The sequence below is a fragment of the Nomascus leucogenys genome, chromosome 19 (genome assembly GCF_006542625.1).
Source record: "Nomascus leucogenys isolate Asia chromosome 19, Asia_NLE_v1, whole genome shotgun sequence".
NCBI classification, from domain to species: domain Eukaryota; kingdom Metazoa; phylum Chordata; class Mammalia; order Primates; family Hylobatidae; genus Nomascus; species Nomascus leucogenys.
Window position 1 is genome coordinate 62,276,198 of NC_044399.1, and position 72,089 is coordinate 62,348,286.

Genomic DNA, 72,089 nt, shown 5'->3' on the forward strand with positions numbered 1-72,089 from the left:
TTTTTTGTCCTTGCGATAGTTTACTGAGAATGATGTTTTCCAGTTTCATCCATGTCCCTACAAAGAACATGAACTCATTATTTTTTATGGCTGCATAGTATTCCATGGTGTATATGTGCCACATTTTCTTAATCCAGTCTATCGTTGTTGGACATTTGGGTTGGTTCCAAGTCTTTGCTATTGTGAATAGTGCTGCAATAAACATACGTGTGCATGTGTCTTTATAGCAGCATAATTTATAGTCCTTTCGGTATATACCCAGTAATGGGATGGCTGGGTCAAATGGTATTTCTAGTTCTAGATCCCTGAGGAATCGCCACACTGACTTCCACAATGGTTGAACTAGTTTACAGTCCCACCAACAGTGTAAAAGTGTTCCTATTTCTCCACATCCTCTCCAGCACCTGTTGTTTCCTGACTTTTTAATGATGGTCATTCTAACTGGTGTGAGATGGTATCTCATTGTGGTTTTGATTTGCATTTCTCTGACGGCCAGTGATGATGAGTATTTTTTCATGTGTTTTTTGGCTGCATAAATGTCTTCTTTTGAGAAGTGTCTGTTCATGTCCTTTGCCCACTTTTTGATGGGGTTGTTTTTTTCTTGTAAATTTGTTTGAGTTCATTGTAGATTCTGGATATTAGCCCTTTGTCAGATGAGTAGGTTGCAAAAATTTTCTCCCATTCTGTAGGTTGCCTGTTCACTCTGATGGTAGTTTCTTTTGCTGTGCAGAAGCTCTTTAGTTTAATTAGATCCCATTTGTCAATTTTGGCTTTTGTTGCCATTGCTTTTGGTGTTTTAGACATGAAGTCCTTGCCCACGCCTATGTCCTGAATGGTATTGCCTAGGTTTTCTTCTAGGGTTTTTATGGTTTTAGGTCTAACACATAAGTCTTTAATCCATCTTGAATTGATTTTTGTATGAGGTGTAAGGAAGGGATCCAGTTTCAGCTTTCTACATATGGCTAGCCAGTTTTCCCAGCACCATTTATTAAATAGGGAATCCTTTCCCCATTGCTTGTTTTTGTCAGGTTTGTCAAAGATCAGATAGTTGTAGATATGCAGCATTCCTTTCAACAAATGATGCTGGAAAAACTGTCATCCACATTGTCTTGCACAGCAGATTAAATGGCAAAGGATGAGAGACACTGTGACTTAATGCTCGAATCACACAGTTTCTTGGCACGCAAACAATTCTTAACAATGTATGAATTTTATCCCCATTCATGCTGTGCGCAACTCCAATTTTTCACCCTGTTAGGAACAGGTGGGGGATCTTACATAAACAGGCACAGGATTGGTTGCAGAAGTCCTCAGGCATCGGGAAATGGGTTCCTCTATGTCAATCAAGGTTGGAGTCTTGAGGTCAAAGGGTCTCGTTGAGGAGATAGCAAAGTTGACTCCAAGTCCCTTTCTGAGGGACAGCCTCTAGTCCTTGAAGGTGTGTGTGTCTCAGTGGAGCAGTTCGAGCCGACTGAGCCTTTTTTTTTTTTTGAGATAGACTCTCACTCTGTACAGTGGCATGATCTTGGCTCACTGCAGCCTCTGCCTCCTGGGTTCAAGTGATTCTCCTGCCTCACCCTCCTGAGTAGCTGGGATTAAAGGCATGAACCACCATGCCCGGCTAATTTTTTCTTGTAATTTTGGTAGAGATGGGGGTTTCACTATGTTGGCTAGGCTGGTCTCGAACTCCTGACCTCAGATGATCTGCCCGCCTCGGCCTCCCAAAGTGCTACTAGTATTACAGACGTGAGCCACCACGCCTGGCCAATTGCTCTTTTCATAGTCACTTCATGAGTATCTACCCATGTCTGGTTATCTTGGAGGTCAGCGTGCCCTACTGTGTGATGTCATCTCACCTCGGAACATGCCAACACAGCTGGTCTAAGCAAGTTTGGGTGTTCTGGGCATTTTGGCAGACATCTACTCTTACAAACTAATTATGATGACATGCCCATAAACTGCACTCCTAACACACATGAAAAGAATGAAGCTGGACCCCTACCAAACACCACATACAAAACTTGACTCAAAATGGATCAAAGAACTAAATGTAGGTGCTAAAAGTACAATTCCTAGAAGAAAACAGGGGCAAATCTTCATGACATTGGATTTGACAACGATTTCTTGGATTTGACACCAAAAACACACAAAAGAATAAAGTGGATTAGTCAGGTTTTTAAGCTTCATCCTATCAACTTTTCAATCCAAAATCCCAAGCTCTTTCTTCCTCACATAAGTGCCGATATGGAAAATTACTGGAAAGGTAGATTTCAGAACCAATATTTATTTTGTTCTATAAAACAGAAACTATAGTGGTTCTAACATTAAAGGGAAATTTATTACTCCCTACAAATACAAGACTGCATGTAGATGGCCCCTAAAAAAGAAAGCACAGAATCAAAGACATAAGTACTGCCGTGTAGCCTATTTATATAGAAAGGAAACAGAAAACCAATTTTCAGCTTCCACACATGCACGTGGAACCTTCGATAAATTTATGAACTCGAACAACACAGCAAAGAGGTGAGTCTTTCTCCCAATTTATGGTTTTGTTTCTTAAAGCAAACCTTATAAAAACTTATTCATCTAGCAAAACTAAGGGCAGAGTTTATCAATCAGGAGTGCAGTGCAGTGGCACTGCAGCCATCAACCTCCCTGGCTTCAGCGATCCTCCCATCTCAAATCCTGAGTAGCTGGGACCACAGGTGTGCACAACCACACCTGGCTAATGTTAAATTTTTTTTTTCTATATACCTGTAATCCCAGCTACTTAGGAGGCTGAGGCAGGAGAATCGCTTGAACCTGGGAGGTGGAGGTTGCAGTGAGCTGAGATCACGCCATTGCATTCCAGCCTGGGCAACAAGAGTGAAACTCCATCTCAAAAAAAAAAAAAAAAAATTGTATAGACAAGGTTTTGCTATGTTGCCCATGCTGGTCATGAACTCCTGGGCTCAAGTGATCCTCCTGCCTCCGCCTCCCAAAGTGCTGGGATTACAGGCGTGAGCCACCACGCCCAGCCACAGCTTTCTAAAGTACAAATTTATTTCCAGTGTTCTGTAACCCTTTCTGCCACACTGAATCGCAGCTCAGTGTGAACAGTAGCCTAAATTGGTCTGAGAATCAGGGCAGAAACATTCTTCATTTTTCCTACTCAAAGCAAGTATCTACATTAAGTAGATACAATAGAATTCTGTCACATCCACCATGTCCTGACCAGTGTCTTCTCCCTTTAGTTTCTCCATGTCAGAAGTCATCACTGTCTGCTGATCCCTCTCCATGGATTAGGCAGCCTGGTCACCTGCGGCTGATCAGGGCCCTGTGTGTCCTGAAATGGAAGCTCCTCTTCCAGAAATGCCAGGGAGCTCATTATTGCAACCTCAGCCCTTACGTCCAATCAGCCTTTTCACAAACAGCTCCTCTTAGCTGCAAATGAGATATGTTCCCTGGAGATGACTCACTTACTCTATTTTCATCTCTACTACTTAAAGCTTTCTTTAATATCAACTACCACCATGTCACCTAGAAATTAAAGAAATGTTTCCTTTACAACAATTGTAGCTGTGGCAAAACAGCATGATATTGAGGCGATGGCTTCCACGTGTCCATAAGAAAATAGCTGGATCATAAACACATCATAAAGATAGAGGTATGCTTTGCCAACAATCGCCTCTAAAAAAAATTTTTTTTTAAATTGCCAAGTGTGGTAGTGCAATGTCTGTGGTCCCAGCTACTCAAGAGCCTGAAATAAGGGAATCACTTGAGCTGGGGAGGTCAAGGCCACATTGAGCCATGATTGTCTGGGCAACAGAGCGAGACCCTGTCTCAGATAAAACAAAACAAAAAAATCAGACACATTTCTTGTGTCAGCCACAGTAAAAATGGTGAGATTTACCCTTTACTACATGTACTGTTTGTAGAGCTTTAAGGGACAAGGGTGACTGCAGCAACTTTATAAACTGGCACATTGTTTCCAATAGGACTTTTTAGGCTAATGCTTTTAAGAGAGCATCAGATTATAGCATTTTATCGGGGGAAAGGCCTAAAAATATCTTTACCTGGGATTGCTAGGCTTACATGAACCATTTCCTAAAACAGGTCTCTGGCTTGGACCCTTAGAAAGTGCTATTCTGGGAGCTTCCCAGAATTCCCAGCGGCCACGGGGAAAGTTTACGAGATGTAGCCGGCGGCGGCGGTAGTGGTAGCGGTTACCCGGCGGCCCGCCGCGGACCATGGCCCTGGCCCGGCGTCGCTGGGCTTTCCTCACGGCGTCCCTGAGTAGCGTCGCAGAGCGGGCCGACTTCCGGGAAGGAACAGACCAGCGACTGAGCGGCGGCCGGCGCGCTTAGCTCCCTGAACATGCGGCAGTCCCTGCGGGCGACCCCGGGCTCCGGACAGGCGGCGGCGGAGGCGGCGGCTCGTGAGGGAAGGAGGCGGCGGCGCCGGCGGAGGTGGCGGCGGAGACGGCCGGCGCCCGGCGCGGAGCCCTAGGGAGGCAGTTCAGCGCGGCCTCGGGCCTCGTCGAGAAGGATGCTGTCCCGAAAGAAAACCAAAAACGAAGTGTCCAAGCCGGCCGAGGTGCAGGGGAAGTACGTGAAGAAGGAGACGTCGCCTCTGCTTCGGAATCTTATGCCTTCATTCATCCGGCATGGTCCAACAATTCCAAGACGAACTGATATCTGTCTTCCAGATTCAAGCCCTAATGCCTTTTCAACTTCTGGAGATGGAGTAGTTTCAAGAAACCAGAGTTTCCTTAGAACTCCAATTCAAAGAACACCTCATGAAATAATGAGGAGAAAGCAACAGATTATCTGCACCTTCTTATCTTGCCAGAAGCCTAGCAGATGTCCCCAGAGAGTATGGTTCTCAGTCATTTGTAACGGAAGTTAGTTTTGCTGTTGAAAATGGAGACTCTGGTTCGCGATATTATTATTCAGACAATTTTTTTGATGGTCAGAGAAAGCGGCCACTTGGAGATCATGCACATGAAGACTACAGATATTATGAATACAAACATGATCTCTTCCAAAGAATGCCACAGAATCAGGGGAGGCGTGCTTCAGGTAACTTAACATTATAAATAATATAGCAGTTTATATTTATTGACGTGTCAATTAAAAAGATGTTCTTTTCTAGATTTTCTTGGGACACGAATAAATACTACTAGCGAAATATTTTTCCACTTTGCTCGTCCTGCTTAAGCCTGTGTGCAAATAGTTGTTAGTCTACACTGAATGGAAGAGTCCTTGTGACCATTTATTTTATTAACTCATGTTATATAAACTTGGTACTTGTCTCAAGGCTGTCTAGACTCTTAATGCTGTGATCCTTGAAAACCTAGAGAATTTAATGTCTTCAGCTGGGCTGAATTTAGGTTTAGGTTTGGTAGAATAATGGGAAGGGTAAGTCTTCAGAGACACTTGACTGAGTCTTCAGAGACACTTGAAAAACTTGGGAAAGGAAAGAAGAATAGAAACAACTGGGCATGCTCAGTGATACCCTGAGCAACCACATTACTTCGCTAGATCCTGCACTTTTTCTCTGAACAAAAAGTAGTTCAGGAATTATTTCCTGAGTTGATCGAAAAGACATATTGTCATATGGTTGTGTGTTGAGCATGTCTTTATTATTTTTGTAACAGACAAAAAATATTACCATATAATTTAAGAAAAGAAAGTACTTTCCATATCTCCTGAGTTGGAGATACTTCTGAAAGGAGCCGAAGAGATTGGAGAAATGTACAGTTCTACTTTATTCCTGAAGTCCTGGTTTTACCAGATAAAATGAAGTGAGATGAAAATTAAACTTTCTTTTCCGGTTTTTTTTTCTACCAAGTTATAGACTTTAAATTTTGGCAGGATAAAAATAAAATGTGAGACAGATTAAAAAAAAAAAAAAGAAAGTGCTATTCTGAAGGATACCCTACCAACCCTATAAGCATTCCAATGAAAATGCTACATTGTAGGAGAGAAAGAAACATTTAATGAACACAGTCAGAAAACAAAACCAAGAGCAAAACTGAGTTTTATATAATTTCCAGAATGTAGAATGAGTTTGATTTTGTAAGGCTGTGAAAGGTACATTTATCTTTTTTTTTTTTTTGAGACAGAGTCTCGCTCTATCACGCAGGCTGGAGTGCAGTGGCTCATCTCCCCTCACTGCAAGCTCCGCCTCCTGGGTTCACACCATTCTCCTGCCTCAGCCTCCCAAGTAACTGGGACTACAGGCGCCCGCCACCACGCCCGGCTAATTTTTTGTATTTTTAGTAGAGATGGGGTTTCACTGTGGTCTCGATCTCCTGACCTCGTGATCCGCCCGCCTCGGCCTCCCAAAGTGCTGAGATTACAAGCATGAGCCACCGCGCCAGGCCGTATTTAGATCTTTTTAAATGTCTTTCAATAATATTTTATAATTTTCACAGTATAAGTTTTGCAGTTCTTTAGTTAAATGTATTTCTATTTATTTTATCCTTTTTGATGCTATTATAAGTAGAATTGTTTTCTTAATTTAATTTTTAAATTTTTAATTGCAAGTATTTGAATTTTAGAATCAGCTCACCAAGTATAATTGATTTTTGTGTATTAATTATTGCTGAATTTCTTTACTAGTTCTAATAGGCTTTTAGTGGATTCCTTAGGATTTTCTGCATACAAGGTGATATCATCTATGAATAGATATAGTTTTTATGTTCTTTTCAAATCTGGATGCCTCGTATTTCTTTTTCTTGCTGAATTGTACTGGGTGGAACACCCTGTGTAATGTTAAATAGAGGTGTTGAGAGCAGACATCCTTGTCTTGTTCCTGATCTTAGAGAGGAAGCATCTAATATTTCACTAGTAAATATGATGCTAGGTATGGATTTTTCATAGTTGTCCTTTATCAGGTTGAGGGAGTTCCCCTTCATTACTAGTCTGTTGAGTGTTTTTATCACGAAAGGATATTGGATTTTGTCAAATGTGTTTTTGCTTCTATTGAAATGATCACGTGATTTTTGCTTTTTATTCTGTTTATGTTTTACATTCATTCATTTTCAGATAGTGAGCCAAATTTGCCTTCCTAGGATAAATCCCACTTGTCTGTGGTGTATAATGCTTTTACGTATAGCTGAAATAGTTTGCTATTATTTTGTGAAGAATTTTTGAATTCATATTCATAAGAAATACTGGTCTGTAGTTTTTATTTCTTGTGATATCTTTGGTTTTGTTATCAAGGGAACTGGCTTCATAAGAGGCCAGTGTTACCTACCTTACTTTTCTATGTTTTAGAGGAGTTTGTTAAGAATTGGTATTAATTCTTCTTTAAATATTTGGTAGAACTCAGTAGTCAAGCCATTTGGGCCTGGGCTTTTTTATTTGTGAATAATTTAATATTAGTAGTATTAATATATCAGTCTCTTCACTCATTATAGGCCTATCCTTTTTTTTTTTTTTTTTTTTTGAGACGGAGTCTTGCTCTGTCGCCCAGGCTGGAGTGCAGTGGTGCAATCTCGGCTCACTGCAAGCTCCGCCTCCCGGGTTCACGCCATTCTCCTGCCTCAGCCTCTCCGAGTAGCTGGGACTACAGGCGCCCGCCACCACGCCCGGCTAATTTTTTGTATTTTTAGTAGAGACGGGGTTTCACTCTCCTGACCTCGTGATCCGCCCGCCTCGGCCTCTCAAAGTGCTGGGATTACAAGCATGAGCCACCGCGCCCGGCCTAGGCCTATTCTTATTATCTATTTCATATTGAGTCAGTTTCAATAATTGTGTCTAGGGAATCTGTCCATTTCATCTAAGGTATCTAATTTGTTGCGTACAATTGTTCATAGCATTTCTTTATAATTTTTTGTTGTTGTTTGTGTAGGGTCAGTATAATGTCCCTTCTATCACTGCAGGTCCTCAAGGCAGACAGGTTCCCAAGGAAGCAAAGCTGTCCCCATAGATGAGAGATCAATAACAATCATGACCCAAGGAACTGATAGCAGATAAGCTGTTTTTACTCAAGTGTTTTATTCTAACCCTTCTCTGTTTGGGGGTACTCCATGAGTTACATGTAGAATGTAAGGCTCAACTGTCAACTGAGTTGGTGTAATTTTCTTGGAGACTAAGCTGAAAATACCTATTAGATTCTTCAAAATATACACGCCCTCTGTTTTGGCAACATCCTTACCAGGAATTTAAGATTTGGACATACTTTTAAAAACTCGCCAATATTCATGTACAAGGATGTCCACAGAAATATTTTGATTAATAATAAAAACTAGACAAAACCAAAATATCTATCAATGGAGGGCTGGTAAATAAAGGTTTGTACAACATACAATAAAATACTATGCAGAATTTTGAAAGAATAAAATAGCGTTCACTAAAAAATGCGAGGTATATGCTGGTATAGAATGATCTTAAATTTTTATCATTAAATGAAAAGGTGCAGAACAGTGTGAGTAGTATGATCACTTTTGTGTACATTTTAAAAATACATAGATGGATGTACATATGTGGGAAATTTTTTTTCCTGGAAGAAATCATAAGAAACTATGTCTTATGGTTACCTTTGGCAAAAGACTATGGGTAGGTTGGAAAGAGGCTTTCAGATTGTATTTTTCCCTCTAGATACAAGATAGGATGTTATAATCCTAGATATATGGTTTTTTAAAATGCCAAGAGTGTTACCTGGGTAGGGAGATTTAGGGGCCATTTTTGGTTTTCTTCTTTGTTCTTATCCCTATTAATTTTTAATGAAATGTTAGAAAAGTTTATGAAATAAAAGCGTATGTTTTCAAAGTACCAGCTTACTAGAAATAAAATTCCTAGTTTTCTTAATCTCTCATGCATCTCATGGCCACCTGTTCCACCTTAGAATTATCTGAGTCAAAAGCAGAGTACAGGTCACTACTGAAAACCTCAGAAAGGAGAAGTCCTTCCATCACAGACACCCAAAGACAGAAGAGCACAAGGTACCTGAAGGTGGCTTTATGCTAGGCCCCTGCTACTCAAAGTGTGGTCAGTGGACAAGCAGCATCCACCTCGCCCAGGCACTAATTGGAAATGCAGAATCTCAATCCTTACCTGGGCCTAAAGTTTCAGAATCTGCATGCTATGGGATTCCTAGGTGATTCACTAGCATGTTGAGGTATGAGACCTCCTGTACTAGCTCAGAGGTGTCATCCCCAGTTGCATGCTGTAATCACCAGAAGTGTTCTTTAAACCATGATGGGTGGGTCCCATCATGGAAACAGGGAATCCAAATCTCTAATGGGAATTCCTGCATGGGAGATTCCAATGTGCAGACTGATACTGAGAATCCCACATAACAGTCAATGTCTCTCCTTCATGCTCTTTCAAATACACCTCTGTTGGAACATATGTGATAACCACTCTAGAGTCTTTCTAGGTACTAGTCACTATGCTGAACACTTTATCCATATAACTTCCTTTAAATCCCCATAGCCCTATACCCTTGGTATTGGCATCCCCGTTTTACAGATGAGAAAATTGAATCTTAGTGTTTAAGTAACCTTTTCAGGCTCCTATGGCTGGTAAGCAGCAAAGGACAGGCTCAAACCCAGGCTCTCATTTCTATGCTCTTAACCCTATTATAATATAGTGACTTGTTTACTTGTACCTCTCACTAAAATGTGACCTTTCAATGTTAAGATACATGTCATTCCTTCTTTATGTTTGTTATCCAATTCAAAATAGTTGCACAATAAATATTAAGGACTATCAAGCACATCATTTGCTTGTTATTTTACAGACACACAACAAAAGGTCGATGCGTAAAAATATGGACGCATGAGACACAACTCAGAAACCCTGAGCTGGGTGACAATGGTGGCCTTTTCTCTCCTTCAGGATAGCATTAGGAGCTTAGTTGGTGCCAACCAATGTTTTATCTGCAAGTGTGGCCTCAAGTCACCATCATTCAGACCTTTCACCATATCATACCTCAAGGTTAGGGATCTGAGATGCTTCTACCAACATTCCCAGTATATCAGGGCAGCTCATGACATGCCTCCATGTTTTCCATGTGGGTCATCAGACAACAGAGCACCAGAGAGGGTTGAACTAAATGAATACTCAAGTGCCTTCCAGTCCATTTACAGCTTCCATTTCAGCTATAATTCCCAACTGTCTCCAATTAGCAAACGTTTGCACAGACATCATGAAGGCATCATGTGCTCCCTGTAGCTTGTAAAACAGCTATGATTTTGGTGCCTTAGCACCATCCTGTAACCCAAATCTCCAGCTCAACTTTGCTTTCCACTGAAGCGCTTCATCCTCCTCCAACAGGCACCCTGTACCCACACCCAAGTTCCCACAAAAACTCCAGAGAGACCAGTGAGTTACTCTGATGTTTATTTTAATGCATCTTAGTCCACACAGTTGGTATAAAATCAGAAAATGCAAAGCAAAAACAAAAGGTCTGGAGTCTTAGCATCAGAAGGGCACCATATATACATCTACAGTTGGTGGCCAATACAAGTCATCGCCAGACAGTCCTTGGAGGCACAGAACAGCCTAGACCCAGCCAAGCTCTAGGAACTCACGGTCCCAAGGAGTCTAGACACTTGTTCTGATGCTCCGACCGTAAGAAAAATGTGGGAGTGATGAAGGCTTTATGATTTATTCATCATAGTAATAATAGCAGCCTAGCTAGGTACAAAAGCTGTTATAAACCATTTATATTACACAGAATTATTCAGGTCTCCATTCTATCTTATGTTGTAAAATTGTTAATTGGATTTCCAGTGAGTCGTTTAGATGATTAGTGATAATAAGGAATGGTAAATCCATAGCACCATTTCAAAGATTTGTTGTCACTGATTTCTCATTTAGATGTGTGACCGAGATACTCCACCTGTAAGGGCAAGTATGCCAAAGCCACAAGCCATGTTTTTGCGAGGGCTCCAGTTTGGGCATTTTGTCCGTGTGCGCGTAAAGCTTCACACAGAGGTTCAGGCAGCGGCTATTTCTGTTGGATGCACTGGGTCACCCACCAGAAAAGGGCTTTTGGACATTTGGGGTTTCTACCCACACTTTGGTTTTCTAAATGAGGTGGACTGGGAGGGAGGTATCTTCTTTCAGATGAGAGGGAAGGGGCAAGATGGAGTTATCTTATTTCTGGGTAAAACAAAACAAACAAACAAAAAACAAAACAAAAATACTGAGCTGGATTATACTGTTAGGATGTAAAGTTCCTTAGCTACTTCTTTAAGGCTCAACACGAGGCTGATGGTCAACATAAAAAGCAAACAATACTATGTACATATATGTAAAAAGTGTTATAAATAGGCTTTATAAACCGGAGATATTATATACATCTTCAATCAACAGCAACCCCCACCTCCACTGCTTTCTGTTTGGTTTGGTTTGAGTTTGGGATTTTGGGCTAGCTCTTTTTTTTTTCTGCTTTCTGGTTTCCCTTCCTCCCTTCCCTATGTACGCTCAGAGCCTCAGACAGACCGTCTGGGCACCTCATTCGCGTTTCCGCAAGATCACGTAGATGACACCGCTGAGAAGGGCCAGGGGGAAGGCCACCCAGGCCAGGATGTAGGCGAAGCCGTAGGAGTAATCTGAGTTGAGATGCCACTCCGGGTGCCTCACCGTGTAGATGGCTGCAGCACTCATCACACACAGACCTGGGGGAGGAGAGGGACAAGCTGGGTGAGGGAGAGTCCGTGGCGGAGCAGCCCCCTCTCTGCCACCCCGGATGCTGACAAATGCTGGGTAGGAAGAACATTTCTACCTCTGGAAGGAAATCTGCTTCCAGGTCCAGAATTGAAAGGAGGTAGCTCAAAAAATACGAGAACAAGGAAAACGACTTGCTCTCTCCTTCCAATCTTGGCCATCTAGGCCTTAATATCTGAGGGTTTTCTTTACATTTTCTGCCCTATTTCTCTTTCTTTAACTGTCACCAATCCCCAGGCCACACTACATGGCCAGCAGGCATTCAGGCTGCAAGAAAAACCTACCTGTCTCACTTCAAGGGTGGCTGGGTATGGAAGCCCTTGGAAATCTATGTGCCACTCTACAAATGAGTGGTGGCATTACCTGAAGCCAATGGAAGTGAACTGACATTTTACCATTATTGGAGTCATGCCATGATAAAAGGATTAAGCTCCACGCAGACCACAGGGGCCTATGGTCCCCCTAGCAGAGTTGACACATACCAGGTGAAGCAAGCTATGCCCATGGGCACTGCCAAGCAGACAAAGAAATGTGTGGAGGGGAAAAAAGAAAGTGAGGAGGAAATGAGGATGCAGCAGACAGTATGAGTGGGAAGCCACGCTGCGGAGGGGGACGATGATCAAAGGCAAGCTCCATTTCCCTGGGTGCCCCAAGGTTGCATCTGAAGCCCAAAGAAGGCTAAAGGGCATTGGATACGCAGGTGGGTCAGGCCACCCTCCCTGGCCCACCAATGCAGCCCTTCGGTGTCGGAAAGAGAAGGCAGGCCTCCACCTTGTGGAACAGCCACGCTCAAACTGATGGCCCCAGCTCACATGACAGTCAGCATCCCCCCACAAGGAGGGGTCCAGTGATGTCAGCACCCCAGCCTGGAGCTGCACAAAGCCTGGTCTGTTTCCTCCCTGAAAACAGGGTCTTTGAGAAGCTCTGAGTGACTCTATTATAAATCCAGTATGCCGTGTGGGATTCATGCGGTTCCAGAGCTCCCAATGCACCCGCCCCCCCGGCCACCTACATCTAACCTCACTGCTATTTGGCCTGCTGTTTTACTGGACACTGCAACTTTGTTTGAAGACAGTGCAGAAGTGGGAATACGCCACATGAACCACCCTGTTAAGCCTGTCCTCCTGCAACTCAGAGGAGAAAACTCCCGCTTGACTGGCCCCTGTCAAGAGAGCCACACAATAGTCTTGGAACCAAAATGGGACAGCATCCAGGACCTGCCACCTACAGGAAGTTAAGACAGCAAAGATGGCCATGTCAGGAGCGAAATCATCGCTGGTTAATTGTTGATTGCAGAAAACAGCAGTTTTGATCTGCTGGGGACACACTTTATTTGCCTTGAGGTCCAGGATCCTTAATTATCTTGCCCCATTGTTCCATGGCTTGCCTCTCCAAAGTGCTAACTCTTGTCTTTAATTAATACTGAAGTTGTCTCTTGGGCTCTGTCTGACTTATCTAATGACGGCAGGGCTATAAAAAAGGAAACATGACCTTGGCAGAAAGCAAGGTGTTAATGGAGTGCTAGCAGGGCAAGGCAATGCTTATCATCATGCAGACAGGGCTCCCAAATGGGCTGTCTAACCAGATCTGGCATGAGAAATGCCTCAGGAGCTGAGTGGACCAGCTACTCCCTGATTTCACTGGCTAAGAGGAAATATCAGATTCCATCCTTGAACAAGAGGGACAGAAAGAGGCAGTATAGAGAAGTGCAGTGACTACACAGCTTAATGTGTATGACTTTCATCTTAGTAGAATCTCAGAAGTGAATGGCTCTAAGCTTAACTGTGATAAGCAGTAAACTTAGATACCTACAAAGCCAAAGAGAGGATACGCATTTTATATGATTGTTGTCAGGAGACTGATGTTTTAGGGAATATATTATTACAAGATTGTCTGCATGTAAAGCAATAGATGTACACTGAAATAGAGAAAAGGATGATTCTTTGGCTGGGTTCCCTCTGTCTGCAACCCAAGACAGTTAATGTTATCCAGTAGTCATCTCCAAAAGCCAAATACTCCTAACAAGTGGACTGCGACTCACTTTCTCAGCAACCAGTAGGTGGAGATGTATCACCAGGTCCCTGTGGCAAGGGTAAGTGAGGCCCTGAGGCACAGGCAGATGTTCTGCTCTTTGGCAATGACCCGGACTCACTGGGAGGGGCCTGAGTCTGGGAGCATAGGTCATCTTTAAGCAGAAGGACACTGACCCTGTCCAGACAACACAAATGTGCTAGGCATTCAACTTACAAGAGTTTCTCCCTGTCTCAGGATGGGTAAGTCTGCAACAACTTCCTGCAAGTTCTGCCTTAAGCCCTTTTGAAGAGAAAGTCTTAAGCTCCTTTAACAGTGACTGCAACCCCATGAGAGTGATTAGAGCCCAGAGCCTCTGGAAGGAAGCACCTAAGGGGCCAAGGTCAAAGGAAGCAGTTGAGGGAATTCCCAGTATATCCTTATGATCTCCATTCCCTTTGGTTCAGTGAACATTTAATGAGTGCCTATTGCATGGGGCCCTGTTCTAGCTGCTGTTCTAGATGGACCAAGATAAGTGAGACATGGCTCCTACCTTAAGGATTGTGTGTCTAGAAGACAGACATTTGCGTATAATTTCGATATAGTCCGATAGAATTTCAAGAGAGAGAAGGAAATGCACCAGATGCCCCAAGAGCATAGACGGGTGCTGAGTCCAACCTGGAGAACTGGAGAAGCCACACAGACTCTCATATAATAGGCTGATTAGCTCACTAAGGGTCAGGAAAGAGAGGGCTTTACATGACATGTTAAGCATGTTAAGGAAGTTGTGATGAGAAGCCACTGAGGAAACTTCAGCAGAGGAGAAACATGATCAGATGCACGTTTTAGAATGATCACTCTGGCCACGGTGCAGAAAATGGATTCAGGGGCAGGGACAAGGCAGGTAGCTGGAAGGTGCATGAGGAGGCCTTTGCATAGCTGCACTGGGGTTAGTGAGTCAAGACAAAAGAAATGGGTGTAATGCCTACGGAGGATGCTACCCAAATGCAGGACTCAGTAGAAGGCGGGCTGTGGGGTGAGGGAGAGAGGAGAGGCCAGCATGGTCACCTGGTGTGTTCACTGAGGCAAGTGGGAACATGGCGATGTCTCAGAAGCCAGAGGAATAAAGCTTCAAGGAGTGAGTAGTTACCAGTATTGAAAGGAGCAGAGTGATCCAACAAATTAAAGACTTCAAAGTGTACTTTGGTGACCTCAGCAAAAGCGCTTTCATTTGAGAGCCTGGGGCAGAAGCCAGAGAGAAGCTGGCTGGAAAGGGATGTCAGTGAGACCACCAGGGTGGTCACTGGAAGGTGCAGCTACGATGTTGGGTTGATGAGTGGGTGCCTTTGTCCCCCTCCCCCTTCATCCTCAGGGCAACAAGGTAGGGCAGGAAGGGGCTGTGAGGCCTGTTTCTCTGAAAGCAAGAACCTTCTCTGTGTTTCTGTGATTGAAGCCCACTCCTTTTTCATTTTCAGTATCCAAGTGACCATTCCTCCCTAGAAAGCCACCCATAGCACTGACTCTGATCTGGGCATGGCCAGTGAGACATCCATAATCATTCATCCCTAACAAAAATTTCTAAATGTGGTATTTGACATAAGCCATCTTTGAATCACTCTGAACAGGATGGCACTGAACTTTTATTAATCCCGCCCACAAAATTCTTTTTTTTTTTTTTCCTAGAGAGGCAGAGTCTCTGTCACCCAGGCGGGAGCAAGCGCAGGGGCCTGATCATAGTTCACTGTAGTCTTGACCTCCCAGCTTCAAGCAATCCTTCTGCCTCAGACTCCTGAATAGCTGGGACCACAGGCGTGCTCCAAGGCACCTGGCTAATTTTTAAATAATTTTTTGTAGAGATGGCATCTTGCTTTGTTGCCCAGGCTGGTCTCGAACTCCGGCCTTCAAGCAATCCTCTCACCTCAGTCTTCCAAAGTGTTGGGATTATAGGCATTCACCACCACACCTGGCCCAAATCCTTTTATTTTAAATGCTCTATAGCTACATTGATCTTTCTATTAACAAAACAAATGAACAACAATAACAAAAAGATAGAGAAAGTGAAACTCACTCAGGAGTTCCCTCTACTCTTTCTGTTCTTAATCCCAGTAACTATACATTTGACTTGAGTTTGATTCTGCTGAGGAAACACAATTATCTAATCATCCAACCAATAGTTTTATTCAGGCTCCTCTATGTGCCCCACATGGAGCTTGATGCTGGGTGTAAGCAGTAAAATAAATCAAAACATGCAAATCTTCCTTTTAGGTCTGTGTCTAGATTAATTTCTTGATGTTTTCCAGTCTAGCGCAACCCAACCCAACAGAGCTAAGGCATGGATAAGTACTGTCTAGGAATAGATGGCTATAGGTTCTGAAAATAAGAATGACTCCAAAGTCCAGACACAGGATCAGGATGTTCCTTCTCTAAGAAGGCGGTTTAGTTATTTCCGGGGAAATATCCTAGAAAACCTTACAGTGGGATTAGGGACAGTTTAATGCCTATGTCAGTGGTTCCCAACCCTAAATGCACATCAGAGTCACCTAGGCAGTGGATCCATCCCACAACTATTAAATGAGAGTCTCCAGGGATGAGGCCTGTCTTTTTCTTTTTTCCGGGGGGGACAGTCTCACTCTGTCACCCCCAGCTTAGGGTGCAGTGGCACGATCTTGGCTCACTGCAACCTCCACCTCCTAGGTTCAAGTGATTCTCCTCTGCCTCAGTTTCCCAAGTAACTGGAACTACAGGCATGCACCACCACGCCTGGCTACCTTTTTTTTTTTATTTTTAGTAGAGACAGGGTTTCACCATGTTGGCCGGGCTTGTCTTGAACTCCTGACCTCAAGCAATCTGCCCACTTCAGCCTCCCAAAGTGCTGGGATTACAGGCGTGGGCCACTGCGTCCAGTCCACTGTCATTTTTTTTTTTTTTTTTTTTAAAAAAAGGACCTCAGATGATTCTGATGCACAGCTCAGGTTGAAAGCACTGAACTAAAGGAAGTAGCCTTTTGATATGCATTCAGGAAGCAGCCAACCTAATGCAATCAAGAAGAGATAGTTCCTAACTGTGAGCCTTGTGGCTAAGTGAGGAAGAGATAATTTGGCAAACCATGGAGACCCCACATGACACCCAGAGCTGTTATCTAGAGCAGGGAGACAGAGACAACTCCCAAACCTACAGTCAGCTCCAAGAGCCCTAGCACCTTTCATGTGCTTTTCCTGAAAGCTCATGTGTGCCATCCATAAAGATCACAGCTGGGTCCACCAAGAGGAAGCTATGCAGAGATAATGCAGCTCTCACAGCCACTTCCGGAGGCTACACAGAGATTCTAGTGGTTTCCACTTAAAATGCTCCAGTGCATTGGAGAGGCATTTGCTGGGCATGCACGCTTGTAGATTTTACATCCCATGAGTATGGAGCTACTTTCTTCTTCCTTCTGTCCTCCCTCTCTTTCTTCCCCTTCTTTCTTTTCTTCCCTTCTGTTTGTCAGTTTTAGCTTTTCTGACTACTTCCTTGATGTTAAATTGTCACTTCCCAGGTTTTCCCAAAACCTGGGTTTCTCATCTCCAACAACCCTAATCTACTTAGCTCTCTAATTACTAACTTCTTACTAGTCTGTGAGTCGGAAAACCACATGACAAAATTGACTTAGAACTGTCACATGATAAGGGAACCAGGAAATCTCCAAGTAGAGTTCCTGACTCTTTCAGTTCTCAGAATTAGTGGAAAGATCCTGCAGCCATTTCCAGTGCAACATCCTAGAGATATGAGGTTCCCTGGAGACCAACTCTCAGATGATCTTGACTGGGATTAACAACGGAGGACAGGACACTCTCAGGACTTACAAATTACAACTGCTATTACAGCTCAGCATTTCAAATTCAAGATAATTTCCTATTCAAATGTGGACCAACAGATAACTGAAAATTCAGTCTCATGAGAGATAAGCAGCTAAATGTAAAGGAGATAAACAGGACAAAGTCATGCGCTTTTACATTTGGAATTCTGCACTTCCAGCACAGTTCTAAACATCTTGTATTGACTTTGGAGGAGAATGAAAATAGTGAAGCAAGAGTGGATTAGTAAATATACTTAAATCGCGATACCTAGGAGAAGAGTGTTTGGCTGAACTGAAATACTTTTAACACACAGTGCAGTTACCTGAGTGACTTCAGGGTTCTTATCTCTGGTCTTTGAGTTTTGGCCTAAAATGATGTAATGATGTTGCTAAAAAGACATTGTTAAAGGACTTAAAGCTGAAACAGCTCAGCAGGACGAATGAAGAGGAAGGTACTGGCTAACCCAAGGAGCCCGTTCAACAGCAGCTTACCTCTTCTCCGCTCCATATTTTCAATGTGACTGGGTCTTATGGTACAGGCTTGTATTCATCGCAGATGTTTGGAACTTCAGAATAATACATGGTGCAAATTTGCATTTACCTTCCATTGTAAATCAGTTCCAGTAAAAGATAATATAAAAGGCAGAGCTTCTGCCTTGGATTTTGTGTTCTTTAAATTTTTTGGTGCATTCTGTCTTTAAAATATAAGAAGTACCTCACTATATTCGGTGTAACACTCAATCGTCCCTGTCATGAGCTAGGTGACCTTGGTCATTCATTTACCCCCGATGGGCTCAAATTATTCATCAGTAAAATAACGAGCCTGTACAAATAAAATGTAATTTTTTTCACATCAGATGGGTAATGTGCCAAATCATAACAAGGTTTGAGGGAGGCACATCTCACACATGAGCATGAAAACCCAATCATCGCTTATGAAACTAACATTTCAATATAAATACATTATGAAGCTTCTGGTTCTAAATCCATATTATCTTGAGGGCGTATCCACTGATGCAATGGATATGATCATTATTTGATTTGATATCAAACTAAAACGAGTAAGAAAAAAAAAGAAACCCCAGAATATGTTACAGTTGTCTTTATTACAACTGAAAATTGAGTAAGGATAACTCTTCAGTTTCACATACCTAGAAATGATATCTCCTTGCATAATTAGTCATTTAACAGAGCCGGCAACCATCCAGGAGCTTGGCCTGGTGTCATAAGACATGGGTAAGTAGCAAAGCACTGTCTGGTTTTGAAATCTCAAAACCATGAGTATTGAAATGTTGTATTTGAGTGTTTAATGAGAAGTGGTTAATCATTTACTTCCTTTTTTCAGGAAAGGGGAACTCTCTGGCTTCTAGACAAGGTCACCAACATCTAACCTTGGGCTGTGTCTTCCCATACAACCCTATTTAAGGCATTATATGCATCAAAGACACATCGGCTGCTTTCAACCTTCCAATGACTGCTCCTGAGCACAGAATGGTGAAATGGTACCATGGGCATTCTGACAATCAACTCAGAGAAGAGATGCTACATCCTTTGCCCTCTCAGAGGGTCAGAATTGAGAACATCTCACAGTACCTAGACATACTCTGGTACATATGAAGTTTGTGATCTATGAATTTGGACCACAGAATCCACCACTACATCTGGCTCTTACTTCTCTCCAATGCCCTGCTGGCTCAGTCAACAGTAAGTCAAGAGACAGACATATAAGAGCTAATGAAGCAAGATGCTAGGCAGAATCCAGAGACAAAGTTGGAAGATGTCACCCTGTGTAATAGAAGTTTCTAGGACTCTGCACACTATGCATATTAACAATGTATTTAAAGAGGGAACTTGAAGACAGTTTAGGCAGGAGATTAAGGAGACCTCTCATGTGTTTTCATGTGTTGTCATGGCCCCATGTTTGGAAATGACAATATGTGACACAGGAGTGCCAAAATGAAGATACCAGAGGATGATAACAGTCAGTCAAAGCCCAGTGGAATCTAGGAACTGGAAACAAGGAAGGTGAGAATTTGTCAGTGTGACTTAATCACTATCTACTGGTGGAAGACACATACCTGATAACTACTTCGCCAGTTCTTAGCACGTCGGGGCCATTTTCTGGAGGCATAACGTAATCTACAGAAACAGCTCTCAAGCGTGACCTTTACTCTACAGATAGCCTCAGTATTCACCTCTGATTATGTGTCCAGATTGCAGTTTCATTCCTGATCATACGACTGGCTTGGGTGGGGACCTTCCTTCCAGATCCTCTAAGTTCTCTTTCATATGCATCTCATTCCAGGGAGAAGGGGAGAGTTCTAAGTCCCAAGTTCTAAGACACATACATGTACACACACACACATACAAGCACCCACCCTCACTTTATGGAAAGCATCCAGTCTAAGAAGACTCCTGAACATCAGTTATTCTGAGGCCACATCATTCTACTAAACTAATCATTCTGCAGACTTGGATGCGCCCCGCTTCCACATGGACTTTACCATCCACAACTTACCAGCAAGGATTTGGAAGATTCCAGTGATGTAAAACCTGCCCCCCTTGGTGAGGGTGAAGAGTTGGCAGAAGAACAGGAACAGAGACAGAACGCTGAAGATGATCGACAGGATCATGGTGGCCTGGACAGACTGCAGCCATTCTGGGGGAAAGAGACACTTGGTTAGGAGAGCCGGCCATGGCCGGGGGAGGGCTCTGCCTCGAGGTGCAGGGCCTGAGGCCCGTGACTGCTGACAGCACAATCTTCACAGGCAGCAGAAGCAGAAGTCCTTTTTCCTTAGCAGAACTCAGACAATTCACTTTTGCAATCTAACAAGACATTCTTTATTTGTTTCTTTTGGAGGAAAAAATATATACATATATACATACATATATATGTACCAATACATACATATACAAACACATATATGTACCGATACGTACACATTACATACATATATACCTGTATGTACAAATATGCATACATATATGTATGTGTTTCTAGATATATGTGTGTATATACACATATACAAATACATGACACACACATATATATAAAACACATGTGAACATTTAGGGAAGGGCTGTAAAAAAATGTCTATAGTTCCACCACTAGAAGTTAAAGTCATTTTAAAACATACTGAATTTCCTTCTAGTGTTGGTGCAAATGTGTTACTTATGTACATGTGTCTGTGTTAAAGAAGGCCTGAGCCTTACCTACTGCCTTCCCTCTCCTTGCCCTCAGAGGTCTTTGAAGGGCTTATTGGAACTTCTGCATTCCAAGAAAAATAGTTTAAAACCACTATTCAAATTATCTGCATTCCCCAAGGAGAGGTAAAGATCATGGGAATGGCTGTTAGAGCCCAAACTAATTTTTTAGAAGAATGGAAGAAAATACCAATGAAGAAAGGTATGCTCTATAGATATGGAAATCCATTTGCTTGGGCAACCTGTATTTTTTTTTTTGGTCAACTCTGATCATGGCCATTAGCCTCAGCACAGAGCAGTGTGTGATCGCAAACCACCAGACGGGATGAAGGCTTACACTTCCTTATCTCTGTTGAACCCCAAATCTCCAAGCTTCCAACTGAAATTCAGGCAAGAAGACAGTGCCTCCTGTGGTTTCTTCATTCACCATCTGCTGCAAATTCATGTCATTTCAGGGAGGAAAGAAGAAACAACCAGGGTAAAAATCTGCATTTGGCCTCTGTCTTGTCTTCCAAGTGCCACAGAATGCTGGGGGCAGGCACTGCTCTCATGGAGGAAGAGCAACTGGGGAAGTTGCAGCATTTAATCCTTTCAGCTCAGTAACTGCCATATGTAATGGCTTCAAAAGCATACCTTCAATGCTTCACCCAGTACTCACAGCTCTGAAATCTGGATGGTTTATAATTAATAACTGAGTAAGATAAACTTGTTTTGAGTTGTAAGCAGCTCATGGCAGAGTTTTAAGGGTGCCAATTAGGTTAACTGTTACTAGAGTTTCACCTAAGATGTTTCCAAGGCACAGACTGGAGATATTTTAGAGTTGGAAGAAACCTGAGAGATCAACTAGTCCAGCTCCTTTGCATTGAAAGAGATTTCCAGAGGTGTTTTCATGAGCCCAAATGACACAGCCAAATCTAAGAGGCCTTTGATTCTAGTCTAGTAGTCTTCACATTCAAGCACAACATATGCTTCTTTTATTTTTTCAACTTCTTTGTCAACTAAAGTAAAAAAACGACGGCTAATGGGTTGTGAGCCATCCTGATTTCACTCTTACATAACCTTAATTAAATGTTTGTCTTTATCCAGCATAGCAGTTCTTCTGGAGGAGCACTTTGCAATAAAGATAATGTTCCCGTAATATTATTTGCTTAAAATAAAAAAATTATCTAGCACTTTGGTAGATGCAGCTGGAATTACAAAGAAATCTGAGACCCAAATCTGAAACTAAAACAAATAAAGGGATTCACTTTGGCTGGGAAATGTCCTTCCATGTGTATGCTCATGAGGAGTATGGCTGGTGGAGACAATATCTTAGATTTCCTTCTCCAATCCTGAGATACTGTCTTCACCCTTATCCCGGCGCCCCTGTCATTTTCAGCAGAAACTACTACGAGACCTCACATATACAGAAAACTTAAAATCTTTATATGTTAAATCTACATAAACAGAAAGTGTCTAATATTTAATAATATAACCTAAATACTTCTTGAAATATCTTTCAACAATAACTTGAATTTTAGTCCCAACCCTATTACAACTGAGCTGTTTGCCATAAGTTGTTTCTCAAATCAAATCGGAATTAGAGGATCAAGGACATTTTTATTCAATGAGCATTTGTTGAATACCTACTGTTTTGAGCCAAGCCCTCTGGTTGACTCTGATGATCCAGAGATGAAGAAGATGGTTTTCAACCATAAGCACAATAAATAAAACACATGCATTAAGACAGTAAGTCTAAATATATCATCAACCACATTACACGTGACTGGGTTCAAGGCACTCATAAGATATGGAATTTTATCTTTGATTAAGACATTTTGGGAGGCTGAGGCAGGTGGATCACTTGAGGCCAGGAGTTCAAGACCAGCCTTGCTGGCTGGCCAACATGCCAAACCCCATCTTTACAAAAAATACAAAACTGGCTGGGTGTGGTGGTGGGCACCTGTAGTCCCAGCTACTCGGGAGGCTGAGGCAGAGAATCGCTTGAACTTAGGAGGTGGAGGTTGTAGTGAGCCAAGATCACACCACTGCACTCCAGCCTGGGCACAGAGAAAGACTCTGTCTCAAAAAAAAAAAAAAAAAAAGACATTGTAGCTATATTGTAATAGATACACCACCTAAGACAAGCAACAGTCAAAACCAAAAAAGATTTTGAAAAGAAGCTTCAGGCAAATATTAGCAAAAAAGAAAGAAGATAAATTAATAATAAAAAATAGAATTTATGTTGAAAGGATGAAAGTAGCCGGAGAGTTGTTTGGTTGTTTCATAGAGGAAAGATTTGGTTTATTTGATCTTTACTTCTGGTTTACATGATCTACGACTGAAGAAAATAAGTGTTTACGCATATAATAACATGGTCTGGAAAAGTAAAAATCAAAAAATCATCAAAATATGAGAAGAAATTGTTAAAACCACAATGACAGTGGAAGACTTTAGCTTCCTACCTCAAAATAGATGTCAGGTAGACCAAAAATAAGAAAGAATATAGATTACATAAGAGGATTAACAAATTTGTCCTAATATAAAAACTTGTGTCTATATAGGAAAAGACACAAATTTTCTATACAGCAAAACCGTAAGTTATTTTCAAACACACATGGGACAGCTTTTTTGTAATTTTCAAACACACATGGGACAGCTTTTCAAACTGACTATAAGGCAACAAAGAATATCTCAATAAATATTGAAGTAGAAATGATGTAGGCTCAACATATAACTAAAGGCAAACCGAAATTAGACATTAAAAACAAACTACCCAGAATAAATTTGGAAATTTAAAAACAGTGTTCCAGATAATTCCTTGGATTAAAAAAAACAAGATGAAAAGTAAAAATTTCTTCAGCAAGGAATTATATTGAGAGCCACATAGCACACCTGTGGGTTGTAGCCAAAGCAGTTCTCAAAGGACAATGTATACACTTCTAAGCATTTGCTAGAAAAATCCTTAAAAAGAGTGAACTAAACTTTCAACTCAAGAAGCTAGAAAAAAAAAAAAAAAAAAAAAACGAAGTAAGTCCCAAATTAATTGACTCAATATGGATAAAAGCACAGACTAATGAGACAGAAACAAGTATTAAAATAAATGTCTGGTGTAATAAAATGTCTGGTTAATTTAATAAAAATTTAATAAAATTTAATAAAAATGTCTGGTTCTTTGTGGGGACAACAACAAGTTAGACAAATTTTATTCAAGTACATAAAAGAAGTACTAAAGAAACAGAAACATACTAAGTTCCTGGATAGAAACACTCAAAGTTATAAAGATGCCAATTTCATCCAAAATAATCTACAAATCCAGTGCTATCCTCATCCATATTGCAACTGGAATTGGAAAAAAAATCAATTAAAAATTCATCTAAAAAACAATGAGCAATGACAGATAAGAAAATATTTGAAGTAAACATAACAGCAACTAAAAACCAAAACGAACAAATGAACAAAAAGAAAATCAGAAAAACAAAACCAATGAGTCAAGATATCACCTACCAGATTTAAAACATATATCTATATTTTGCTTATTATAGTATATGGTATAAATTAAATATATAATTAATAATTATATACTTTATAATATATAATTATAGAACATATAGAACTATGATATATAATTATATAATATATAATTATAGAACTATATATGTTCAAATGCTTATATTATAATTATATAATATATAATTATAATTAATACAATGTATTTTAGTTATAGACATACAAAGCTTATATTTATATTATAAAGTTTTAGCAATTCAAAAATATGGTATTAATCATGAAAGAAAAATAAAAGAATAGGACAGAATTAAGACTTTGGAAGCATACATGTAAATTTAGTAGATAATACACAACATCATATAAACCAGTGGGGAAAAACACAACAGACAATACATAGCATTGGCTATTCATTTGGTAAAACATAAAATTAAATCTCTAGCTCACATCATTAACAAAATTAAATTACAGACAGAACAAAGAGAAAACAGCTAAGTATAAAATTTAAAAGCCCTGTGATTAGCAAAGGAGAAATATGAACAGCCAATAAACATCATAAAAGGTGCTCAACCTCACTAGCAACCAAGGAAATGCAAGTGAAACCCATGAGGAGGGTGACACCAATTTTCATCCAGCAAATAGGCAAAATTCAAAAACACTGGATAATATCAGCAGAACAAATAAGCAATAACTACCTGCAGACACCATTCATAGGAATAATAATAATATTATTATTATAATCCTTTTGTGACCAGCCATTTTGTGGCAGAATGTATTAGGCTGATACAAAAGTAATTGTAATTTTTGCCATTAAAAGTAATTTAAAAATTGTAACACCTCTAGCGTAATGACACTATATATATGTCCGAGTGCTTATCTACTATATCTTGGAAAAACAGTGAATATATACTCAGAGGAAAATAAATAAGGACATTCACTGTAGCATTTCTATGCGGGAAAATAAATTATGGTATATCCTCACAATGAAATATTTTGCGGCAGTTAAAAAAATCATGAGTTAGAAAATGAAGAGTCTTTGAAAGATCTCCAAGACAATGAAAAGAGTAAGGTGCACACACAACATGTCATCATTATGAAAACAAACACCAAAAAACTCTGTAATTGCATATAGACATCCACAGGCATGCAAGTATTCGTAGAGAAAGAGCCAAAGTTGTGTCAAATTGATGTCAATGACTTCCCCCAGGAACTACTGTTGCAACGAAGAAGAGTTTGGTCAAGAAGGCCTTTCAGTTGAGAATATTTTCATATATTATAATACTTGTACTACTTAAATAATTAAAACCAATTTAAAAGATTACGAAGGTAAAAACAGATGCAGCAGTCTATTGACTTATTAAGAGTTAGGATTCCAAAACTCAAAGGGCTACTGGAATTCTAGGCAGGACTGGGCTTCCACATGCCCAGGAAAAGAATAAGGGATTTTCCTTTCCTCGAATGCCATTGATCAAAAGCTACACAGTGACAGCGAGAGAAAAAAACAGAGCCCAGCCCAGGAGAAAGCAACCTCCATTCCAGCTCCAAAAGGCTGGTGCAAGATTCAAGAGCTCTCGTTGTTGTTCAAAGGGAAGCCCACAGGGTCCTGAGGACATTTCTAAGCTCAGATGATGCTGCTCCCCAGTCAGAGCCATTCATCAAAACTGGAATAGACAGATAACCAGCGCAGTAAGAGACAGCAGATATCACACACTCCAGAAATGACAGGGCTTTGATCCTGTCCAAGGATAGGGTCCCGTGGGAGCACGTGCAAAGCCTGACTCTCTCCAGCATTTATGTGCTCCGGTTAGGACAGCCCAGGAAGGGCTGGGCTCTGTTGCCAAGTTCTTCTGACCACCCACCTAACTTGCCACATACATTTTTTTGGCCTTGAATTCTGCTTCACATACTTGAGGCACTAATATATTTTACTGAGTTGTCATAATGATCAAACAAAAGAGTTGCTATTGAAGCTTTGTTAAAGGATAGTGCAAATAACCCCCACCTAAAAGGCAGATGTGAGAAACAGGGTAAACAAGCATTTACAGGCTGTTATTGAGGGGCCAGGTTCTGAAGCATTTCCATCTGTGTCACACCAAGCAGTATGAAAATGGGAGCCACAGGCCGGGTGCGGTGGCCCGCGCCTGTAATCCCAGCACTTTGGGAGGCCGAGGAGGGCGGATCATGAGGTCAGGAGATCGAGACCATCCTGGCTAACAGTGAAACCCTGTCTCTACTAAAAATACAAAAAAAAATTAGCCGGGTGCGGTGGCGGGCGCCTGTAGTCACAGCTACTCGGAAGGCTGAGGCAGGAGAATGGCGTGAACCCAGAAGGCGGAGCTTGCAGTGAGCCGAGATGGCGCCACTGCACTCCAGCCTGGGCGACAGAGCGAGACTCCGTCTCAAAAAAAAAAAAAAGAAAAAAAGAAAATGGGAGCCACAATGTTCACACAAGCCAGGTTATTAGCACATTGGCCAGAACTCCAAAAAGTGTTTTGATACAACTTTGGTATCAATTCATATCTCCTCTCCAGCATAAGGGTGCTACAGAGTCAGAATGCAAATATCTGCACAGATAGCAAACTATCTATAAAGAATCAGAGAGCAAATACTTTAGGCTTTGCAGGTCATACGGTCTTCTTAGCAACTACTCAATTCTGCCTTTGTAGCACAAAATCAACCATAGCCATGGACAAGATGTAAATGAGTAGGTGTGGCCCATTCCTTCAATAGCCATTTATCCAATAAAATCTTATTTACAAAAGCAGGTTGGATTCAACATGCAAGCTATTATCTGCCAAACTCTGCTGCAGCAAAACAAGTCAGCTGTACAGAAAATAATTATTCGAGTTCAGAGAAATATAATGCAAGGCAAAATGCTGTCAATTACAAACCTGTTTTATTTAGATCAAACCTAGTGTGACACCAACATCCCAAGTGGCTATAAACTATAGATTAACACAAGCCCCAGTGTGGCCATACTCTTCCCCACCCCCCACCCAAATTGCAAGTATGCAGTAAATAGTAGAGCTTATGTTGAGTACCTGCTGCCCTCCAGGCCACACTCAGTTCCTGGTGCAAAGTGGAGGCCTGGTAAATATTTGTGGAGTTCCCAGTGGCAGTTTTAAGCCAATATCCAACCTTGGTGCTGAGCACTGGAATTAAAAACTAAAGCTCTGGCCGGGCGCGGTGGCTCACGCCTGTAATCCCAGCACTTTGAGAGGCTGAGGCGGGCGGATCACAAGGTCAGGAGATCGAGATCATACTGGCCAACATGGTGAAACCCCATCTCTACTAAAAATACAAAAATTAGCTGGGTGTGGTGGCATGCGCCTGTAATCCCAGCTATTTGGGAGGCTGGGGCAGGAGAATCACTTGAACCCAGGAGGCGGAGATTGCAGTGAGCTGAGATCATGCCACTGCACTCCAGCCTGGAAACAGAGCAAGACTCTGTCTAAAAAAAAAAAAAAAAAAAAAAAAAACAACAACAACAAAACTAAAGCTAAAGCTCTTTGCAGGCCTCCTGTTCTGAGAGTGTCCGGTACAAGAGCTGCTGACAGCTTTCTAACATGGGCCGCGGCAGCACCCAGACCCAGCTCCCCCAACAGATAGTGGGAAGCTCGAGTTGCACAAAGACCAAAGCTCATTTCAAGGTCAGATTCCTGCTGTAGGAGCAGCTGAGCAATGAAGGAAATACATCAGCCCCCTCAGCTATATTCTTAGCCCAGGGCCTACAACCTAGTAAGTTAAGGGCTCAGAAAGTATGAAGCACTTTTCAATGTAACAGTTCATGTGCATCTTTCATTACCAGCATGGAACCAACCCTGCCCCATATCAAGTCCCACTCTGGGCAATTCATAAAACTGTTCTGACTCAAGATAACAGGTTTTGTTGAAAGTGAAAGGAAGGACAGTTGCAAAAGAGGCAGAAGAGACCTTGGAGAGGCCAAGAGAGAAAAAGCCATGAGAGGGTGAATCACAGAGGCAAAGAGTTATTAATACCTCCCATTTGCATAGTGCTAGACTGTTTTCAAAACATATGACCCCAAGACCAGGACTCCCACGGCCAAACCTCCCAACCCACAACCATCACACAGATCACCATTTTCCTTATTTCTCAGTATGAATGTCATTCCAGAAATAGCTGAGTCTCTGAGAGGCCCCCATCCTAAACAATGTGGCCTTTGCCCATATGCTTCGCCCACCAGCTCAAGCATGCCCAAAGCCCAGCGTGGGTCTTGCCCCCTGGGCTTCAACTTCTCCCCAGCTGGTGGCTTTGAAACGGGCTTGCTGGTCAGGCTAACTTTGCCTATGATTCATGCAGAAAGCAAAACAGATGGAGACAACTACGTGCCAGCATGGAGCTCACAAAGGCAATGAAGACCACATGGGCGGCTCTTTCAACAGGTAATCCTGGCGGCATTTTAGCTAGAGCAAAGCCTGTGTCTGGCCACTAGTGGGCACAAACTGCTCAGTAAGTGGAAGGAACCTTCATGTCAAGGTATTCCGGCTAAACTTGATACAGTTGTTCAATGAACTGCATTCCTAATTAAGAGGCTTTGTGGCAGGCACAGAGCTAGTTTGTGGGGGTCGAGTTCTGCACTTTGACATCCAAATCCTTGTTCTGCTAGTGAGTTCTTGGGCTTCTAAAGGGAATAGCATGCAGCCACTGAGGTACCTGAGGTTACTGGATAGTAGTAAGCTGTCTGAGGCTTTTTTATATGCTTGTTGGAAAACTAAAGAAACAGGGAAACAGAGTAGGCTTTGTTTCTCTAAGAATTGCTCTTGGAAGACTTACTCCACCAGATACAAAAGAAAAAAGAGGGGCGTGGGTTGTATGATCAAGGATATCAATCTCCCTCCTTGGTAATTCACAATGTACCATGAATGATCAAAGCCTGCTTAACTTTCAAAACAGTGTCTTTCAAACGGATTTATCAGGAAACTTTTTTTTTCTGTATTTTAAAACAAGAGCTCACTTAAAAACACTGAGTTTAGCCATAGAAAATGATGGGAAAGGCAGTTGCAATTGCAGTCATGAACTGCATCAGTGAAGAATGAACAGGGAATAATTGGTTTAGTTTTAAGATCTTTAGGTTTAAGAGGAATTCTCCCTATAGAAATAATAGAGTTCTCCTCCTTCTTTCCCCCAAAGTATGAAAAAAGACCACGCATTATGGAAATTAAGAGCTAGAACAACAGAGCTGCTACCCCCACCAGTGACAGTAAACCAATGCCCATCTGCAAGCACAAAACCCATCTCTGCTCCCTCTGCCTACTGAAATTCTACCCCATTGCCAAGGCCCAGCTCAGAGGCCACCTCCTTTTAGGATCCCTCGATGCCACAATTACATCCTGAACATGAACAGAGGCTCTGGGACTCATGCAATGTGCAGGTCCTACTTCAACTTCAGATCCTACCTCAATGCCCACTCTGCTTTTAGGAAACCAGGGTACCTGCCCCAAGTTACCTAATTTGTTAGAGGCAGACCCGGTGCAGAAAAACAAGGACTCCCTGATGCCCAGACTACTAGTTTTTCCACTACAACACACTAGGGGTGCAGAGAAGTCAATGATATGCTTGAAATCTAATGAATTAAACTATTCTACCACCATTCTTCAGACTTAGAATCCACAAAAACTAGACAGGGTGGAAGGAGAATGGTGTGGCAAAAAGAGAGAGGCTCCCCTTATTCTCTGCTCATCAGCCTGCCAAGCCAAACCACTGACCAAACTTCAGAAGGGCAAGAAGAGGCCCTGCTTATGCAGCTGGGATTCCAGTGGAATCCCCAGCACCAGAGAAGCCACTGAAAGAAGGAAGGAAAGAAAAACTGCAATCGTCAACTGTTTGAAGAGTCATCATGTAGAGGAGAGACTGGGGTCACCCTGCGGTCATTGTCCAGGAGGCACTATGGAGATTTAAACTCTTTAAGGACGAGCCAAGCAACTTGGTAAAACCCAAGTCCAGCACATCAAGCATGAATGAAGGCAACTAGAAGTGACTGGACAAAAGAGGGGCAGTGTTGGGTTTAACAAGGTAATTTCTTTTTTCTTTTCTTTCTTTTTTTTTCGAGACGGAGTCTCCCTCTGTCGCCCAGGCTGGAGTGCAGTGGCGCGATCTCGGCTCACTGCAGGCTCCGCCTCCCAGGTTCACGCCATTCTCCTGCCTGGCACCCGCCACCACGCCTAGCTAATTTTTTTTTTTTTTTGTATTTTTAGTAGAGACGGGGTTTCACCGTGTTAGCCAGGATGGTCTCGATCTCCTGACCTCGTGATCTGCCCTCCTCGGCCTCCCAAAGTGCTGGGATTACAGGCATGAGCCACCGTGCCTGGCAGAGGTAATTTCTTAAGTTACAATATCTTCTGGCATTCCTCCCTCCTCACTGGCTGCTCATCCCCAGTCTCCTCTCCTTCCTGTACCCTCGTTAACCCCTGGCATGCCCAAGACTTAGCTCTGAACCCTGTTCCCCTTTTCTGCCTTCTGCTCTCAACTCTTCCCCAAGTAACTGTATTCAGCACCACAACATTGAATACCCTTCGGTATAGAGGAATGACCCTTGACTTTGAATTTCCAGCCCAGACCTCTCCCCTAAGCTAAAGACTTCTAAATTGAAGTGATTTGCTGACCTCTCTGATGGTCAAAATATAAATCCTGATTTCTACACCTTCCCCCAAATCTTCTGTTCCTCCTTCAGTCTCCCCATCTCAGTCCAAGATCCAGTTACACATCAGTTGCTCAAGCCCAAAACCTAGAGTCATCTAGAATCATTCTTCCCTAACTCCCTACATCTAACCCATCAGCAAACCCTGTCATGAGACTTGTTTTCTTCTCTACTTCCCCTCCCTAGCTAAGCCACCAGCTACCTCCTAGAGTTCTTGTGAGGATTAAATGCATTGCTTTTCAAAGAATGCCTCGCACTTACGTGAGCTGTCTGTATTCTTAACATCATTGTCATTGTCATCATTGTCATCTCAGTGTCATCATCATGTCTATTCTGGACTATGACCACAAACTCCTCACTGGTCCCCAGTTTCCACTCTTGCTACTCCCCAGAATTCATTCTCAACAGCCAGAATGACCTTACAAAACACAAATCAAATCATGACACTCTTCTGCTTAAAACCCTTCAATGATGTCCCAACTGTCCTTCTCAGTACCACAGCCTGTGAGGCACCAGCGATCCTGCTCCCATCCCTCTCTCCCGCATCCCCCACCCTCCTTTCTTCAGCTAACTCAGGGCCTTGGCTCTTCCCTTTTCCTCCTGGAATTTTCCTCCCATGGTTCTTCCTATAACTGGTCCCTCCCTGTCTTTTAAATCTCAGACCATATCACTATGGAAGGAAGAGGCCTTCCCTGAGCAGCTCATTCCTCCAGTGATGACTTTCCATTGGATCACCCTATTTGTTTCCTGCAGAGCACGTTCCACTACCCATAGTGATGCATTTATTGTGTATTGCCTGTTTCCTCCAACTCCTTGTGAGTTGCACAATGGCAGGGACCTGCTCTTTCTTGTTCATCTCTGTGTACCCCGTTTCTAGAACAGTGCCCAGTACATAGGACAGGCTCAATAGAGTTGAAGAACACATGGATGGATCTATTAGCTCTTCAAAAATAAAAGAGGCTCTCTTGAAGGTGATGAGTTCCCCATCAGTGGCAGGATGAACATGAGGTAAGCATATTGCAGAGGGGTCTGCAGCTCGATGGGATAGGGAGGAGGGATGGGCCAGATGACTCAGGTCCGCAGTGGGCCAGCGTTGGATGCCACCTGCCCCCTGCGGACTGCCACGAGGCTCCCCAGCCTCTCGGCCAGATCCTCCACCCGGCCATGCCCTGCCTATGAGGGTGTTTTCTTGGTGCTGGTGAAATCTTGGGGATACAATTGAAGTTTTTAAATTTTTATTTATTTATTTATTTATTTATTTATTTATTTATTTATTTATTTTTGAGACGGAGTCTCGCTCTGTCACCCAGGCTGGAGTGCAGTGGTGCAATCTCGGCTCACTGCAAGCTCCGCCTCCCGGGTTCACGCCATTCTCCTGCCTCAGCCTCTCCGACTAGCTGGGACTACAGGTGCCCGCCACCACGCCCGGCTAATTTTTTGTATTTTTTTTTTTTTAGTAGAGACAGGGTTTCACCGTGGTCTCGATCTCCTGACCTCGTGATCCGCCCGCCTCGGCCTCCCAAAGTGCTGGGATTACAAGCGTGAGCCACCGCGCCCGGCCAAAAGTTTTTTTAAAGCAAAGACTATAGTTTCCAGGTCATATGGTTCAGACACAGGTTCAAACAAACATTTCATACTAATTCCTGGGTATTGGCATCAGAGAAACTGTAAGGGTTGAAATCCTGGCATGCTGACAACTGATTCCATCCTCTGTACCTCCCTTGCACCACCAGGGTCTCAGCATCTCATAAAAGCCTGTAAAATCCAGAGCCATTACTTGGGTAGAGATTATGGATTGCCTCAGGGAGCCATAAAGATTTTAAAATGTAAAACATGAACCCATAAATGCAGAAGGTCTCCTGTGTTTTCTAAAATCTGGCCAAAAGCTGAGCCACAGACAAGGAAATTGTCTGGTGTCCTTGCCAAAATGACAGTGTCACCAAATTGATAAACAAGTCTGGGATCATTTTGAAGACAGGGATGATAGGAGACCACCAAGGGCTCAGGTTGGGAGCTCCTGAGACTGGCAAGATTTAGTTTCTCTAATTTTCAGCCCAAAGCATTGATCTAATGCCGCACACAACCTATTGATAGTCATGAGTTTGCTGTTGCTGCTGCTGCTGCTGTTTAAATGGAAAAGAAGAGTAGTAAGTGGTCATCTTCTCAGTGTCTGGTGCTGGTCCAGCCCACACACTGTGGCAGAGCAGACCCATCTGTTGTCACTGGGAAATGAGAGGCTGCAGGTACTGCCGTTAGACAATGGAGATGGCCAAGGATGTTTGGGGACAGATTATAGGAAAGCTCAACAATTCCCTTCATGCTTTGGTGTTGAGCACTGGCCTCCTCTTTAAAAACAAAAATGATTCAAAAAGGGACACACTTTTTGTGCCTAACACCTCAGCATGAAAAAGTTTATCAACTACCTTTTCTTCTGAGACAAGAGAGGACTTTGTGAGCAGGGACAGGCCCTGAGAGACAGATTTTACTGAAGACAAACTCTGCCTGGGTCCTGCCTCATCACTGAAGCTGATGAAGACCAGCCAGGGGCCAGGGCAAGCTAGGACTGTGCCCTTCCAGCTCTTGGGCTCCCAAGTCGCCTGTGGCTTAATTCCAGTATTCTGACCCATTCTGCTACACATCAGGTCCACACAAATTAAACAAAGAGCAGGGGAATGCTTGTGAGAACTTGAGTTACGAGGATCAGTGTTGGAGATTTTAAACTCATCCATAGGGTCTTCGGGAGGAGGCTTGGCACACCCCTTCCCCTCACCAGAGCCTTCCAGATTGTATGAGTTTGCAAACTAAAGCTCTAAGAACCGGCTTCATTCAAAGCTACCCCATGGACCCTGCCTGCCATGCCTTGGGGCTCCACTCTCTTAATCAAGGCAGAGCGAACCTACTTGTTACTCAAAACCCATTTTCTAACATAAAATGCTCATAGTTATTTTCTGATTGTGAAAATAAAAGATCTCAATGAGGAAAACAGGTAAGGCAGCAAAAGAAAGAAAACAGCCAAAGTGATAAGAATCCCGTCACCCAAAATTATCACTGAAAATATACTGATGCATTTCTATCTTGTACAATTTCTGATATGTTTTGCCTTATAGAGGCTTCTGGACTGTCACTCCAACTTGGAATCAAACAGACCACTGAGAAACCTGTGGAAGACAGCAGGTCTAAGGAAATCGCAAAGATTAGAAATGCATGCATTTGCACCCAATTCCTTCCTAGTGTGGGTTGGGGGGAACCTTTGAGATGGTCTGTGATTCTACTTACCCCTCACTCTTTGTTCCCACTAGTCTGCCCTGCCCTCTGTCCCTCAACTATGCCAAGCTCCTTCCCTCCCCAGCAATCTTGCACTTGACGGTCCTTCTGTACGGAACTTCCCCGAGATGTTCATATGTCTGGCTCCTGGCTACTCCTCAAGGAGACCTTCCTTCACCACTGCAATCCCTCTTTATCCCATTACCCTGTCTTATATAGCTCTTACCATTGCCCCCAAATTCTCCATGTTTACTGACTGGTTTGTCCAGTAAAACATAAGCTCTTGTTCACTCTTGTAACCTTAGCACCTACAATAGTCTCTGGTACATGACAGTTGTTCAAGAAATAGTCCTGCATGAAAGATCAGAAGAGAAATGGAGAGACTCCCGAAGTGGGAAGTTCACATTTCAGGAAGTGAGAAAATGCTGAAATTCCAAGATGACGGGAAGAGAGATGGGAGGTGAAACTTAACAGAAGCAGGAGTGGATCATTCAGGGAGATTCCAATGGGCCTCGTTAAAGATTTTCATCTGAAGATTAAGACCAATGAACGGCCTCTGAAAAGGTTTCAAAATGAGGAGTGATATAATTAGGTTTGTGTTTTTTTAAATATCAGCCTGGATTCCATATGAAAAATGAGTCACAGAGGAGCAAGAAAGGGTTCAGGCAAACTAGTTAGGAGGCTGCCCTGGTGCCTCTGACAAACGAGGAAGCAGCATGACCACAGGTGGGCAACAGGCATTGGAACAATGGGGTGGCCTGAGGGACCCATGACAATGCTGAGAAGAGAAAGAAGGAAACGCCAAGGCAGACTCTAGATGTTTGGCTTGCGGGCTGGTGAAGCAGCATTCACTAAAACACTAGAAAGTGACAAAGGGATTGATTTGGCGGAGGAAGATAAGGACTATCTCTGGCCTAGTGGCTTGGGGGCCTCTCTTGGATATCCCAAGGGAAGTGGCCAGGAGATAGCTGGATAAACAGGTCTGGGATTCAGAAGAGAGCTCTGGACTCATTAAGTAATAATAAGACGGCCAGGCATGGTGGCTCATGCTTGTAATCCCAGCACTTTGGGAGGCTGAGGCAGGTGGATCACCTGAGGTCGGGAGTTCGAGACCAGCCTGACCAACATGGAGAAATCCCATCTCTACTAAAAATACAAAAAATTAGCCAAGCGTGGTGGTGCATGCCTGTAATCCCAGCTACTCGGGAGGCTGAGGCAGGAGAATTGCTTGAACCCGGGAGGCGGAAGTTGCAGTGAGTCAAGATCGCGCCACTGAACTCCAGCCTGGGCAACAAGAGTGAAACTCTGTCTCAATAATAATAATAAGACTTCACCTGTACCTGGAGAGGTGGTAGAAATAGAGAGAGAGAAGCCTCAACAGATCTTAAAGTTTCTGAGAAGAGTCCATATGAGAATGGTGGGGTGGCTGACAGAGCCCAGGATGCAGCAGAGATGGACTCTTTGAAGAATGCTGAAATAACTGGGACTTATGGAACTGCATAGGGCCCAACTGAGCTATTGCAAAAGAGTATGATTGGGTATGGGAGGGGATGGTCAAACCGTCAAGGGAAGTATTCCACACCAGGCTTACAGAGAAGTATTTGCTGCCAAGTTTCTACGATTCGAGAAGCCATGCTTCCCCCAAGGCCGAATGACTTTATTTCTCAGCCTCTCTTATAAATAGGTGTAGGTGTGACCATGTCACATTTCATTAAAAGAAAAGGGGATTCATTCTTCCCCACCTCCTTTCTCCACCCTACTGCTTGAATCATGGATGAGATGGCTGGAGCTCTAGCAGCCTTTTGTTTACTGAAGATGACAGCCAAACCCAAGAGATCACAAAGAAATGAGCTAGAAAGTGTCTGCATCTCTGACAATTTCATGGAACCTCCATATCTCCCTCAGGCTACCTACTTCCAGACTTCTTTGAAAAGAGAGACAAATAAATGATCTTATTTAAGCCCCTATCATTTAAAGATGTTCTCTTATATGCAGTCAACCCTAATCCTAACCAGAACACTAGCCAACCTGTCCACCCCATCCCCTGCCTTGTTCTACCCTTACCTTAGGTCACATCATTGCCCTAACAGGGAATATTCTCCTCCCCATTGCCTGTATTGACTTAAATCCTGACCATCCTTTGGAGGATGGATCAGATTCTACCTCCCACCAGAGATTTCCCTTCTGCTTCCTCCCTGAACTCAGGCGCTGTCTGCCTGCCTCCCTTTGGGCATCTGGCCTGCTCTGCCTGCCAAGGGAGTGATTCAACCTTCCATACTTATCTCCTGACTCCTCGACCAGGCTCGGGACCATCAAGGCAAGGCCCATGCATTCCAGATCCTCGTATTCCCTGGGCCAGAGAGGCACTGGATATAATATCATAATGAATATCCCCACACTAAGCCTCTCTTACCTCTGCCCACACGAGGCAGATAAGGAGGGGGTGCCAGAAAGTATACAAACACATTTAGAAAAATGAGAAAGCAGGCGGAGTCAAAGTCAGTTAGTTAAAAATCTAAAACTATTTCTAATATTAAGATGTAGCCTGGGGGCAAGATCTAGTATGTCTCTTTCAAACTATATAATCTAGATGTTAGACTGCCTCATGGCACAATGTCAGGAGGCCCCATTCGTGTAGAAAACAACATGAGTGGCAACCCCCAGAGAGAGCTGAAGTATCATGGTCATGCACCAGAAAAATAAGTCCTTTCAGAAAAAAATACCAAGTCACATGGTGCAGTGGCTCACACCTGTAATCCCAGCACTTTGGGAGGCGAGGTGGGTGGATGACCTGAGGTCAGGAGTTCGAGACCAGCCTGCCCAACATGGTGAAACCCCTCTCTACTAAAAATACAAAAATTAGCCAGGCGTGGTGTTGGGCGCCTGTAATCCCAGCTACTCGGGAGGCTGAGGCAGGAAAATCACTTGAACCCAGGAGGCGGAGGTTGTAGTGAACCGAGATCGCACCACTGTTTATTTTTTCACACTTGCAACATATTCTTCACAAATCTATGTCAATAATGAATTACTTTTGATTACTTAAGTATTTTTTTTCAAATATACTTTCTAAGAGCAAATACAGACAAGGTAAATGGTTTGCAATGAGCATAGTTCATTTGTAAAGGCAGTATAATGTTTTAAAAATTACACATTTTTTTCAGCTTATTGTCTGCTGCCACAATTGTTAAACTCAATCAAAGAGGCCCCGGAGGATTCGCCACTTAAGGCTGAAGTTGTAGCAAGTGCTGCCACGTTGGGGAAGATAGCAGCAGAGATAACCACCACTGGGGAACTGTAAACGGAAATTTCAAATTTAGATTAAGCCGGAGTGGAGTGAAAGCAAACCCAGAGTGTTCAGGTGCAGCGTCCAGATGTTTTCAAAATGCCCTGATGGTGAGAGCTGAGAAGGGAGATGTGGAGAACAGACACTCTGTGGGCCTCACGGAAAGCAACGAGGCCGATTTGAAACCCACACTAAGGAGGCATTGTAAATGAACCCAAGAACACGAGCTTGGCACAGAAGGAACAAGTTGAGAGATAAGAAGTTTCCTGATTAAAATAACCCTACTGCCTCTTTGAGATCTGCTTCTGGCACCAACTGACAGCTATTTCCAACGGAAGAAGACACCAAATGTAAATCGGTAACATGCTACAGGTCAATATTGCTTTCTTTCCTGCAGATGGTTTAAGCACAACTTAGCAACTCCTCTGCCGCCTCGTTTCTGCTGAAACTTAGCCGGGTTTTAACACGCCTGCCGAAACTGCCCCCTTCCGGGCCCAAGAGTCCAGGATTCCGTGCCAAGAGGCGTGGCCAGATGCCACTTGGGGATGGCGCCTGTGAGCACCAAAGCCTGCCCTTTTCGGGCTGAGTCACTACTTGTAACCACCAGGTGTCAGTAGCGAGTAAGGAGACTCCCATCCGGAGTGCTCAGGGAACTTCAGCCAGACCCGAAAGGGGGAGACACCGGATGCTGTGGCTTTGGGGACAAGCAGTGCTACGGTCACATTCTCAGGCACTCATGAGTATTTCATTTACTCAGTTGCCAACTCACCATGCAAACCCACCACGTAATTTCTGGGATGGCTTTAATTCAATACCTTTCACACACTCAGAGACAAGATGAAGCACTGTTCTCACTCCAATAGGACTGGGAACTTTCCTCTGCTCCCTCCCCAACCCAGAAGGTAAAAACATAAAGCAGGGTTTTCTACTCCTTGCTTATCTTCTCCACGTAAATTACCAAATAGTATTTTAGCAGTTTCTATTTGTACTGTGGTTCAAGGAATTTGGTTTATAATGCTTCAGCTTGGGATATGCTTGGGTATTACTGGGTACAGAGCCGTAAGAGGGAAAGTCCAGCAAAGAAATTGGATTATGCAAAGCCAGGACCAAAGGCCACTTCACTGTCTGTTTTATTGAAATGGATCTAAATTGGTTTCTCTCATCTGGTGTAGCATCTTGAGCATATATACTGGATCTATGAGTAGCTGCAGCAACACTTAAAGCTGTATTTCTGTGGCCTTTTAAACCCAGGATGTTAGGAAAGCTCTGCTGTATCTCTAGGTCCTTCCAGCCTGAGGACACATCTTTCAGAACAAAAGATCATGTGGATCCAGGTCCACGGACTCTTAACGTCAATCGCTGTGGCCTACCCAGCCACCAAAACAGCTCATCCTGTTTACCTCCGCCTGTCTGCATCCAAACACGCAGGGATCCTGGCTGGGTGTTCCTTTCCCTCTGGGTGTTTGGGGTATCTAGTTGGTGGTTCTGCTGCCAACTATCCCTTAATTTGAGCCTCATGAAGCCTGGCTTCCATATCTCACAAGCAAACATGCTGAGGACAGAGGAGAAATACAATCTTCTGGATTAAGGACCCCAAGGCTTAGCTTAGGGTTTTGCAAATAGCTTCAAGTCCCCATCTTGCAACAAGGAAACATTCAAAGGTTTTGATGCTAGGTGGCATCACTGAGGCCCAAGACCTGGAAAGGCAGTCAGTCTTGTGTCCATATAACTGATGGTGCAGTGAGCTGGCCCCACTGTCACTGCAGCAGAAAGGGGCAGGGCATTTCTGAATAGAGACAGCCACCAAACCAAAGATACACGTTTGATCCAATGTCCCAAGGGGGTCTGCCTACGGCTTAGCTATCATACCACCTTTACAGCTCCCATGACGACATTTTTTTAAATCACAGAAAGCATTATCCTAAGTGATCAGGAGGGTGCTAAGGGCATGTCTCTAGGTAGAGTGAATCGCAATGATGCCCAGGATCTCAGCTACCCCAGCGAGATCGCCACCCCTCCCATTTTCCTTGGACTCATGGCTCCCTGTCACATCCCACCCCACCCCAGCAACAACATTCTGGCTTGTGTCTTCCAATAAGCATTTCCAGCTCTGGACTGAGAAATGTGTTACAGGCATCTGAGGACAAGCTCGCAGAGCACAAAACCAGCCTCACCGTTTGGCGATGATGAGAAACAGTGGTGGACATTTCCTGAGGAAGAGGTGCTACAGTTCTGCCAGAGATCAGTTGCATGTCCATTGCCCACGATCCATTGCTAGAGAGAATCAGATAGATATCCTGAGTCAGGGAGGGAGTGAGGAGTGAAGGAAAAGGGGAAGGAGAAAGGCCCAGGGATGGTGAAAAGCACCCTCATCCACCTAGCCACCCCGCCCACCCCTGCATGGTAAGAGCCAATGTTTATGACTTAAAAGCACCTTGTAAATGGAGAAGTTCCACATGCACACAGAAACGATTATGTGCAGAGATGTTTACTGTAGTAGAAGGAGCCATGAACTCAACCTAAGACACCTGCGTTCAAGCCTTCTCTCCTCCCAGCATCTCGGGATCATTCCCCAAGCCCGCCTCTCTGAGTCTATTTCCTTGTTTATAGCTCCTGTCAATCTGATATTATCATCACCAGGCACAATGGAGATACTGTGAAGATGCTTGTAAATGTTAAACTAAGTCACAAATCCCCAACATAATTATTTCTCACAGAGACTAGAAAATCATGCTTACAGGCCGGGCACGGTGGCTCACGCCTGTAATCCCAGCACTTTGGGAGGCAGAGGTGGGCGGATCATGAGGTCAGGAGTTCAAGACCAGCCTGGCCAACATAGTGAAACCCCGTCTCTACTAAAAATACAAAAAAAAAAAAAAAAAAAAAATTAGCCGGGCGTGGTGGTGGGCACCTGTAATCCCAGGCTGAGGCAGGAGAATGGCTCGAACCCAGAAGGCAGTGGTTGCAGTGAGCCAAGATCATGCCACTGCACTGCAGCCTGGGTGACAGGCTGCAGACTCCGTCTCAAAAAAAAAAAAAAAAAAAAAAAGAAAACGAAAAAGAAAATCATGCTTACAACGTGCCTTAAATTAAGAAGTGAAAGCCACCATTGGAAAACTGCCTGAATGTCTGTTCATCTTCGTCGCCAAGAAAATAACTTTAAGATCTAATGGGCTGGACAGTTTTGTAACAGAAATTACTCTGATGGCCTGTTCCTACCAGTGGAAGCTTTACTAACAAGGTGTTGTGTTCATGCCATAAAGCAGACATGGGACCTGTGAACTCTTTTCCAGAAAAGCCCATTTTAACTTTCCAATTTCAAGTCCTAAAAGGGTGTTTTATAAATTAATTCACCCATCTGACTATGGTTTGGAGAAAAAAAAATCATAAATACTCCTATTCTTCAACGAGGCTGCATCAAGAAAAAAAATATTAAACAATCTTATCAAATGAAGGTCGGGGACCCCTAGATCGGCTCTGAAGTTATTTGGCTTAAATAGAGACCTGCGCAGCTAACCCAGCCCAGCGCTCGCTTCGTTCCTATCACTGAATCTGCTCTCGTTTTCTCAAAGCAACTGGAAGGGGGCAGATTGCCAGAAACTTCCCTGAGACGTCTGAGACTGTCTGCAAATAACACAGTCCTGAACCAGAAGGAGCACGGGCTGGGAACCCATATGGGGAAGGGCGGGCCGCGCAGGGAGCCTCCCCTCCAGGCACTCACGCTGACGATCGTGGAGACGAACAGCAGCACCAGCACCGCGACGTGGAGGACGATGATACTCAGCAACAGGAGGAGCATTCTGGCGGCAAGTTCTGCTCAGCGGAGTTTCTGCCTGCGGGGAGAGCGCTGGGCGTGAGGCCGAACGCACTGGGCCGAGCGAGGGAGGCGCGCGCAGAGGGAGGGTCCCGCTCACTAGCGGAAGGCCGGGCCTGGCCCAGCGCCCGCAGCCCGACCGCCCGCGCGGGTCAGGAGCCTTCGCGCCGCCTGCCGCCGAGAGGGGGCAGCAGCCGCCTGCAGGACCCGCACCCAGTGCCCAGCGCCCAGCCGGGCCCGCCTGCAACGGAACATCTTTTGCTTTTGGAAACAAAACAAGCGGTTCGCACGTCTAAAACCACCCAGGGAACAGGGGTTTCCAGAAAATATGAGCAAAGGCCACTGCACGCTTCCACCCACCCCAAGCGCTTCCCGGCGACCTCCCTGGAAAGTGAGAGGTCAAGTTCTCCGAGACCCCGGTTCAGATGGTGAATTCCCCTATGAGGTGGAGGTAGGGGTGAGGGGAGTAGGCGCCCAGATTTCCGTCTGAGACCTGGAGACAGCCGTGGCATGCGGTGGGGGAGACAGCGGCGAGGAGGCTGGTTTCCCAGACCCCAGTGCTCTCCGCATTCCGTTCGTCTCCAAGTTTCCACCCAATTCTGCCAGCGTAGAGGAACGGTCCTGGCCCCAGCTCAGCCTCGCGCAGACTCTGGCGGCTCCGGAGAGGCGGTGCAGAGCCAGAGTAGTGTGGAAAGGAAAGAATGGCTCGGGAGGGTTGCCTGGACCCTGCGCTTCCCGTCCACCGCGCGCTTCCCCAGGCAGCCCGTGGGGGCAGAGGGCATTCTGCTCCTGCGCTAGACCCACGTGCTCGCCTAGGGGTCCAGTCTGCACCCCAGGCACTCAAAGCCAGGACACGGACCCCATCAAGCCTGAGCTCCAGTTTGGGCGCGGTGGGACAGGAGCCCAGGAGCCTGGACCGAAGGGAGTAGATGTCCAGCGGACGGGAGAGAGAGACAGAGGGTAAAAGGCTGAATCCGAGAATTTCAGCCGGTCAGAACCGGCAGGACATTTATCCCAAGTAATGCGGTCCTCGCCCCTCATTTTAAACTTTGGGGGAACTGAAGGCTGGGATGACCTGTTAGAGGACATGCATGGCTGTGAAAGATCTGGCTGAGACTCTGGGGACCATTTTAGGCAGACGTCTTGGGCCAGGGAGACAACGTTTCAATAACCCAGTTTGGAAAGTACCCAATCCCAGGCCCCTCCGTTCCTCTCCACAAGCATCACATTCAAAGAAACTCTGGAATGCACTGGAAGAAATAAACAAGGATTTCTGATGACTCCCAGAGGGTTTGAATTAAACCGATGGCAGGAGGCTGGGAACTGGGGAACCACAGGAGTCCAGCACTCTCGGGATGTCCGCCACAGGGACTGTTTTGCCAGTGTGTCCCAGAGTCAACGCCTCTTCAGCAAGGCGAAAACTGGGCCGCCCTTATCCTCTATCCAGACACCAGCTCCATCACCCTTGCCCTGTAAGGTCTTACAGACCATAAAGGCTCTCCTCGTTGTATTACTCCAAGCCCCATTGGAGGGAAACAGGACACACAGGGGACCCTGTGCCCCTAAGCAGAAGCCCCAGGGAGCTGGCCAAAGCCCCGCGCCTGCTCTGCGCTTTCTGGCACCCTTACTGGAAGATGCCCACGTTTCTCCCCCATCTCCTTCACTCTCCCCACCAAATCACTTACAGCCCAAAGGAACAGCTGTCCCGATCCTCAGGGTGGCCTCAAGCACAAACTCGGGTGCGTTGGCTCCGCTGCTGGCGCCGCCAAAGCTGCGCTGCAGGGCTGCGCGCGCGCGAAGCAAGGGGGCAGTGGGAGGCTCCTGGCGTTCCCCTTTAACGGGAACAACGCCCTGTTTGCGTCGCTGCAGTAGGGTGTGTCCCTGGGTCAGCGTGTGCGGGAGGGCGGGACTCAGGGAGGAGAGGGGGCAGGAGAGAGGGAGGGCAGGAGACAGTTACTTGGCCTTAAATGCGCCTCAGGAAAAAGTCGGTCTCTGCAAAACCGCGGCGACTTTTACTCGAAACCAGTGGCGGCTGAGCTTTCTCACCTCCCACCTCCCTCCTCCCCTGGCCCCGTGGAGATCATGGAAACCTAGTGTTGACCGAGAAACTGGCTCCTCAGCCCACTCCCCAGCCAAATGTAGCTCAGCGGATGCCCAGGACTGGGCTTCGGGGCGCGCCGACGCCGACCGCGCCCGCGCGGGGCTGAGGCTGGATTCCTCTCCCACTAATAGAGGGCAAAGGGGGCTCGAGAGCTGGAAGAAGTCCCTTTCCTCTCGGGTCCTGGAGCCCTGCCCTGTCCTAGAGTCTTAGCCGGGCACTCCTGCCCCGCGCCTGTCCCCGCTATTACTGTCTGCACCTACGAAGCATGCCGGCTTCCTAGGATTGGCTGGGATTGATCTAGCGGGCTCCGCTTGGGTGCGAATTAGGGGAAGAAAAGTCCGGCCGAATACTGGATAGCATGGTCTGGAATTGGGCTCCTCCTAGCCTGGGCAAAACCAGACTACCACCGAATAAGCTCCAGGCAAAGTGTTCCTGCAGCAGTCGGGCTTGGCTGGCGTCCTGGCCGTGGGGTTTGGGGGGCGGGTGCGAGGTGGCCATTTGAGGTGGGGTTGGAGCAGCCAAGGAAATCAGCTGATTCATAGCCTCCTAACGTGGGCCGCCCAGCGTTACAGGGAGAGAGGCTAGCCCTTCAGTCTCGGCTTGGCAGAGGCGAGCCCAACTGAGACTCCCGTGCTCAGGCCAGCCTTAAGGCACGGGACAGGGAACAGGAATGTGGATGTTAAAGGTTTTTGCCTGAAAATGCAGCAGTTCACACACGCGCGCGCGCGCGCGCGCGCACACACACACACACACACACACACTTCCCTACTTCTAGTGTACTGTGTCATAGAAGCTCATCACTCTCAATGATTCAAATAATTCTATAATATTTTACGATTTGAAAGGAGCTGCTCTTTTAGCTAATTGTATATTCTTACTGTAAGTAAAAATAAATTTGAAAAAATCTTCAAACGATGATCTTTTTAAAACTATCGTGTTATCAGATTAAAATGAAGCGTACTTGTAAAAATTGTATTTACAGTGCCTGTTATATGCCAGGCACTTTGCCTGGACTTCATATGCATGGTCTGTGAGAGGCAGTGTGGTGCAGTGGTTAGGCACTCTGGATCTGGGCTCCGACCAACCTAATCACCCTGCTTACTTTTGTTGTGAATTTGGGCAATTTCTCAAGTTCACTGAGCTTCAGTTTTCTCAGGTGCAAAAGGAACTAGTAATGCCTGCTTTAAAGGTTTATGGTGGTGATTGAAGGAGACAATATGTACAAAGCAGTTAACATCGTGTCTGCAACATAATAAGGGCCCAGTGCCCAAACTGCCACCACTATTACTATATCACATTTAACTCTCACATCAACCCTTCAGGGAAGACCTGACCACCTCTGCACTGAAGTAGCTTGTAACTCTGATAGGTAGGTAGGTAGGTAGATAGATAGATAGATAGATAGATAGATAGATAGATAGATAGATAAAGATTTATAAATCAAAGTGCATATGCAAGTAGAAAAAAAAGTCTAAAGACATGGAAGTGTTTTCTTTCCTCCATAGGTCATTTTATAGGTTAGATTTGCTCTAGAAATTATTACTTTGTTTTATGCCATTTGGACATTTATTTATTTAACCAACACTTATGTGATCACAACATACTCAGGACTGTTCTAAGTAAGCACTTTACAAATATTAGCGTATCTAACTCAGGGTTTTCTTTCCCTTCCTTTGTGATCTTCAGATAAACTTTTTAATAAAGTCTAATACACATACAGAAAAGTGCATATATTGGGTGCTACAGCTCGCTTCTTCCTTTCTTTTGAACCCAATAGTTTAATCAATAACCACCCAGGTCACAGCCACACCATACGCTGCCGGACAGGTAAACCCAACCCATCTGTCCCTCACTGCCTCTGGCCTCCTGCCTGGTTCTCAATGGTGGGAGAGGAAATGCTACTGAGTGCCTGCTGACCGGGCTTGCCACACCCAGAGCCCAGCTGGCCAAGGCTCTGCCACAGGTGGCAGCTTCTTCCTAACCTGCTTACCAAGGCCACCTGCCAGCTGCGTGTGCACAGCTATTTTCCATGGGGGAAAAAGCATCTAGATTCCTTTCTTCCTTTCAATCTGGATGCATTAGGATTTCTAGATGCTCTCAGATGGCCCCCCACCTCCCCAGCCAGAGTGTATATCCACCTCTTAACCAAGGATATAAAAAGCCCTCTGAATCTCCAGTCAATTCCAACACAAATGCACCATCTCTCCTGCAATTCTTTTCATTTGCAGCTTGCAGGGGGTGGGGAATTAGGCAATTCTTGTAAAGCATAGGCATACATCACCCAGAGGCACAGTTTGCCAATAAAACTCACCCGGCCAAACAGCGTAACCCCTTCTTCCAGGCAGATTTCTTTGCAGTCAAATGCAAGGGATGCTAAGGCAAGACCCTCCCCACAGGGCAGCCAGAGACCCGCAGCCAACAGACTAAGCCTGCGGCTTCCAACCAGGCTCCCCGAGATGTTCCCTGGTGGTGCTCCCTGTAACTGAAGCCAGACCAGGCGTCTTTCCAGTTTATTCAGGGGCTGGTCCAATGTTGGAATATGTCATGGTGGCCTGAGAGGTTCTCAGCCTCTATTATTTAAAGAGACAGTGTCCAACTTTGTGTGCTTTCCAGAATACAGTAATCCCAAGAGGCCCTGCAGGTCATGGAGAAACTGGAATCAGAAGGGAGAAGAGCTTTGAGTATGCCTGAAGCCTGTGATGCCAAGGCTGTTCTCTCTGGAAGTGCCAACCTGTGTAATAGCCAAGAGGTCCCACTCTCCCCTCCCCTCCCAGTGAATTCTGCAGAGATTAAATATACTGTGTGAAGGATCTGTGTCCACAGTGTTACATATGTGCAGGTAAGTTTTCTTTTAAATAAACTTCATTTTAAGGAGCCCAAACATTGCACAGCTAATCTCTCACAGCATCACAGCAGTGAGCCAAATGTCTCAAGAGTCCCCAAATCAAGCCTGCTTTGTTCCAACCCCTGGTTGGAAAAACTCTCCGTTACCTGCCCTGTCTGCCTAGACCCCATCGCAAATGATCACATGTGTTGTACATTAGAATAAAACTTAGGGAAATGGGTTCTTCCGACTCTGTCTTTAATGTGCCCTAATCAAGCTGAGCTTCATGAGATAATTCAATGCAAGTAAACAAACTCCTATTGAAAACTACTGAAAACTTTCTAACCTGTCAGGTAGGATAGGCTGGAAAAGTGGTTGGAAATTCTTGGCGAGGGAGGTAAAGGAAGTTATGGCATATTTAGGTTCTTTGCAGCGTACCCACTCCAGCTCCCAGAGAGTCCTCCATCCCTTCAACCGCTTCTAGCTGCAAACTCTGACGCAAGGGGACTGGTTTCATTGCATGAGTTTCCTGGAATTCTGGCACTTGGGGCATAAGACTTCCTCTTGTGTCAGGGATCCCCAGTCTGGAGAGACCTGCAGAGTTTGGAGAAGTCCCTCCCTGTCACACACTTTACATTTGGTTGGACTCTCCAGTCACAAGGGCCTCTCAATGGCCCTCTCCCCTGTTCTACCCACAGCCAGCATCTGCTCACAGCAGGCATCACGGCCAGTGCCAATAAAACAGTTTCACCTTTCTCTCTTTGCTGAAATCAGTTTTATTTTTCACAGCAGTGGTTCTTTAGAATCACTCGAGAGATTTGCGAATGACCTAGCCTGGGCCACGGGCAGAGAAGCTGACTCAGGTGGTTTGGGATGGGGCTCAGGTGTGGGTAATTTCCAGTGTCTCTCCCCCGGCTGGATGTTTCGTTGTCCAGCCAGGTTGTCATGTGGAGTTAGATTGTCGCTGATTTCCTTCCAGCTCCCTTCTGTTGTGGAACCCAAATGGAGATGAGGTGCAGTGTGGGCTGCTGCAGTATTATGCAAGTTATAGGTCTGTTCTGCCAGGCAAAACGGGGTGTGTGTGTGTGTGTGTGTATCTGTGTGAATGTGTGTGTGCATTTGTGTGTGTGCATGACAGAGAGAAAAAGAGAGAGAGAGAGAGAGAGAGGAGCCTCCCTCAATCCTCCTCTGACATGGTCTGTACGGGGACTGGGAACAGGGAGCATGGGTTTTGCGGCCTCTCCAGACAGCCTTTTCCTGGGAACTGCCATGATCAGCTCCAAAGGCTACATGACAGAGGCTGCTGTCCCTCAGGCCAGGATCAAGCCTGAAGACATCTAAGATTATTTCTGATCTAAGAGCTGAAGATTCAGAGGAAAAGGGGTAGGGCCTGGTGAGTGTGGGGCATGGCTTCCGGCCAGATAGGACCAGTCTGATGAGCCCTCCCTCTCTCCTTCCATGAGCTCCACATTCTGAGACCTGCTCTCTTGGCCTCACGTCTCTTTTGCCCAGGTCCTCCATCTCCAGCAGCCAAACCCTGAAGTCCCTGTTGGCTGTCAGCACCAGAGCTGGTCACTGTTGTGTGTCACTGGCCCTGTCTACCAGATACAAACACACTTGTCTTTACTCGTCTGGGCCAGACTCTCTTCCCTTCCCAGAGTCAGGTGAGGAAAACTCCTTCCTGGGCCCCTGTCTCCCATTTCCAATCACCCTGTTCTCAGCCAAAAGGGACCCCTATCCCATGCATCTGTGTTGAGCAATGTCTCTGCAAAGCTGTAGGCAATATCCCACTGAGCCTCTTGCAAAATAAACACATAGAATAGTCACCAAATAACATTGATTATTACTTGCTATCCTCCCTTCCATTTATGGATAGGAAAAATGAGAATCGGGATTCTCTGAGGAAACACAGTTGAATCAATGAGACTGGCTATTTCCAGCACCTGAGCTGTTCTGCTCCACCACGCCCCATCGGCTCAGTAGCATCCATTATCCGCAAGTCCTTGATAATGATGATAACAGGTTATATTTACTTCGTGTTTAGCATATGCCAGGCACCATCTTGAACATTTTATATGCGTCAAATCACTTCATCCTCACAACCATATGAAATAGGCACCCCATCATCCTCTTTTAGAAGAGGGAGAAACTGAGGCACAGCAAGATGTTCAGTCACTTTCTCAAGACACATTGCAAAGAAATGACAGAGGCTGGATTCCAACCAGGCATTCTGGCTACAGATCCCGTACTCACAGCCTGGGCTATCTCACATTCTGCCATGCCCCTAATTGTGCCCAGCACGTTCCTAGCATATCTTCTCATCACGCTTCCATAGACACTATCATTTAATGTCCTGTTCGTATGAAAGATATTCTCACATTATACATAGTTATGCATTCATGTTTCTTTTTCCATCAGAAAGTAAGAACATATCCTAAGAAATCCATTTGTTTTCAGCACCAGTCACATTAGTACAGCTTTCAAGAATCCTGTCTCATCCTGCCAACAAGGCTTTGTGCTCCTGCGGGGACATTTGCATTCCATATGTCTGTATAGCACCAGCACTGGCAGAATCCTGCCTGTAGGTGACAATTTAATTTCATAAGAATGAAATGTTGTCCACGACAGTGGAATCCCAGCAGACTCTTGAAGAGGGAGGAAGCCCTTCTGCACTTTATAGCTCATAAAATGCTGTTAACATATAGCAGTATCTTATTTAAGGGGAATCATTATAATCATTTTCTATGTGAAGAAACTGAGGCTTGGAGAATTTGCAGTGTTTCCTCCAGGGACTAGCTAGTGAATGCCAGGGCTGGGGCTTAAAAAAGTCAGTTCCTCTGACTCCCAAACCTGTAATTTTTTCACTACGCAGGCTCCCCAGAGAGAAAACCAGAGGCAAGTCTGAATTTGGTGTTTGTCCAAGTGATGAAGTTGTTGTTGGAGCATCTATCCCACCAGGTGCTCAGTCAATATCTGAAAAGTGTTTACACTAAGAATGAAGTCTTTCCTGTGTCCTCATAGCCAGCAGCCTGTGTGGGAGTTCTTGGCCAGCCCTGGACACAGCTGGCCTGGAAGGGTCCTCAAAAGTCAGTCCTGCCTCATCTAAACTCAGCTAGACTGTTTTGATGTTGAGTGAGAGCAGCTTGTTGAAAGAACAAGCAAGGCAGACAAAGAAGGCAGAGGGGAAGGAAGGAAGGAAGGAAAGAAAGAAGGAAGGAAGGAAAGAAGGGAGGAAGGAAGGAGGAGGAAGGGAGGGAGGGGAGGGAGGAGGAAGGAAGGAAGGACGGAGGGAGGGAGGGAAGAGGGGAGGGAGGAAGGAAGAAAGAAAGGAAGGAAGGAAAGAAGGAAAGAGAGAGGGAGGGAGGGAGATATAGATAGGAGGAGGGGAGGGAAGAGAAGGAGAAGGGAGAGTAAAAGGAACAGAAGGAGCCAGTTTGACTTCTGTGACAGAATCTTCTACAAATAAGCAAGTTTGAAACTATGTCAGGTCCCAATCCCTAGAAGATATTCTTTATGAACAACACAGACGCAGTCAGAAAACAACATAAAGACACATAAAAAAACTCACATTGGCACAGGACTGTTCCCTAAATGACATCTTTAAAATACAGAAAGGTATCTTGGAGTAAATTGTATCTTTAACTCCTTCACCTGTGGGAGAGAGAAATCACAGAATTATGTTGTGGCAGTGGGACCAGACCAAGTACAAAGGATTCTCTGTTCACAGATGCATTGTTGCTTAGGAAAGCCAGATTCCACAGAGGCAAGTGGAGAGGAGAAAGCAGTCTTTTCTCTGACATCTCATGAGCTAGCAGCTAGAGGATTCGGGAGCAATTTCAGCAAGAGTCAGAAAGGGATGTGTACTTGGGATTGCAAACTCTAAAACTTTTCTAAGACTGTTTACTGCTAAGTGAAAATGCTTCTGCTCCAGTAGGGCATAGGTTCAAATAAAATGGGGAAGCAGAGCAGTCTTGCCACATGGGAATGGACGGAATGGGGAGGAATGCAGGGATTTTCTAGGCCACTGCAGACCAGGCATAGCAATGTCGAGAAAAGCAGCCTTGGCTTGATGTGAGAGATTGTCCTTATTGAGAGAGGTGCACAGGAAGGCCCATGTAACCCAAGGAAATGCTTGCTACAGGCAGTCGAAGCCGCACCAAGAAATGGGGCATTAATCTCCAGCAAGGACAAGGTGAACGCGAACGGTCCTGGATGGGACCCTGGGAGGACAAGCGGCACGATGCATCATAGTCCCCACAATGCATCATTCTGTGTGCACTTCTGAGCCGAGGGAGCACCAGTTGTACTTAAAATGAACTGGAGGCCAGATGTTTTCTTCATCTCCAGGTTCCTGAACCACTTATCAAGTGTGAAACCTCAGCTAAACCAGGGAAGTTCATAGACAAAGGTCAAATCCTTTCGAGACGTTCAAGGGAAAGCTGGGCAAAATTTCAAGAATGTTTACTCTTCATTGTTAGACTAGGAAATATCTAATCTAGAGGATTTCGGTGGTAAGCCTGGGCCTCATGTAATTGTTTTACTTTAAATTTTGGGCTCAGAAATTAAAATTCTAGAAATGTATCTTTAGAAAGTCATGGATATGCAAAAATTTGGCTATAATGGTATTTATAGCCAAATAAAGGTGACACGTTTTATAACAAAGAAAAGTGTGAACATCCTAAATCTCGAAGACTAGAGGAATGATTGAGTAACTTTTCGTACAGTCATAAGATGAAATATTATGTAAGTATTAAAAATAATGTCCAAGAAGAACGTTGAATGAAATGAAGAGCCATTCGTGATGGATACAAAATAACACACCTATAATTTGTTGAGCACTGGCTGTGTGCCAGGCACTGTGCTAACCCTCTCATTAAATACCTCCAACAATCCCATGAGGGGAGAACTGCCATGACCCCCAAGACACCCACACAGTGAGAAAATGGTGGAGCCAATATATAAACTTTGACCACTTGAAGCCAAGACCCCAGGTTCTTGACCACTAAATTCCACCAAATGTACAGTCTTTGAGTACCACTGTGACAAAAATGAAAGTAAAACTGAAAGAATGCAAAGACCGAAGAATGCAATACGACAGAATTTGTTCAACACTGTGTTTCCAAGTTCTAACATTACATGGGAGAAATAACTGCATGGAGCTGAACACATAACAGGATTCATTGTGACGAGCGATCGCACATCTCAGCCTCTTGCCTCCATCATAAGGAGTCTGTGACTCTGTAACTTCAGTGTAGGAAATGCACACTGCGTCAACCCCAGGGAGGCACTGGGGGGGCCACGAGCCAGGTCTTGCTTCATCTTTTGCACTGACCCCAAGTGGAGTCACTCCAAGCACAGAGGTGGTATGGCAGTATTGGAATGAGCTGTGCATCTTACAATGTTGATGGTAAAATGTAGGCATTTATATAGACCATGAGTTTAATAACTGAACCTTGTACTTATTTAAATACATTGGGAGATTAAGAAAAATAAAAGGAAAAAAGAGAAGTGGTTTTGAAGTTTCTTGATACGGAGGAAGCCTGAATGAGCCAACAGTTCATTGGTTTAGGTATGTGACTTTAAATATGAGAATCCCTCCAACCCACAGCAAGAGCGTGGTCAGACATGTGGTTCGGATGAGTAAAACTGCACTGATATTTATGGTCAATTTGACCGAGGGAGAAAACTCTCGTGGTTGCCAATGGTCTATCACCTACCGCATTGCCTTCTTTCTCAGAATCCCTCTCCCTCTTGCTTTCCCTACCCTCCTTCCCTTTACCTCTCTCTATCCCCTTCCATTTTTTTCCCTCTCTCTTTCTCTCTCTCTCTCTCTCTCTCATGTTCCAGCCTCACAATGTGAAACCGTAATGAAACCACAATCACTTGACTATCTGAATTCTATGATTTTGTGAGCTCCTTGATTACTGGGAGACCCCAGGTTGTTTTCGAATTCCTTGTCCCAGCAAAGTGTTTCTACCCATCCTCCCCAGGGGACAGTCCCCATGCTCTCCTGCTTCACTCCTGTCTAATCTTGGATCATTTAACCTGCAACTGTGTCTTGGGAATCGCTGGGAGGGAACTCGATTCCAAAGCATTTTCTAAATATATGGGACCACGGAATTTTTATTCCCAGGTTACCTCCAAGACTTAGATTCCACGGACCTCACTGTTGGAAACATTGGGCTCCACGATTCTAGTCTCTAACCATGGAGGCGAGCTGACGACAGTCGCTTCAGGAAATGAGAAGGCAGATTTGAAGGCAGGAGGTAGAGGCTTAAGGACTCCAGGCCAGCGAAGAGGGAACAGAAAACATCCATAGAAGCCAACATTGAAGAGAAATGCCAAAGAAATGTGTTGCTGTGATTCCGAGTAAGGAACTGGGTGGATGTGGTCTGAGGTCATGCGGTTCTCCACAGGAGAGACATCGTTCCCAGTGGGGCTCAGGCTTGCCCTCGTCATATGTTTATTTCCCATTTGGGGAAGAACACAGTGATTCAATTCAGGGAGTGACCTTGTCACAGTCTTTGGAAGAACTGCCCAGAAACCAGGTAAGGCATTCTATAAATGAGCCCACGATGGCCTCTGGGTATTGACCCCTAGGTGATTTATTTCTTCACAGCAGGCTGGGAACCATCAGCTCAAAAGCCCACTGGCCTCAAATTCAAATTTTTACACATCCAGTTATTCTTAAAGTAGCTCAAACAAGCAGCCTTTTTAGCCACTTGGAACCTGCCTGCTTTGCATGCCCCATGAAACCTCACTCCCATCGGCTGCCATGGATACCATAGAGCCTTGTGGCTCTAAGACCCCGAGCTGCTATGGCCCTTCAGAGCTCTCTGACCTGGAGACTCCTCACCACACTGCTGAGTGATGTTGGTATCACCTAGACTAACAAGCCCTGTCTCCACATCCCCCTGCCCCAGGAGTTCCCTTTTCTCTTTAGCTTTCTGGATAGTGGTCCCTGGAAGATCCCCAGCTGTGAAGGATTTTTCCCATCCTGAAACCCTGTCCAAGGCCCACCAATAAAGTTTGTTGTAATTTATTGCCTCTTGTTGTCTTTTTTTCTGATCAGACCCCCTCCTGGAACAAACCCCCACGTATGGACCAGGAAGGGTGGGATGCAGAGGAACCTGGCACAGAAGCCCAGCAATGCCACTAGGATCTGTGAATGAGGGAGGGGCAGGAAATCCCCCAGAGAAATGGAAGCATCCTGGTGGCCTCATTACACAGGCCTTCCCAGCTTCTTCACATCACCCAGGGAAGAGTATCTTCCAAAGAACCCAGGGGAAAGTGGTTCATGTGGATTGCCAGGGATACACCCCCAACTGGAAGGCCTTGTGAAAAAACCTTCACCCCAGCAAGCTGAGAACGAAGACCTGTTAGGAGGCTGAATGCATGGACTGCTCAGCCTTGGAGCTATATCAAATAACCTGGTGCCTCAGCCCGTGCATAAGCGCAGTGGCAGTCCACGTGATATGCTCCCACTCAGGGGACTGAGAGACCCATTTTCACCCAACAATTTCAGCATCTGATTATCATTCCTTACCTTTTCCACACAATGTTATGTGCAAATACCTCAATAGAACCCAATCTGGCAGGTCTCTTCTTAATAATTGCACATTGAAATGTCTGTTCATCATCTACGCCAGTGGTTTCTTGTATAAAGGAAACAAAAGTCATATAATTCCTTTTACTAAGGTCACTGACCTTTGCAGCTTCTTCCATGATGAGAGAGTAAACAGAAGATGACTAAGTGTTTTTGACATCCAAAGTCACCCACAGCCAGAACCAGAGTCTGGGAGAAGTGTATTTTGGACATCGTGACCTCAACTATGTGAAAGAAAGGAAAACTGAAGTCCTCTTAAAATAATATTCATTCAATAGATATTTACTGAACAACAGCTACAGGCTGAAAGCAAACATCACACAGCCTCTTCAGTCTTCATTAGCATGCAAAAGTAGCCCCAAATGCTCCCCATCCCTGTATGCATGCCCCCTTGCAATGTGGCATTTCTGCTCTCCTCATCAAGAGGTGAAGTCTGATTCCTCCACTCTTTGAGCTTGGACCTGGCCATGTGACCTCCTTTAGCAAATGGGACATTAACAGTGTGACACAAGCAGAGGCTTTAAAAGAGCATTCTCACTGGGATTTGCTCTATTGCTGCTGGGGACCCTTCCACCATCATCTGAGCAAGCCTGGACAAGCCACTGGATATTGAGAGGCAACACTGAGAGAGATCTGAACTGCCTGTGCCATCCCAGCTAAGATGGCTCCTAGACACATGAGCCATCACAGCAGAGAATAGCTGTGCCTGACCTAGATGAGAATGGATGCCAAATAAAGCCCAGCTACCCCTCAATATTGTGAAAAGGAGTAATTTGTTGTGTTAAGACATACTAAGTTTTGGGGTGGTTTGTTACACGGCAAACACAAACTGATACATTAACAATCCTGGACTTGGAATTAGACACCAAATGCATTAGATTTACAAATAGGTCTCTATGCCAGCAGGGGCAGAGGTGATTATCCCTGGCAGTAGCAAATTGACTTCCACTTGTTCCATTGGTTGTCTGGGACCTGAAAATGGATTGTAATAGTTGGCTCAGTTTCATCTCTAAAGGAGGAGAGTGGTTAAGGCCAGAGAGATTGAGAAGATTCCTGGAATTCTTTGGGAGTTGCTTGACTCTATAGAGACTCTCAGGCATTTTCTGAGAGTCTTGTGGTTCTCTGGAGAATGCTATGGATCTGTAGACAGTCCCATGGATTTGTGGAGTGCTCTGAGGTATAGTGTCGAGGAGGACTTCTCAAACCAACTGGGGTGAAGCACCATGTTTGTTTGTTCTTTATTTCTAATTCATCACAGTCAGTGACATGACATACAGGTGGGCCATGGGAGATGGAACATGCCCACTATCATGCACTTGGATGCCACGACAACATCAAATTTCTATCAAATGTTCTAAAGTTTTATTCTCACTGTCTGTACTCACTTCACCACAACCCTTTAAAAGTTTGTGAATTGGCAGTGGTCCCATGCTGGGACAACACTTTGAGTAGCTTTTCTGTAGAAAGAGTTGAGGTGGGCCCTCTAAGTATACAGCCCCGGGACTAGAACCACAAACTCCCAAAAGTGAAATGAGTTTGACTGTTAACATTTTTCTTTGAACACTGAACCAATATGCCATTTCTTCAGTGCCCAATGCAAGACCTATGGAAAATCAGATAACAGGTGTATTTGTCTGTTTTCATGCTGCTGTTAAAGACATACTGAGACTGGAAAATTTACAAAAATGAGAAGTTTATTGGACTTACAGTTCCACATGTCTGGGGAGGCCTCATTAACGGTGGTGGAAAAGGAAAGAAACAAACAGGAGAGCAGGGAAAGAAGACAGAAAAGATGAAAAAATGGTTTCACTTTGGATTATGGACTGTCCTTTGTCAGTCATGGCCTCATAACAAATTAGACTGAAGTTTCTGAGACATTTCTTTCCACACCACTGTTTCACATAATTGGTGCTTTTCTGTCCAAAATTACAAACAGACTATAACATTTACAGTTTGCAAAATACTTGAGTAGGCTAGAGGGAACTCAGATTGGAAACTGGCAGCTGATGGGCTGAAATCAGCTCACTGATATGTTTGGTCTACACAGTATTGGGTCACAGAGTTTTAAAACTGAATTCATTTTCAGCATTTTAAACCTAGAGTCACATGAAAATCCCTGCTTCTGGCTTCTCTTGAAAAGCTGGGCTATTTGGCAATGCCATGTGTACATGACTGTATGGCAGGAGTCATTTGGAGCTGAGTAATGGCTCACAATTAGGTAGTATATTAGTCAAGATAGAATGGACTCTGCTGAAATAGCAAATAAAATCCAAATCTTAGTGGTTTAATCCAAGGAAAGATGATTTCTTAGTCACTCAAAGTCCAGTGAGGGTTGGTAAGCACTATAATCCAAACAGTGACTCAGGGATCCAGGATTCCTCCTTCTTGTGGCTCACCTTATCAACAAGTAGCCTCCAAGGTCACTGGGGGAAGAAAGAGAAGGTAGAGGGAGGAACACGTGCTCTTAATTCCCTGAAATGTCATTTTTCTTCAGAGTCTGTTGACCAAAATTAATCCAATGGACCCAAGCCAACTGCAAAGGAGACAGGGAAATATGGGAGAGCACACAGAATCTGGTGAGCATTGTCTCTACCATAGCGAGATATGTGTTCTATTTTACCAACTCTCCACAGACCCTACTGCCTCCCTGAAACTGGCATTTATTTTCCATTTATCATTTTACACAATCCTCTTCATTCATTACATTACTCTGGGTTAAAAGAACCTGTATGAAATTGGAGAACGTCTGGAATCCTGAGAATACCTCACCTTCCTCCTCAGAACTGACATGATCTGAAGTAGCCAGGAGCTTTAGACAGGCCTCTCCAGGGAGGAAGAAGCCCTCCAAGGTCTTAAACGAGCCCTTCATCCAATAACTAAAAGATGCCCTTTGCCTAGACAGAGGTGACATCCAGTTTTTTCCAGAGGCCAAACCTATCACCGGCACCTATTTCTGTCTCAACAGACACTGGCAGCTGGGAAAAAAGAACCTTTTGAATAAATGTGATGTTTTCTCTCTGCTTGTCACCCAACATCTTCTCCAAAAAACCATGTCTAAAATGGTGACTGAGTCTTCAAACCAGGCCACAAAATCAACTGAACAAAGAATGTGGTTGAAATTCCCCACGTGGCTGAATTCCCTATGTGGCTAGCTAGGCATGAAACTATCACTTAAAACCAATTCTATGGGAAATGATATTTCAAGGGCAAATAACTGACTTATGAACTGTTCTTACAATTAGTGCTTTGTAAACTAGAAATTACTTGTAATGAACTATCTGAAAGTGACTCATTAAAGGTCAATTTTTTCCCCTGCTTCTTGTATTAAAATTAGATTTCAAATTCCTTTTACCCTCAGGATAGAAGACACCTACAGTAACCAATTAATATCAATCAAAAGCTGAGAGAGTCCTTCACAGTCTTGGACAATTGCAAAAATGCTCTGCCTAATAGAACTATAATGTGAACTATGTATGTAAATTTAAAAACTTCTAGAAGTCACATTGTATAAAGTAAAATAAGACAAGAAACATTAGTTTAAACAATAAATTTTATTTGACCCAATATGTCCAAAGTAATTTCAACAAATAATTAATATTAAAATATTGAAACGTTTCGTTCTTTTTTGTACTAAGTCTTCAAAATCCAATATACATTTTTTATACTGTAGCATATCTCAATTTGGTTTAGCCACATTTCAAAAGCACCATAACCCTTTGTGACTGATGGCAATGTAGTGGTCATTGCAGATCTAGATGTCAAATTAGAGGAGTTAAGCTACAATATAAATTGCTTAACTATTAAAGAGGAATCAAGAATCCAAAGAAAGATATAATTCAATAGGATTTATTAAAGACAGGCATCTTCTGTAAAGCTTAGCAACCAAGGAATTGCTAAATTAGGAGAGAATAGGAATTCTGAGTGCAAGACTGTGCGAGAAGTTGGTCAAGAAGGGAAGTGTCTTGGTTTTGGATTCCTCCAAAAACTCACCTGGAGGCAAGGGCTTGGTGCAGGCTTTCTATCTGAGAGATGATTCCAGCAATCAAAAGTAGGGAATGAGAAAAGTAAGATAAGATGGCCAAGGAGTTGGGGGAAGCCAACATGGGATTCTTTGATGAGAGGGTTACTATTGCTGGGAAGTTTTTAAAGACTCAGGTAGAACCCACCTCCCAGTGTCTCTCTGATCATATTGATGGGATGCCAGACAATGTGAATTTCACCTTACTGGGTGCTGAATATTTCTGTCTTCCTATAAGTATTCTTCATCTTAGTTTTATGGTACAGTTACATTACTTGGAAACAGTTTGATTCTTTCTGGATTTGCTTTTAACATTTGTTGGGCAGATCCAGAAGAATAGCATTGTCTTAATGCAGGAGGACCCAATTTCAGTCTTCTCGTTAATGGGCATAGGGAAGATCCTTTATACTGTCTGAGCCTCATTTGCTTCATTTTGGGTATTATCCACTGATTCCCATCTGTCATTGGTTGACAGTTGTTCCTGGGAGCATTAAATCCTGTCACTTGCATCCTTGCATACAGGCTGAGAAAACTCCCATGGTTCCTTCGAAACCCAGCCCCCCAACCCCCCCGCACCAAAGCAGAGATGCATGTGCTTGAGGTGGGAGAGCTGTCAGCAGGTATAGGAACCCTCCCCTGAGCTGATAGGTAAATGCAGAGGAAGGCTGAGGGGCAGAGCATCAACCATTACCAAAATGGGTTTTGTTTGTCTGTTTTTCCTTTCTGCAAAACAATTTTATTGAAGTGTAATTAGCATGGAGTAAAACACACAAATATAAAGAACACAATTTGATAAGTCCTTATTTTGACTTTGTTTTTGAAAATATTTCTTCCTCTGTATAGAATTATGGGTTGACAGATATATTTTTCTCTCCGGCTTTTAAAAATGTTGCTTCACTGTCTCCTTGCTTGCATTGTTTCTGATCAAACATGTGTTATTCTGAGACCAGCTATATTATTTGTGAGGCCCAGTGTAAAGTGAATATGTAGACCCCTTGTACAAAAATTATTAAAAATTTCAAGATGGCAACAGCAGGGCATTATACCAAGCATTGAGACCGTTCAAAGTGTAACTTGTGCAACTGCACAGGTTGTGTGCACAGGAAGCTTGTCCTGCTAGTTTCATCTCTTTCTACCTCTAAAGAACTTGGTTTTAAAATCTGTTTATAAGACTTTCTCTTCATTAGTCACTTTGAGCAATTTGAGTAGGATGTGTACTGATGTCATTTTTTTCCTATTTCTTGTACATCAGTTTCATTGAGTTTCTTGGACCTATGGTTCATTGTCACCAAATATGAAAAACATTGCATTCGTTCTTCAAATGTTTTCTTCTGTCAACTCTTTTCTTTTCTCTCCTCCTTTAAGTGCTGCCTACATACATACACACACACACACACACACACACACACACACACACAATCAACTTCAGGTTGTTCCACGGGGCATGATGCTCTTTTTTTTTTTTTTTTGAGATGGACCCTCACTCTGTCATCCAGGCTGGAGTGCAGTGGCACCATTTCAGCTCACTGTAACCTCTGCCTCCCAGGCTCAACCAATCCCCCCTCCTCAACCTCCCAAGTAGCTGGGATCACAGGTGTGCACCACCACGCCCTGCTAATTTTTGTATTTTTAGTGGAGATGGGGTTTCACCATGTTGACCAGGCTGGTCTCAAACTCCTGTCCTAGGGTAATCCCCCCACCTCGGCCTCCCAAAATGCTGGCAGCCATGGCACCTGGTCTCATTTTTAAAAAATTATTTTATTTTCTGTATGTTTCACTTGGGATAGTTTTCATTGCTATGTCTTCTAGTTCACTAATCTTTTCTTCTGCAAGGTCTAATCTGTCATTAATCTCATCTCATGTATTTTTCATCTCAGATGTTGTCATTTTTATTTCTATAGGTTTGATTTCTGGTTACATACATTCCACGTCTCTACCTAACTTTCTCAACTTGAATTCAGTTATAATAACCACTTTAATTTGCTTGTCTGCTAATTCTGACATCTGCGTAAGCTCTGGGTTTGTTTCACTTGATTGATTTTCTTCTCATTGTGGGTCATTTTTCCTATTTCTTTGCACACCTGGTTATATTGATCAGATGCTAGACGCTGTGAATTTCACCTTGTTGGGTGCCGGATATTTTTGTCTTCCTACAAATATTTTTGAGCTTTGTTTTACAGTACAGTTAAATTACTTGGAAACAGTTTGATCCTTTCTGATTTTGCGTTTGAGATTCGTTAGGCAGGTCTAGGGCTAATTATTGCCCACTACTGAATCAAGGCCTTTCCGACTAGCCTACTTAATTATGAGTTTTTCCAGTTTGGATGGTGGAAACAGGTATTACTTCCACCCTTGTGTGAGCACAAAGTATTGTTCCCTCAAATTCTTTTGACTGGTCCTTTCCCTGGGTCTCAGGTTGTTTTTGTTCTTACACAAGTGGACTAATCAGTACTCTACTGAGTTTTCAAGGGCTCTCTCTCTCTCACTCTCTCTCTCTCCTCTTTGGTACTTTAGTCCTATGACCCCTAGCATCCTTAGACTGCCCAAACTCAGTTCTTTGTCCTCAACTCAGGGAGTTCACTGGGCTCTTCTTGGATTTCTCCTCCTTGAGCCATGAACTGGAAACTCAGTGGTGTGAGCTGAGGCTATTATAGGATTCATCTCATTCATTTCTTGTCTCTCAGAGATCACTGTTCTTTGTTGTCCAATGTCCAGTGTCTTGAAAACCGTTGTTCTGTATATTTTGTCTGATATTTGTTTGTTTGTTTGTTTGTTTTGTTGTTGTTGTTTCTGGCCACAGAGTCAGTCCAGTCCTTATCACTCCATCTTGGCCAGAAACACAAGTCCCTTTGGTTTTTCAAACTGTATTTTCCAAACAGGTCAGGCACTTTATTAACACTTGACCTTAGTCAGAGGGTTAGCACGTGACTTATCTTCCAAGAATCGGATCCAAGACCACCTCCTTTATGAATCTTCTCCTGACAGCTTTCACCTATCATTGCACAAGGCACATGGAATAAAGCTTATCCTATTCATGAGGGCTACACTCTGAGCACTTCATGATTTTCCATGGTGGTGTCCAATACAGCATTATTCTTCCTCTCAAAATGCTTCTGTTTTCTGGATAAGAGCAATTGCTTCCTTAGAAGAATTTAATTTTTCCTCATTTCCATCATCAATAGGATCTGGCTTGTGTATCAAGATTGTTTCTCCCAGACAATACTGAGAAAGTATTTTATCACAAGAAGGCAGCTGTGCTGGTGGCTACCATGGAGAACCATGCATCTCTGAGACACAGGCAACAAGAAGTCAGCTGGTCTCTTTTTGTTTGGTGCCTTGTTTCTGCTTATTATTCTCAGCCCATCAGTTCATTCAGTGCCTCAACAGAATTAAAATTACTTGCATGTCACAGACCTGCATGACTGCTCACGGACTGCTGACATCATAAATACCAAATCGAGTTGTTATGGATCTAATTATGCTTTATTGAATTTATTTCTTCATTTATTTCTTTACTAGACTCCTTCTAGGCTATATATATGGAGCCCATCGAAGGCTGAGACTTGTCTTACAATTTTTTATTCCTCTGCCTAATTACAGTCTCTGGCATAAAATAGGTATTTGCCGAATGAATGAATGAAAGCATAAGAAGAAAAATGTACAAATCTCCAAACCTCTATGTATTACTAGAATGCCTGCACTTTGATGACCCTGTGTTTATATTTGTCACATTTTGGCTGTTAAAACATCACTTTTGGCTGTTTGACAACCCCCTTGTTTATGTTGTTTCAAACGTTTTAAATTTCTAACCTAATGGCTCATCTAGTGTCATTCTGCCACTTAGACTTCAAGACTAGAAAACAAGAAAGAGTGCAGCACGGTAGTATCATAGAATGTCTCAAGAATCCCTAGTGCAGGGATAAACGCCTCTTAGAAGAGCTATCAGGACATTATCATTTTACCACCATCACCCCTGAGGCTTCCTGAATGCTTATTATGTGCAGTGACTTCCAGAGCGTTACTGTGGCAAAGTCAATCCCTTTTTGCTTTTCAAACTGATAAAATACTTACAGGCCATGCATACCAAGGCACATTTCTATTATCACACTTGGCCCTCCACCATATCAATGGGTTCCACATCCACAGATTCAACCAACTAGAGATTAAAATGTTCAGGAAAAAATAAAGTAAAATAAACCAACACAACAACAAGTAATACAAATAAAAATACAGGATAACAACTATATACATAGCATTTACATTTCACTGGGTATTACAAGTCATCTAAAGGTGATTTAAAGTGTACTGGAGGATGTGTATAGGTTGTGTGTGAATACTATACCCTTTTATATAAGGGACTTGAGCGTCTTCGGATTTTGGTATACACAGGGGGTCCTAGAATCAATCCCTGCAGATACTAAGGCATGACCTTTTTTCTGTTTTAAATATCAGGAAAATGAGGATCCCAGTATAAAGAAACTTTATTAGCAAAGAAGACTGGAATTGGACCCTCCTGTGTAAGCACAGTGTGGTTCCAGCAGCTCAGTGTGAAACTTTAACTCTCTCACTGGTTCGCTTTTATCTCTGAAGGATAAACCCTCCAAGGTGTTTGGTTACTAGAGCAGTGGATCTGATAACTCTTCACTGGCCACTGTCCGGGACAGGATCAGGATTTAACGTGAACTATTTGAAGGCCTCGGATGAAGGGCCATGCAGCCGAACATTTAGTCATGTTCAAAACATCTAAGGGACTGAACAATGTTTATCCAGACCTGGCAATTCCTGCGTCCAAAACTATTTTCCTGGAGCATATGGGAGGATTAGTCTTTGCCAGAGAGCATTCCTGTAATCTTTCTCACCATCGCTACTCTCTACGTGCAGATGATGAGATGGCACCTGCCTGTTTGGCTGCACGCAGGGACCGGAGCACAGGGACATCAAAACACACAGTTCTCATCCAAATGTTTACAGACACTTCTGCACAGCGCAGCCCTCCCAGCATGCATATGGGGAAACTATGGCCATTTGAAGTCCCTGGATGTCCAGACCAGTTTCTGGAGAATTCTGTGGCTGTGACAGCTGGGTTCTATGGCTCCTTTCTGGGTCACAAATTCCAGGCACAGGCCACTTGTGGTTGTGCATGCCAGCTCTGGTCTCAGCACATGTGAGCATAAGATTCCATGGCAAAATACCCATGGCCATATTGTAGGGCTTCCCCCTTGTAGGCATAGAGGAGTAGGAGGACCCAAAGGCTTCCATCCCTGGACAGACCCTTTATGTCTGAGATGCGTTGTTAGTTTTATCTTAGTTTGTGAGTTTGGTTCCCTGTTGCTGTCTCTCAACTTTTACAAAAGCCTATTTTATTTTATTTTTATTTTCATTTATTTTATTTTATTTTATTTTTTAGAGACAGGGTCTCACTCTGTCACCCAGCCTGAAGTGCAGTGGTGTGATCATAGCTCACTGCAGCCTCAAACTCTTGGGCTCAAATGATCCTCCTGCCTCAGCCTCCCAAATAGCCGGGACTACAAGGGTGTACCAACACTTCGGGATAATTTTTTAATTTTTGGTAGAGACAGAATCTCACTATGTTTCCCAAGCTGGTCTCAAACTCCTAGGCTCAAGCCACCTTGGCCTCCCGAAGTCCTGAGATAATAGGCATGAGCCACTGTACCTGACCCAAAAGCCTATTTTAAATGTCTTCCCACAACCATGCTATAAGACATCAAAAGAAGGGTCATTTTTTATACACTCTGTATGAGTTTGCTAAGGCTGACATAACGAAGTGCCACAAATTGGGTGGCACAAACAACAGAAATTTGTTTTCTCACAATTCCGGAGGCTAGAGTTCAAGATCAAGGTGTCATCAGGGCTGGTTTCCACTGGGCCTCTCTCCCCGGCCTGCAGATGGTCGTCTCTTCCCTGTGTCTTCACATGGCCTTCCTGCTGCATGTGTCTGTCCTAGCTCCTGGTCTTATAAGGACAATCATCATACTGGATTAGGTCCCACATATATGACCTCATTTTCCCTTAATTTCCTCTTTAAAAGTCCTGTCTCCAAATATACAGTCACATTCCAAGGTACTGAGGGTTAGGACTTCAACACGAATTTTGTGGGACACAATTCAACTCAACACCCCGCTACACAGAAAGTGTGGTGGGACCTTAGCAATTAATAGAGGATCTCCAAAGGAAGGAAAATTTCAAAGAAAGTCTGGCTTCCCCTCCCCAAAAATAGATCATCCTTCCAGGGCAGCTTGGAGTTTCTGGTTTCCCCTTTATTCATAAGAATTCTATTTCTCTGCAGTCTGTCTCTTAGCCAAACTCAATTTCAGCCAAACCATATCCCACCCATACCTAACTCTCCTGCCGCCCTGAGCCCTCCCTTTTTCCATAGACCCCACACAGAACAGCTCAAAGTGTCTTCCCAAAGCACAGCTCCATCCTTTAATGCCCTCTCATGGACTGGTCATTGAAGTTTGAATTACTCCACCATATGCCCCAGTATTCCTTCCTAGCCATGTCCTCCACAACTTTCCTGGATCTTTTTTAATTGGGTTGTTTCTGGTTTTTTTTGTCGTTGTTGAGTTGTAGGAGTTCTCTACAGATTCTTGATACTAACCTCTGATCAGAGATATGACTTGTAGATATTTTCTCCCACTCCATGGGTTGCTTTTCAGTCTGTCATGCCCCTTAATGCACAAGAATTGCTAATTTCCACGTCGTCCAACTTATCCAGTTTTTGTTAACTGTGGAGTTGCTGCCCCTTAGATGTAAGCTCAGCACCACATCCAAGCTGTTCACTGCTGCCACTGTCTTCTGAGTCACTAACACTAGTGTCTACTAGAAGAAATATTTTTCTCTATCTTTTCACATTTTGGCCCATAGAAGAGTAGATTTTGCTCTCTCTCCCATCTAGAGGAATGGTGAAGAGAACGTATGCAGCCTTTCCCTCACTTTCTTCCTCCAGGGTCCTTCCTAGGGCAGGCGAAGGGACCGTGTGACTCATCAAAACTTGACATTCATTGGCTCTACAGGCAAACAGAGCCATGGAGTCAGAGCCAGTGCTCATGTGCCACCCACCTTTACTGGTGTTTACAGTGGCTTCCTGAAGCAGGCCAGTTATCGCAATCCTGAGTGATAAAGTGAAAGTGTTTCTCTGTTGCTTAATGAGAGTTTTGTACATATTCCAGCAGCAGAAAGAGAGAATGGCCTCCAAACCTCTATTGGTGCCATGGAAATAGAAAGTTAAAAGGGAAGGAAGGTCAATTAAATGATTGAGGTAGCTCTTGCATAAAGTGGGAAAATGTAGTCAGGGGTATTGAGAGGGACATTGTCTGATTGCACAGAGAAAAAAGTCTGGTTCTCTGGAGATTCCAAGTTTTCACCTTTTCAGATTATACCTCATTTTTTGAGAATCAAAAAGGTAAGGTCCTATGCATGATCGATCTCTAGGGATGTGGAGTTTTGCTTATATTTTTTCACAATACAAGATCTCTGGGACACATAATCTACTTCCCCTCTAAATACTTTACTCAGAGATATTCTAAATTTAATTTCCTGGTATATGCCTTCCTGACCCACTTGCCCAGTGGGAAAACATTTTCTGTTGAACATTGTAGAAAAAAATTGATGTATTTTAAAATCAACTTTTGTCAAATATATGCATTCTCTACAATGAAGTCTACCTTAATTCATTTAGCACAGTTTTATTTTCTTTGCAAATAATTTCTTTTTTAAAAAAGTTTCTTTATTTTGTTGTCCCTATTCTGTTCGGTTAAATTCTCAGTTTACAAAAAAGAATCACTGATTCAAAACTGGTCTGTTAAAGAATAAAACTGTAATGAAAATAGTAATATAAATATTGCTGTTCAAAATAACATCATAAATATAAATAAGAGAGATGACTCCAGTCTAGTTCAAATATAGACTATAAATCTGCATATTCTAGAACAAGGACAGGCAAATATGTTTCCTACTAATAACCTCAACTGCAGAGTTAAATTTTTAAATTGGATTTCCCTGGACTAAGGAATCTGCTTCTACTTTGCAATGATTTATCTGTTTAGAAACATTGTTAAACAGAGACGTGAAGATTTTGCATCATTTTTCAACAGTGGCCATTTTTAATATGCCCGCTGAGGTTTTTAAAATCCTAAAACAAACACAAAATATTGCTTTTCCAGTTTTAAACTGAATATTTCTATCTAAAGAATCACACAGCCAACACTCAAAGCCTTCTCCAAAGCACACACAGATTTAGGTCAAAATAATCCCCCAAAGTTTGTAAAACCAGTTTCATTAGTTTTTGAACGTTTCTGCTCAGAAAGGAAACAGCATACGCTTGTGGAAATCATTTGTACTGTTCACTACGTTTCTCTAGCTCATCAAGAGACTGCATCTCTCTGCTGCCCATAAAGTGAGACATGGCCCTATAACCGGCTTCAGGAAATGAGAGTGGAAACACAGCTTGAAGAGTTGGTATGCCATGTACCATGCGGTCTCTCCCCTTGCCGCCATGACAACTTGGCACTGTTCCAGTAATGGCGGCTCAGCCAGCCTGGGTCCCAGAGTGTGGACGGCATGCAGCAGAGCCTTCAGGTGACCTGTGCTAGGTATGAACTTGTCTGAGTAAGATTTGGAGGTCATTTGTTACTGCAGCATAACTTAGTCCACTCTGACTGACAGAACTCTTTAACCATTACACATAAGTTGGATGAGGCAGAGTATTAATAGCATATAAAGTGTGTATGCACAGCATACAATGAGTAACGTCACATGCTTTTGTTTGCTTTTGGTTTATGGTTGGATTAAACCACTGATATAGCAAATTTTGAACTCACTGATGGACTAAGAGTGATATATACTCAAGGAAAAAAATGGCTGGTGATGTTTTCCTGTTGGAAACTTACGTTACAAAAGAAGAGGTGTTTGTTTTAGTTAACAATTATGGTGTGAGTCATGGTAAGGACTGGAAAATGTGTGCTGAAATCAGGATACATGGAAACTAGCTACGTAGGCACTGAGGAAAGGAGATGCTGTGACGATAAAAGAAGTTGCTTCTTGGCCAGGCGCGGTGGCTCACGCCTGTAATCCCAGCACTTTCGGAGGTCAAGGCTGGCATATCACGAGGTCAGGAGATCGAGACCATCATGGCTAACACGCTGAAACCCTGTCTCTACTAAAAACACAAACAATTAGCCTGGCGTGGTGGCACGTACCTGTAATCCCAGTTACTTGGGAGGCTGAGGCAGGAGAATCACTTGAACCCGGGAGGTGAAGGTTGCAGTGAGCTGAGATCATGCCACTGCACTCCAGCCTGGTGACAGAGCAAGACTCCATCTCAAAAAAAAAAAAAAAAAAGTTGTTTTTCAATGTCAGTCTTCTCACTACTTGGTATTCAACATTGTGATGCAATAATGAAGGAAGTACATTCAGATTGGAAATTAAAACGAAGCAACGCCTATTTGGTGTATATATACCTTCTGAGTGCATAGCGTGAAGGTACTGGCAGAATATAAAATTTGTTTTCCACACAGACTGTTAAGATAAGGGGTACCCAGGATTTCAAATTAGGAATGAGTGGTTGTGAGGTTTTTGTTGTTGTTGTTGTTTATTTATTTACTATAGAGATGGGGATCTCACTTTGTTGCCCAGGCTGGTCTCGAGCTCCTGGGCCCAAATGATCCACTCACCTGGGCCTCCCAAAGTGCTGATATTACCCGCATGAGCTGCCACGGCCAGCTATGAGTGTGTGCATGTGTTTTTTTTAAGGCATTATTACTACATGGCACTGATAATATCAGTTAAGGCCCTTCAAATAATATCAAGTGATTTGTCCATGTGGCATGTGGAATATCTTAGCAATATATTTGGCAATTCATGAGGATTGTTACAGATGGACGCTGGATGCAAATGACTTAATTGCTAAGAATTTGACTCCTTTCAGATATTTGATGATTTTCTTCGGTTACTAGAGGAAGAGAGTAGTGGCATGCTGTTGGGTACACAATACTTCAAAGCTGTAACTGAAGGATGCCACGGAATTTGAAAAATTCCAAAGCCCAATTCAAACAAAAAGTGTGTTAGGAACCATTCACTGCTACCTTCCAGCTTTTGAGCTTAATACACTCTTACTGCACTTCTAAATGTTCAAATGGATGCAGGGAGTACAGAACAGTTTCTCACCATAATCTATTTAGTTCTTCGTCAAGTGGTTTCTGAAACAGCCACCTAAAATTTCCTTCAGTCTGAATGGCCTATAATTGTGAGCTAGGATTCTATGTTTTTGATATGTTTAGATTAATATTAAATTTACTTTTTAGTACTTTCATGACTTTTTAAAGTCCGTGATCATCTGAAATTTATATTAGCATATCAAATGAAATTACACTCTAATTTTTTTTTTCCAAAAAGCCAATTATTAGGTCATCCATCCTTTTCCTCATTGTTATGAACTATGGATTTTATTGGATCCACACACACACGTGGGCCTATTTTTGGACTTTCTATTTCATTGATCTGTCTGTCTATCCCAGTCATAATTACTGTAGTTTAAAAATACTGCTTCTGGAATAATAATCAAGTGAAAATGGATGAAAAGTTTTTTTAAAGATAATGAGAGAAATCTTACCTTAAAAATAACTTCAAAGTTATTATGAAGTATTTCATCTATCACTAGAAGATAATATATGCTGTATTATACATGCTTTACTTTCTTGCCCTCTGCAAGCCTGCACACGTGAACAGCTTTCTCTATGTCAAAGCAACTCACATTGACTTCATTGTCTCTCTGATTGTTGCTTTTCTCTCCTTTCTTTCACTGCCGATCCGCCCCTGCTGCCGTGGAACGTACTCCTCTTTCCCTTAAATTCCTGTGTTATCTGGGTACACTGCACTCCCCAAAGAGAACTATTAAAAGTTATCAGTGACCTCCTTCATGTCCTTCAAGTCTATTTCTGATCTTCAGCCTCCCGCACCTCCCTTATATAATGTTGCCCCATCAGCACGCTGCCCTGACCCACCTTGGTGCCCTCTCTCCACTATCTACCCTGGACCTCCTCTGACTTTCCCGCTGGGAACTTCTCTGCCTTCTTGCTTTTCCTGCATGTGTGCTGCGTGTACACACTTCACTTCAAGTGTGACTGGGGGTGCCTTGCACATGTTCCTTAACCTCACTCCCCGCCTCCTGTGGTTTGGATGTGGTTTGTTTGGTCTGGCCAAGTCTCCTGCTGAAATTTGATCCCCATTGTTGGAGGTGGGCCTGGTGAGAGGTGTTTGGGTCATAGGGACGGATCCCTCATGAATGGCTTGGTGCCATTCTCTCAGGAGTGGGTGACATGTCATTCTTAGTTCCCAAGAGAATTGCTTGTTGAAAAGAGCCTGGCATCTTCTCTTCTCTCTCTTGCTCCATCTGTCATCATGGGACACACCAGTTCCCCTTCCTCTTCTGCCATGAGTGGAAGCTTCCTGAAGCCCTCACTAGAAGCAGATGCTGGCACCATGCTTCTTCTACAGCCTTTAGAACTGTGAGCTACATAAATCTCTTTTCTTTATCAATTACCCAGTCTCAGACAACACAAACAGACTAAGACACCCCCAAACCCTGAGAATATGAGTTGGTTTAGCTCACGTGGCTTGTGTTCATCAAGGACCAGCTGCATGTTTTCACAGCATGGTCTACTGTCAGCTAACACCTTCCTGGTCTAAAAGGAACTGCCCACCTTCTTGGTCTCCCAGAACAGCTCCTCTCCTTGACACTCCGATGGCACCATTGTCCCCAGCACCTCCAAGACATCTTCTGGATGTGTGTGAAAGGAGCCCCTTACAAACCTTTACCACGTGATTTCTCCTCCTTCCACTCTACCGCCTCTGCTAGCTTATTCTTCCTACTTCCTAAGTAGGTTCCATGGAGACTTTTATTAAAAGCTTTTCTGGCTTCCTGATCCCAACAGGATTAATCAAAGTTTCTTACCCTGGCACCCAAGAACCCTGGTGTCGGTGCACAGATGTTGTTTGCAGCATCTGTACTCACTGCCACCCTGACTGATACTGAAGTCAACAGGATTTGGATTTCAAGCTGGACTTGGTCTCTCAGTGGCTATGTGGGCTTGGGCAGGTTACTCAGCCTCACTCTCATCAAAGACCTTGGGTGGCATAAGTGGGATTTCCTACATGTAGCCTGTATGTGTCAAACGATGAAGACCCTCCAGTGATCAAGGATCTTGCTTGTTGAACACAGATGTGTAATGTGGCTACACTGTGTAACAGTAATGGTAACACCTCTGGACTTAAGAAGGTGAACAAACGGGCTCCCCTCCCTTCCTTCTTCCGTCTTCTCAGAGGTCAAGACAGGGACCCTCCTTTGCTTCTTCTCTGCTTGTGGAGATCAACAAAGTGATTCTCTTTTCCTTTCTTATTGGTCACCCCTTTTGACCCATTGGAGCTATTTATTTCTTGGCACCCCCAAAATGACCATTACATGTAATAGGTGTTCTGTAAGACTTTCTAAATGAATTGTTGCATGAGACCACCCATTCGTTGTATAGAGAAAAGACCACTGAGAACGAACAGATCCTGGTTTAGGTTCAGATTTGCCCTATTCTGGCTGCATCACATTCAACAACTATATAACCTTGCTAAGCTTTAGTGCCCTAAATTTTCATGGGGTGATCTGGTCAGTGTTCAATAGCCACACGTGGCTAGTGGCTATCATTCAGACAGATAAGATATAGAATATTCCCATCATTCGACCAGAAAGCCCTATTGGACAGTGCTCATAGATAAAACACTACAAGAAGCGGGGTGTGTCTGCCAATAATGTCATTAAATACTATTTATGGGAAATGCCTAGAACAGAAGCTACACAGACAACAGAAACACTGCATTTGGCAGAGGAGACAGCCACTGTCTCTAGATTACTCCAGTGTGTCCATGGAACTCGATTAGTAGGGATTCAGACAAACAACTGAAAGACTCCATTGCAATCATCTGGGCTCATTGAATGATAGGAAAGAAGAGGAAAAGGCTACCTTGGAAAGGTAGCCCCACCTTACACAGGAGCCCCTAGTGTTCAGCCAAAGATACCAAGCAATTCTAAAAGATAATCCGAGGCTTCAGATGGGAAGTTATGGCTTTCAGGTTTTTTGTTTTGTTTTGTTTTTTGTTTTTTTTCTTGAGACGGAGTCTCTCTCTGTCGCCCAGGCTGGAGTGCAGTGGCGTGATCTCGGCTCACTGCAAGCTTCACCTCCCGGTTCACGCCACTCTCCTGTCTCAGCCTCCCGAGTAGTATTTTTAGTAGAGGCGGGGTTTCACCGTCTTAGCCAGGATGGTCTCAGTCTCCTGACCTCGTGATCTGCCCCCCCTCGGCCTCCCAAAGTGCTGGGATTACAGGCGTGAGCCACCGCACCCAGCTGGCTCTCAGGTTTTTAAGCTTCTTAATCGATGTAAGAAATCGAGCCTCCAGTCAAAAAGGCAAAGGGAACTGCATGGTGTTTAGCTCAGGGAAAGAGATTGGGAGGCAATGTATAAGAGATTATAGCTTATCCCAACGAGGGGATATTATCAGATGACTGCCGGACCTCCAATTTCCCCAGATCCTCTTCAATATATTTCTATAATGTGTTACTCTTTTTTTTTTTTTTTTTTTTGAGATGGAGTCTCGCTCTGTTGCCCAGGCTGGAGTGCAGTGGCGCAATCTCGGCTCACTGCAAGCTCCACCTCCTGGGTTCACTCCATTCTCCTGCCTCAGCCTCTCTGAGTAGCTGGGACTACAGGCGCCCGCCACCACGCCCGGCTAATTTTTTTGTATTTTTAGTAGAGACGGAGTTTCACCGTGGTCTCGATCTCCTGACCTCATGATCTGCCCGCCTCGGCCTCCCAAAGTGCTGGGATTACAAGCGTGAGCCACCGCGCCCGGCCTATAATGTGTTACTTTTAACAAATGCCTTGGCTGGATTTGGCATTACCAGTCTTACCCTTAGTTCCTCGAGGGCAATACCCATGTCCATCTTTTCATTCTTCACAGCACAACCACAGTGCTCCTGTAGGACTTGAGATTCATGTCACTCCTTGCCTTAAAACCCTCCAAAGGGTTCCAGATCCCACTCACACACCCAGGATTGGCTACATAATTTGAGGTGCCCAGTGCAAAATGGATATGCAGGGCTCTTTGTTCAAAAATTATTAAGAATTTCAAGATGGGCCGGGCACGGTGGCTCACGCCTGTAATCCCAGCACTTTGGGAGGCCAGGGCAGGAGGATCACCTGAGGTTAGGAGTTTGAGACCAGCCCAGCCAACATGGCGAAACTCCATCTCTGC

The 72,089-nt window shown here is 43.9% G+C and overlaps 1 protein-coding gene and 1 pseudogene across 2 annotated transcripts; both read right to left on the bottom strand.

The window, feature by feature from the left end:
* Nucleotides 1-10,317: 10,317 nt before the first annotated feature.
* Nucleotides 10,318-45,805, bottom strand: PMP22 (peripheral myelin protein 22). Of its 2 annotated transcripts, none has more exons than XM_003262605.4 (5): nucleotides 42,906-43,078; nucleotides 41,128-41,239; nucleotides 39,581-39,680; nucleotides 20,030-20,170; nucleotides 10,318-11,617 (listed from the first exon to the last, which is right to left on the bottom strand). In XM_003262605.4, exons 2-5 carry the CDS (start codon nucleotides 41,203-41,205, stop codon nucleotides 11,454-11,456), a joined length of 483 nt encoding a protein of 160 aa, XP_003262653.1. In that variant the 5' UTR covers nucleotides 41,206-41,239; nucleotides 42,906-43,078; the 3' UTR covers nucleotides 10,318-11,453. The 2 variants fall into 2 exon arrangements, with proteins under 2 accessions (XP_003262653.1, XP_030655765.1); XM_030799905.1 differs by lacking the exons at nucleotides 10,318-11,617; nucleotides 42,906-43,078 and adding exons at nucleotides 15,745-15,810; nucleotides 45,633-45,805.
* LOC115831653 lies at nucleotides 18,363-18,459 on the bottom strand (annotated as a pseudogene).
* Nucleotides 45,806-72,089: the final 26,284 nt, after the last annotated feature.

Coding starts and splice junctions, on each gene's coding strand:
- PMP22 (XM_003262605.4), bottom strand. CDS start 41,205: ATGCTCCTCCTGTTGCTGAGTATCATCGTCCTCCACGTCGCGGTGCTG. Junction 39,681..41,127: donor TCGTCTCCACGATCGTCAGC/GTGAGTGCCTGG, acceptor GATTCTCTCTAG/CAATGGATCGTGGGCAATGG. Junction 11,618..20,029: donor AATCTTCCAAATCCTTGCTG/GTAAGTTGTGGA, acceptor CTCCTCCCCCAG/GTCTGTGTGTGATGAGTGCT.